A 60,948-nucleotide genomic window follows, 5' to 3' on the forward strand; every position below is an offset into this window, starting at 1 on the left:
TGAAACACAGTCATAATCATAGTCACCATTTAACAATATAAACTTGAGGCTAGAACCCCAAACCAACACAAATCCCTAATGGGGACACACTTAGCTAAGATCTTTCTCTTAGTAGAAAACAAAGTTGACCACACAAAGCAAAGATGAAAACCAGCACAAAAAAAGCAATTGCCATAGTAATTCTGCTTTAGAAATGTGAACAGGTAGAAAGGAAGGCTGCAGCCTGACTGCTCATCTGCTTGTCACCTGTTGAAGTTAAGGATCTGGCTGCTGGATTCACTCAGCTTTTACTCTTGGTTCTTGGCTAGCTTAGCGTTAGCATGCTGTCTTGGCAGATGCTTGTAAAGAACCGAAGTTTCGTTAGCACCCATAATGCAGTTGTTTCTGTCCTTGATGCAGTTTTCCACTTCCATTCTTCTCGTCCTTTTGTGCAATAAAATAAATGTCCATATCCACGCTCTAGACTCCATCACTATTTTCCTCCTCTGACACACAAACTGTAATCAGCTGATAATACTGCAAGTGCAAGAAATGATTAGCAGGATCGATAGGTAGGCAGACTAATGATTCCAAGGAATTGGACTACTAGGAACCGGTTCTTGATTCCCATCTCTAGAGCGTAGGCTATGTTGGTTGCGGCTTTTACACATATAAACACACAGAGATAAGAAGGAACCAGCCCAAGGAGAGATTTGTAGATAAAAGTCAACCAGTGGGAAAGTCTATGGATGTACAGAGATGACCATTTAGCAACAGCATACAGAGAACAGTGACGAACACAATTTCCACAGCTAGCAATAAAACGTGAAGCACAAGGATAGACAGCATCCAACCTTTATAAGTACTGGCCAGGTGCATTCATAAAAAGCAGATCACCATAAGCCAATACAGGTTAGAAAAATTGAGAGGTGCATAACTGCACATGCACAGTTGCGCCATGTGACAGGGGTGCACGGTGAGCATAAAAACACGGCTGCATCTGTCACCCACTTTGCAACCCACCAAGCCCCCCAGCTCCTCATTTCATGCTGTATTTGATTTCATTAAAACCTGCCCTGTTCAGTACTCGAGAACCTTGCTGCTAACTATTAATTGGCACAGAAAGAATAAAACAGGCTTATCAGACTGATGTGTTGATGAACACATAGGGTTATATACTTGGTTCCCTTTAATTTACATTTTGGCTACACAAACAAATAAAAATACTGAATGAATTATTCTCAGATAGCTAATTGGTACAATCACAGTCTCAGCATAAAAACCGAAAACATTGAGAAATGTACTATTGATTTTTCATCATTAAAGGTCTGCAGATTGCTTGTTTTAACCCACTTCCAGTTTAAAACCCATATATATTTGTAAGCTTAAAGCAGACAAGTAAGTAATAAGTTAAGAAACTCTTTGTTAGATTGAACATGTGTTTATGTGATCTAAACCATTCAACAAGTGTTCCCATCCTACAATTTACTGCTTTTTTCTCTCCACAGACAGATTTTAAAAGGTTTACATATGAGTAAAAACACCAGGAGCAGAACACAAGTGAACTGTAGCCCTGCAGGCTGTGTTTCCCTGTTCTTGACAAAGAAAGGAGCCTCAGTAGTTTCGTGCAGGATCCAGCGATAGAGATTAGCATGGAGCCATCAGCAGCGCTGCAGTCCCTCCCTACCTTGCTTCTGCTGTCAGACCACCTCCTCCCTGCTTGTCAGAAGCTCCGACGAGGAGCTGTAAAAACCTTTTCCCCTCTCCTTAACAACTGCAAAACAACACGCACACACCCCGGCTGAGGTGCCTGCTTTTCTGAGGCCTCTGACAGGACGTGCTGCAGGCACAAATTGTAATTCATAAAGGTTAAGGGGGTCAATGCCTTTTATTACCAGTCTGAGTGCATCCAGCTTGATGGGGCGGGCATGCAAATGGAATGTCTCAGAGTGTTCTATGCAAGAACTCAGACAGCGAGTGCGTGCGTGCCTCTGAATGGGAGGAAGTAAAAGGTGGGTAAAGGGTGTCGGGGGGAGGGGGGTGGGATCGGCTGCTCTCTCCACCCTCCACAGCCATGTAGGACCACACAGCCGCTGCCCGGTTAATTAGACAGTATGACATTGACCTCAGGTAGTTAACGGCCACTTTGATGTGTGCCGTCTTGCAATTAATATATTGTAAATCTTCATGTTTTATCATACGGTTAGCTCTGACCTATAAGTTGCTGCGCAGCACTTGGACATAAAGTGCGTTCTGTCATTCTACATTGTGCATTAACACAATTCAGTTGCAACGGGGTAAATTGAATCTGTCAGATGGTAATTTTGCCAAGAAAGCTCTCTATTTGTCTTTTGTGCAAGAGCTCTAGTCCAAACCAGACATAGAATCAGAAAAATATATAAAAAGTATTTTACCCACAGGAGTGTTGCTATGTCACAATTAATGACTAATTCACTAGGAAATTTATAACAGTGTCACTGTGGAATGGGTTGGTGTCTCTCCTCTTTTGTGCTGTTACCATGACCCCAGCAACAAAGGCTCTGATCACATCAGACCCTATTGCTCCCTCTGCTGGACCTCAATGAGAATGACCTTGTTCTTCGTTATAAAATCTGTACATGTTTCAGGCTGTACTCACCATACAATGGTTCAATAACAAGATAACAAGTTTGTAATTTGAGATATTGCCAATCAGTGTGCAGGTTGGAGACAGCGGCAATGAGAAAAAGACAGGAGGGCAAGTTGGAGGTGTTAGAGTTAAAGATATTAGCATTTACATTGGGATTGACCAGCATGGAAAAAAATTAGAAATTAGTATATCAGAGGAAAAGCTCAGGTTGAGCAGTTACGAGACAAAGTTAGAGAGGAGAGGGGGAAATGATTTGCAGAGGAGGGATAGTGGATACTTTGTACAAAGGATGTTGAAGATGAAGCTGCTAGGCAGGAGAACAAGAGGAAGACCACAGAGAAGGTTTAGAGATGTAATGAAGGAGGACATGCAGAAGGAGATTGGTGTGACAGGTGGATGATGCTGGGGATAGAGTGGGGTGTGGCAGATCCACTGTGGCGACATAGATGCTTGGCTCTGGTCTGTAATGCAAGCTTCCAAACACCTTTCAATTCTGCAATGTAAAGTTCAAATAAACATAGGTCACAGATTCTGATCAAATACAAAGATATAAAGATATAAAATAGAACAGAATGGAACATTTAAGAACAGAATATCATTAAAAAGAAGTGCATACAACAGTATAGAACAGAACAAAATAAAACTGAATGGATTAGAATAAACAGGAGTACAATTGTAGATCTGAAGGGAATAGTACATAACAGAATAAAATGAATTATACCAGAACAGAGTCAACACAGTACAATAGAATGGAGTAGCATGCAGCTGTTATGTGTTTCTCAATGTATAAAATCTATCACTGTCTTCCTCTGTGTTTCTGGTACATATATGATCTACTGACTGATCCCACTCAATGGTTATGAGGTCAGAAATCTGTGGTTTCATGTTCATTGTAAAACTGAAAAGATCATATCTGAGGAGCCAGTGGGACTTTCCTTCCTTTAAGCCAGCTTGCAGCAAAGGCATGCTCCCCATGCTCATTACCTTTCCATCACAGACCAGCTGCTGTGGAGTCATTCATCACGATTACAAATCTGCCTGGTGCTGGTAGCCTGCAGCTCCAACATCAGCCTGTGAGGAGCATAGATAGGCCCTAGTCATCAGTCCCCCTGGACAGAGTGTTAAATTCACACCACAACAGGTGATAGAGGTGGACAGCAGCGGGCAGGTTTTGTTATGAGAGAAAAACTAATGCTGAAATGTGGGGTTGAATTCTACCTCTACCTGAAAAATGGTCTCACAGTGTTGGCCGTGTTAAATTCAAATATATTACACGAGAGAAAGAGAAACTAATGATGTATCTGCACTTAAAAAAAATATCACTCATTTTCACAGCAGGACTGAGGATGTGTGTGGGTACACATAAATATTTAAGAGTGGATAAATTGATGTTAAGTATCCCTACTCAAACACTTAGCATTGCCACTTAATTATTTGAGTTAATTAGTTAATTACATGATTTTGTTCAGTAATGAAATACATCCTTCTTTTGTCACTATATCCATGAAGTAATGTCATAAACCTGTTTAAAAAATATAGAAAATGATCAAATAATGCTTCAGACTCAGTGATTGGTGATAAGAAAGAATTGGAAAAGCAGGTAAATGTAATTGGGTTTTTTTTTAACTTTAAAAAAAATCTGATTTCTTAACATTGAATGTAGTAGAACTGGCCATTTCAAATAGTACGAAACATTTTTAAATGTCCATCTGAACTTTTTTCTCACATTAAAATTTAAACAAAACGTACTTAAACATTTATTGATAAAGTTTCTTCCCGGCTGATTTTCAATAAAGTTTCATTGAAACGACCTTCCCAGTCACCATCCGGGCATCTTACGAACACCCCATCGCGCATGCGCACTCTTCCACTGTGGTTCGACCTCTGCAGTCGGTAAGTGTCTAATGGCAGTTTGAATGAGAAGCGTATCTTTATAAATCCCTTTTCATCCTCTCTTTAAGCTTCGCATTGCAGTGCGCAAGTGAGGATAGTATACAGAACGGATGTGAATGCACTTATGAATGCTGTTATTTTCTCTACTGGGCATTTTTACACCCGTTTGACCTTAATTCTCTCCGATCTTCCCTCCACAGAGAAACCCGGGATTCAACCAGATTTGACCGAACCGGTTAAAACTACCTAAACTAGAAAATGTACGCCTGCGCTAAGTTCGTCTCCACGCCGGCTGTGGTGAGTTTCTCCTCGTCTGTGTGTTTCTTTGAGTCGGACTTCTCTTAATGTCGCTAATAAAGCCGGTGGGCCTCTGGTTGAACTTGACTGCAGCGTTCCTGCAAGGGTATCAGACTAGGCCGGGAGCTTAGCCGGCTAATGCTAAACCAGTAATTCACATTCCTTTTTAATGGCAGCAGAATGGGTGCAATGTTCATGAAATTTACGCATGCGATTTTTTTAAATTGTTAATAATAATGCATCTATAATCCTGCGTTAGCCTTTAGCACGTAGCTCCCATTATGGCCGCTAGCTAAGGTCATTTAGGCCTTCTATTAGCAGAACAAGGCGCAGAGTGCACAAGACCTCGCACTTTGCAAACAGTACAGAAATGGTTACATTTTCCGTTTGGGCTGCCGGCTTGCACGTACATATATCCTGGAGTGTCTTTATCCAAGGTCATGATACTGGTTTTGGAGGCTAACCAGTTTGAATGACAACACAAATGGGTGTTAGCTAACTTGCACTGGATTTTTATTGTAATATGCCAACATCATTGTTCAACAGTAAACTTTTAATACTACTTGCAGTCATCACTAAGCGCCACAGGTCACACATTGCAATGAATTACACTGTGACATTCAAGGAGTCATCCACCTTCAAACATACCCACAAATGGGGAATAGTTGCCACTGTTAAAGCACATCTGTTGTGTGATACTGAGCATACATTCATGTAAATTGTTTATCTGGACTCATCATTCGTGTTTTTGGTGTTGTTGTTGCAGGTCCGTGCTGGTTCCCGGGTTCTTTACCGACCTCTGTCTGCCTCTGTGCTGTCCAGGCCTGATGTCAAATCAGAGGTAAGAAGAAATGCAGGCTTTCTGCAACTTCTACAGCCCTTCTTAACAGTGCAGTGTTGGAAATTATTACCTAAATTACCACTGTCAATTTTGTATAGCACATTTCATAATACGTAAACTCCGTGTGCTTACCATAAAAGATAAAGACCAGCTATGAAAGTCCGCAGTGTCTGAAAGCAATAAAAGCAACAGATCAAAGTTTTAAAAGAAATAAAATACAAGTTAAAACACACATGCAATAAATAGTTCAACCTTTATGTGTGGATTTCTGCTCTGTAGTTTATCTTTACGTTTAAAACTTGCCAGTAAAATGGCAATTTTTTTTTTGATTAATGGTGTGACAGAACTGCTTAAAATTTCCCTAAATTTCAGACTGTGCCTCCTATATTACTCCTGTCATCTGTTGCCACACTGTTTTAAATGTCAGCTGATGTTTACATTGAGGCGGGCAGCGAAAGGACAGTGTTTACAGTGCTTCTTCTCTTGTTACAGAGCAGTGTTGCTCTGCTGCCCCAGAGCCCCCTGAGCCAGGCTACACTGAGAGGCTTCCAGACCAGCGCTATCAGCAGGGACATTGACACTGCCGCCAAGTTCATTGGTGCTGGAGCCGCCACAGTCGGAGTAGCTGGATCTGGTGCTGGAATTGGGACAGTGTTTGGTAGTCTCATCATTGGCTATGCTAGGTTTGTTTTAATTTCAGTGTCTTTATTCTTCACTATAACGCTAATTGATTCCTTGTGTGTTCTGTAAATGTGCTGATTGCTTATTTTCTTCCTTTCTTTGCAGGAACCCATCTCTGAAGCAGCAGCTGTTTTCATATGCTATCCTGGGATTCGCCCTGTCTGAAGCCATGGGACTGTTCTGTTTGATGGTGGCTTTCCTTATCCTGTTCGCTATGTAAAACTCTGCTGTCAGACAAAATTTTCATTACAGATGTGACTACATATTTTATTGTGGCTACCAAAATTGTTCTGTGTTGGTGTCATGGGAAATGTACATTTTCAAGTCTTTTAGACACTGTCAAAAAAGCCAAGACATGTATTGTACAAATGTAAGAAATTACGTGATTAAAATACATGTGTTTGACTATTTAACAATGGCAGTAACTTTTATGTCTGGATTATAAATGCTAACACAACAGAAAGCACTTGGCCTTCATGAATGTCATCTTTTCTGTGAAGCAGGTGCTTAGACTTGCCATTACTCAGCCTTGTTTTCATAGACTATAACATGCAAGCTTTTTGGGGTCCACCTTAATGACTTTTTGGTTCAGCTGCACTTAAGTAATATTGTATTCAGGCAGCAAGTGAGTGCTTGCTTTTGTAAATGCCACTGAATAAATCTAGCTGATTTTAATTGAGCTAAGTAATGGGTTTTGAATTTTTTGACTTGTGATGAAAGCCCCCGGTTTCGAAAGCTGACAGATTGTAGTCATTACACCTTTATTGTTGGCTGCTTTCACCGGCTGAGCTTAAATTTGAAGAGGTAAAATCAGTCTTAAAAAAATGCCAGAGTTGATAATCATTAAGTCACTTATCAAGCAGAAATGCTTAACATTCATTGTCAAGGTTGATCTTAAAATATCTCAGTTTAAGATTTGGCTCACACAAACTGTTGCTGTACAATCCTTTACTATGATAAGGTAATATTTGTCACTTGTCATGAAAAAAAAATGATCAGCATAGATCCAAATGTATAACAATATAAAATGGTGATCTATATTGTGTGGTGTGTGGTTGTGTGTATGTATGTATATATATATATATATATATATATATATATAGTTCAAAATGGAGTGTATATTGTAAACTAGTGCAGTTAACTAGGGATGGTTTATGGTTTATATCCACCCTTTTTCTCACACATCCAAAACAGGTCATGGGGGACCGGAGCCTTTCACAGATTGCCTAAAATCATGTTTAAAACCTTGAAAGTCTTGAGCATCAGCAGTGACAAAAGGATTCTGGTCAGATAACATATCGGATCTGTTACTTTTTTAATGCTTAAAAAAAATCTTGGAAGGTTACAACATTAAAAATAATAGTAATGAAAATAACAAAATGATTAGAGATTGTTTTATGTATAAAAAATAATAAAAGGGATTAAGTTGGAGCCTCCAGAAAACACTGAAAACTAAATCAGTAATTTTCTGGAAGGAGAAACATCAGAAATATGACTTTTGTTAGCAAGGATATTTTATATGCCTTAAAACATGTCTGCTCCTAATTCTTTTCCAAAACTACTTGAAGGTCAATGACAGAACAAGAGCAAAGTGTATGTGGCTCGTCGGTCCGAATGTGACGTTTACGGAAGAGTCATAGCTGTTCTCGCGATGCTTTAGTACGACCGTGGGATTTTGGAAATCGAGGGTTGTGGCTGAGGGGGTAAGTGACCACATAAACTGATAGCGAATGGGTAAAAAGCTGTGGTAAAAGACATAATTACTGGGACCGTGAGGTACTCGTGCTCCGTTACGACGAGACAGCCTCGAAACAAACGCTGACATCTCCTTTGTTTACAGTGATATTTAGCTCCTAATATGGCGACGCTAGTATGTTAACGCAGGGCTCAGGCTATTCCGTGGAAGCGACTGGAAGAGATGAGCGCTACATATGTAGTAACGTAATAGTGAGATGTTCATGTGTGTGATGTCTGTTAAAAATGAGCTGCTATATTTACAGCACAGAAGCTGTCAGATGATGGTAGCCCTGGATGCGTGGCTCAGTCGCTTGTTGTGCCAAAACAAGTGAAGCGATAATCCTCTTTATGATGACAACGAGTGTAAACAACCAAAGCAGCCGCCCTGCATCCATAGGCTTTGTCCAAATTTCCAGCTCTGCTTTCTAACCACTGCATCCTCCAACCACCCTGTATTTACACATTTATGTGCTACATTTATTCTCACTAATTATTATTTGCTATAGCCCTATTTGTATACCGTCAGCTCTTGAAATATACATCATTGCATATCTGCAGGTGTGATATTTATTTACATATATATATATATATATATATATATATATATATATATATATATATATATATATCTTTTATTTATTTGTTTGTTTGTTTGTTTGTTTGTTTGTTTGTTTATTTATTTATTTATTTTTTGTTATTTCAGGGCGAGGTAACAGGAATTCCTTAATATGAGTGATGATAAACCTTTCCTATGTACTGCTCCTGGGTGTGGACAGGTAAGTTTTTGATCACAGGTGTTTCATAAATCTCACGGTACAGATGAACATGACTGGATCCACATTTCCACGTCCCCCCAAAAATATATATATATATACATTGATATACATAGATATATACATTGCAAACTGGTCACTTTTTTATTGACGTAGTATATAGACCCAAACATTTTTTTTTAAAAGTGCCATATGAGCACATTATAAACTAAAGCAAAAATGGTTTTAAATAACTAAGTTTAAAACCTATCCCATCATAACAATACTGGAAACATTAACAATAGGGTACACTTCCCAACACCTACTCATATACATTGATTTGGGGCTCTAAAGAACTTAATCACAATGCCTAGTTGGTAATCAGGTGCTTTTTTTTTTGTTGTGATTTTTTTAAAGTAATTTTGACATACTCTATGTATTGTATGATCTAAAACCCACTAAAGTGTAGGTTTTGGTCAAAATCTACACTTAACTAATTAATTTTTGTGCTAAAATACATAAAATTCAGATGAACTGAATTCAAAAAGTATTGAAATTGTCCTAAAAGACTCACAACCTGTCATCTAAAAAAAGATGCTCCACTTGTGAAATGTATGCAAATACCATTGCCAGTGATTTAAGTGAAAATTTGACCAGTAAGCAATGATAATCTGCATTTTTCAAATTTAGTTTTTCTTTGTAATTATTCACTCTTGTCTGCATAGGAAACAAACAAATACTCATTAGAAAAATAAAGTATTTTGGCTCATCAAAGCAAAATTAACGTGACTAAATAGATCAAAATAAGCTTCTTAATTTATTTACTTACTGCTGATCTAATATCTGGAGATGCTTAATTTGACTTAATGTATATAAATGGGTCTTCAGAGTCCTGAGATCCTTTTCACAGTTCTGAGGGCATGTCTAGTGTGTCCCGGGTGTTAGATGTGTATTTGCTGTACTCAGTGAGTTGTCTGATAAGTACATACGTAGATCGTGCTATTAACCTTATGAAGTCCAATGTCCAGTGTTTGTTAGAGTCCATTTTACTTAGTCAGGTCTGCTTTACGTTCATAGTAACATTAGAGTTGCTTTGTTGCTGCTCAGTTGCTCGTGGTTTTGGTCAGCAGGATTTGTTTCTGTTGTTTAGTCAATACTCATAAAAATAAACGGGTTGGGCACAATTATATAACAGCTTTCGCAGTTAAAGCTTATAATGAGTTTCGACAGCCACACGTTAGAGGCCGTAAAGCTGTCAAGCTAGAATCCAGCCATGACGTAGAAGACTAAATTATTGGTCAGAATTAAAATTTTAAGGTTTAAGTGAGACTTCTTTCAGTCACATCAGTCACACTTGCTGTATTTTTTGAAACCTTGCATAGAGATTCACAAATGAAGACCACTTGGCTGTCCACAAACACAAACATGAGATGACCCTGAAGTTTGGCCCTGCTCGGAATGACAGTGTTATCATTGCAGGTGAGTGCTCTGTTAGATGGAATATTCAGAGGTGATGGATGCTTTACATTTCCATCTCTGTGCTCAAGAGTTTCCTCCCTTGCAGACCAAACCCCAACGCCTACTCGCTTCCTGAAGAACTGCGAGGAGGTCGGGCTCTTCAATGAACTCGCCAGTCCTTTTGACCATGACTTCAAAAAAGCCACTGAAGATGAAATTAAAAAGGTGGTTCTCGCTGTTAAATGTGTAAGCAGATCATCTGAGCCTTGTCTGTGTTCATTCTTGTGATCATTTTGGGCTTGTTGTTGTTCCACAGCTACCCCTGGATTTGTCACCTCTTGCGACACCTATCATCCGCAACAAAATTGAGGAGCCCACAGTGATAGAGACACATCGAGATAGCCCTCTGCCTCATCCTGAGTCTACTACAAATGATGACAAGGTAGTCATTTTAAAGCTGCCTCTGGCATTTTTTCTAACCATAGAGCATTTACAACGCTCTAATGAAGGGCGTTCTCTACTCCTGCGATCAGAAATTTGCAAATCCGCTTTGTGAAGCATTGGGACTTTCTGCTTAATATAATTTCATTTTGAACTCTTAACTTGTCTTATTCTGTTGTTAATACACTAAAACTGAAAAGATTAGCAGTACTACACAAATATTAGTTGGATTCAGACAAATACCTTTTACTTGATTGCTCATATTATTTATTCCTGATGTTGAGGAAAGAGTAACAGCATCTTATTATAGGAAACATTCAAGTAATTTGGTGTCAGTTAAACACTTCATTCAGCTAAGATCTTCTATGATGTTTCCAGGATTTATCTTTGCAGCCAGCCTCACTGCCAACATCCACTATAGTCCATCCTGCATCCCTCCAAGTTCCCAATGTACTCCTAGCAACCTCAGACGCTAATGTTGTAATACAGCAAGCTCTCCCATCGCCAACATCTAGCTCTGTTATTACCCAAGTCCCATCTACTAATAGGCCTATAGTGTAAGTAACCAAATGTGTCCGTTTCTTAAGATCCTAGTTCTATTAAATCATCGTTTCCTTTTCCAAATCATTTTTGTGCAGTTTTGCCATGGTGAGCTCATATTTCATGAGGCATGTGCTTATTTGTTTTGGGATTTATTTGCATTCTGCAGGAACATTTTCTTTTGGCTCTAAGTTCCGTCTTTGAAGAACAAAATCAGTGTTGCTCAAATATACAAATATCGATGAAAAATCTGAGACTTAGAGAAAAAAACATGAACGGGGTTTTCACATAATCATCACCGTCACAGCAAGTCTTGTGCTTTATTTTCCTCCAGTATCCTCTGATTATCGTCTTTGGCAGAGAGCCAAAATCAAAACCTAGTTAGAATTATTAATTTATTTATTTATTTTTCACAAGGCTAACCAAAGAAAACTTCATTCAGTCGGTCGCAAAATGCTAACTGCACTCACAATTATACTGAGTGGAATGGTTTTCTTCCTGCTGATGTCCCACATGTTAGTCCATGCAACCTCTTTTGTCTCTTGAAAGACTAATTTTTTTTAGTTAATCAGTTTATAAAAACCCACACTGCAGCTTTTCCTCCAGCAGATGAAATTGACATAGCAGCACCTTCATTACTTTCATTATTGTGCACATGATTTACTAAGCAGGGCAAATTAGCATGGAAAGTTCTGCAGGTGATCTGCTAACAGTGTTCATGTTGTTCATCTTTGAACACAGATGCAGCTATTTCATTTTAATAATGACCAGTGTGATGTACCAAGAGCAGTGGGAGTCACAGGCACACAGTAGGAGCTGTAGGTTGTGGGCTTTGCACTTTATGAGTTTCTTTCCAGAAACAGCTTAGAAAGTCAGATAAAAGAAAGATGGCTGAAGGAGATTTAATATGTTCTGATACAAGGATGAAGTCTGATTCATTTGCATTCATTTTAGATTTGAGCTCTTTATTGTGTCATCTTTAATTTTGTGAGCTCATCACTTTTTTTGTATTTCCTTTTTAACTGAGCTCCCTTTTTTGTGGAAATTCGAAACTTTCCGAGCTTCATTTTATTGAACTTATGTCTTTGAGAGCTATAACAAGGTAATTTCCCAACTTTGGAGATAAATAAAGTCAGAGTCTCAGTCACAGCCTTTGACACTGAACCTTAAGCTCTCAGTGAAGATGTGCAGGAGAAAGCCAAAACTTTGACACTTGCACCCAAAGCTTTGAGTGACCCACCCCAAGCCAATTTATCCTAAATTAACTCTCCTATACACAACTATCCTTGCTATGTCAGGCACTGAAAAGGGCATGCTTATTTCAGGGTTAAATAGTGTATGCCACAAACCACAATAAGTCATGTTTATATAATTCATTGAAATACTCTCCTCTCAGATTTCTCTCTCTAAAAGGGAAACACCTTTCAGTCACAAACTTAATGCTAAAACAGGATTTTTTCGCTGGCATAGACGGTCAGTGAATCAGGTGCTAAATGCTTGTCGTACTCACAGTAAGGCTTCAAGAGGCCTTTCCCTTTAATAGTAGATATTCTTTAATATTTGAAATCCTGACACAGATGATTTAGTGAAGCCCTGTGTGTTTTCTTGACAGTGAAATCAACTTGTTACCAGAAGTCAATATCTGGGCAATACTGATGTCATTTATTAGGTCATAATATAGCAGTAACACTGGATCTTTTGAAGATATTGTTTGACTCTTTTTCTTACGGGTGCTTTTTCTGTTTGTTTGTTTGTTTGTTTTTTGTCTTGATTACACCTTAATTTCCATCAGTTTGCCTGAATATGACATCATGTCGTATATTTGTAGTCGCTCCTGTCTTTAATTTTGTGACATATTCCATTTTGTGTTAATCGCAAAGCTTACTGTTTGCCTCACTGTGATTCCCTCTTTCCTCTTTCAGCCCAGTGTCTGGTACCTTCCCCGTGCTCTTACAGCTGCCTAATGGCCAGACCATGCCAGTTGCTATACCTGCATCTATTACAAGCTCAAGTGTACATATTCCAACTACAATTCCTGTAAGTTTTATGCCCAGTAATATTCTGTCAGCATTGTGTTTCATTGTGCTTTTATGCTACTTTCACACATGCACGGGGCAGAACTTTTCCTGATATCATCTGGCAGAGGTGCTTTTGTGAATGTGAATGTTAGCCAGTCTTTACCCTTAACCTGCCAGCTCTGTGATACAAAGTCTTGTGTTGATGTGAGAAGCACAGGTAATATTTCTGTGAATTCACAGCTAGCAGGTAGTCGTCTAGTACCTGTTACCTGCATGCTCCAGTTAGGCAGCTCCCCCACCGAAACTACACAGAGTATTTCAAGGAGTGAGAATGCAGCTGAAGGAAATTATCTTATGCCGTATGCTGTATTTAAAAAAGTAATTTTTAAACGGTGTTTATCCCGACATTTTGTGGAGTTCATGTGTGAAAACACTTTTGTGTAGAAGCTGAATATTTTGGTGTTTATTTGATTAAACGGATCAACGCGCAGCACCCATTATTTACAGGACAAATAGAGGAGTCAGAGCTATTTATTACTGAAATAATCTTGTTGTGAAGTTTATTTAGTAGCTGTTGTGCAGCTTTTGAGCTTCTGCGGCAGATGTAATGTGCCCGGTTGTCAGTCGCCAACTGCTGTTTCCATGGAAAAGAAGGAATTAACTAATGAACGAAAGCATTTGTTTTCACCAAATGAGTCGATTGATTTCATGCTCGACTGATCACCAGTTTACATGTGAAATGTTGTTTTCCATTTAACGTGACAACACAGGAATTCCACTGTTGCTTTCAAACATTAATGGACAGCAACGCGAGTGATTACAATTCAAATCCCTCTCGGATGACATTGATATTGAGCTATTGCGATACATTAAATTAACCTCTTTTTTGTTTGTTGTTTTTGTTTGTTTGTTTTTGTTTGTTTGTTTGTTTTTTTGCTGTAGTTGGACAGAGGGACTGTTTACAAAGTTGGCACCTCAGATTTGGCAGTCAGTGTAAAGCTGGAGAGGCTGACTGAAATAATGGACTTTAGAGTTCACTTGTGGCAGAGACACAGGATTTGGCTGAGGTGCAGCGGGCTTCTGTCCAGCACGTTTTACTCCTGTTTTTTCTTGTACAATCAAAATCAGCGCCCGTAATTTAAAGTGGAAGCCATAGATGATGCCACTCGTTTATTATGCGAACAGCGCGGCTGCGTGTCATCTAGAAATATGTTGTAAATGAAGGCCTTGTTGGTATTTCTTGAACTCTCCCATGTGGTTGCCTGTCTTATTGTTCACTGTAGTCCTGATTATCTATGTGGAACACTGAGCAGCAGTCGATTATCTCCTGATAGAGGCACAGCAGGGAAAACCTCTGTCTTCCTGGTCTGTGGGGATATGGAAAGCCTTTGACAAGTAAAGGAGGGCAAAAGTAGATGGAGAACATGAGCCACCAGTGGGCCTCCCTTTCACTCGATCAAACCCCCTCCCCCCAGCTCTTCCCATCTCCCTCTGTCTCATTGTCAGCGGCTGTGAGAGGAGGCCCAAGTCTGGCCTTCTGACTCATGTCTCTCCATCCTCTCTTCAGCTTCCCTGTCCATATGCTCTCACGCAGGCAGGCAGAGGTTCATTAGCGTGCACACTGCATCTCCATGTGGCGCTGCCTCCACAAAATAACAGGCCATCCAACCTAATGAGGCTGAGATATGAGGAAACTCTGAGAGCCTGCCATGGCTGTGTGTGTATGTGTGTGTATGTTTACGTTGTGGGGGGAGCACTGGGTGCCTTTTTACTGCCGAAGACTAATTTTCTCTGTGCTGATTTGTGTCTGTGTGTCTGCTGTCAGCTTGTCAGACCTGTCACCGTAGTGCCTAACGTCCCTGGAATCCCAGGACCTCCCTCGCCACAGCCTCAGCCGGCCCAGTCAGAAGCAAAGCTGGTATTTATTATCTCTTCTTTAATTTACATCAAATGTTGTTTCCACACCGAAGCTGTTATTCCCCATTTGAGAGAGGTGATAACAGCCAAGGTAATGAGAGAGTCTAATGAGTAACAATAAGACAATAAGGTTGCTTTCTTCATAAGTGATGAGCAGAACTGGGTTTGTGGTATCAAAAAAATGGTGCAGATGATTTATTATTCCATGTGCAGTGTGTCCATTGGCTGATTTACTCAGTATTTTGTTACATAAATAAATGATTAATCAATTATTTGAGAAAATAATTTGCGAATTAATCAGGAACAGAATAAAAACACTTGTGCCTGCCCCGCTAATTTAACATAATCCATCTACAAAAAACCAAAAATGCTTCAGATATCTCTCTGTAGGGAGAACATGGTCGTTGTTGTCCTGTATTAACAGTGATAGTTGAAGGGCAGAGATACAAAGTGTTATGTGGGAAATCAGTGGCAATGTGATGAAGCACGGATCACAGAACCTGTAAGTGTTCGCAGCATGCTCCGCCTTTGGAAATTAGCAGCTAAACTGCAGAGAGGAGGTGTGTGTGTTTGTGTGTGTTGGGAGGGTAGGATTGATCCTGACTCGTGAGAAGGAGGAAGAGGAAGGAGTAAAGGGAGGGGCAGGGAGTTGTTGGGGATCATGGGGTATGGAGATGACAAACGCAGAGACAGCGTTGAGCTCAGCACGCCGTCACAAGGGCCAACCAGAGGGGGGCTACCTGCGAGAGCCAGCTGGGGGCATCCTGGCACACGCTCAGCGAGGCACATTAAGTCGGCCTCACCCTGCATGGAACCTTTTGTTCAGCAGAATCCTGCCTGACCTGCATCCCCCCTCTTACTCGCGGCGCCTCCCACCGCACTCAGCTCATCAGCAAACACCTAATGAGCCTGCGTCAAGAAAACAGACCCCCAGCTCAACCTGCCCGCTCCCCGCCCCCACCTAGCTCTCGGGGGGCGCGGAGACGGCACTTTACAAGGACTGATGATGCTGCAAAGACCACAATAATGATAATTAACTTGCTGAATTTAGAAGATTATGCTGTTAATTAGTTGCAAAATAAAGATAAGTAATATAGTAGCAGATGGTTGAATAACACCCATGAGATGGAGGGTTATTACACTGATGAGGTTTCCATGGCAGAGATGAAATATGAATCTGACTGGCTTTTCCCTCTTTCTGTGGGCCATTCCAAGAGAATAATATCTTGTTTCTGCCAGAAGAGCTTCTGGAAGGGTATTACACGATAAACTAATTTGGTAGATAGATTGGTCTGGCAAAGGTAGTTGCTAGAATAATGTGGTCCTCTGTTTTCTCATGTAAATGCATTCCCTCTCACTCTGTTATTGCTTCCAAAGGCTCATTCACTTTCACCTTGTTTGTTTGCGTCTTTGATGCTAGAGGAATTGACCTGTGAATTGCAGGGATTGTTTGTGTGTAACATGGTTAGAGGTAGTGTTAAAAGACTCCTTTATTAATAGTTTTATCCAGATCACGTTTCAACATGTGCAAAATAAATTTAAGAATGCGGGAAATGAAAAGCTTAGGATGCAAGTACATTTTAAGCATAGCTCTAAAGATGTCATAAACATTCTGAAACCCTTTCACAGTAATTTTCCTCTTTACGTTATTCATTTTAATACCCTGTTTCACTATATTATTCCATATTAATTACTGCTTATTTACTACATTGTTTTACCTATTTTACTACTCATACAGTTTGTACATACACTCAATGTATGGGTCCAACATGAAATCACTGGTCCAGTAAGTTCATTGATACTGCTGTAGACCTTGGCTTATGTGTTAGCTACCTTTACAGCAAGCAATAGAAATATTGTAGCTACTTCATATCATCAATTGACACTAAGCCCAAATGTTTCCTGACCACATGCTTAGCAAGTTGAGGTCTGTGCTGTAACTTGACACAGTATTCCACTAGTTCAAATATGGCTATTTTTAAGATAAATAACATTTTAATGTTTTTATGTGTTGTATTAGCGTACTGCAGTGTTCTTAGAAAGTATTCAGATCTTTTTTCATGATCCAGTCCTGTTTCCTGAAGTTGATCTTTGAAATGTATCACAGCTCATGTCCAAGCTATGAAATCATAGAAACTGTCTGTAGACCTGAAATTGTGAAGTATAGATCAGGGAAATTTCTAAAGCCACCGTCACCTGACTAACAACGCCTCTACAGTGACGCACGGTGGAGGCAGCATAGTGCAGCGGGACTGTGGAGGGGGGTTTGTGAGCAGTGCAGACAGACAGACTGGTTAGTTATAGTATAGATTATTACAGCTGCAAGTTGAGAAGAAAGGAAACTTGTTCCAGATTACATAAGAAGTGAGACTAGGGTCCAAGTGTCCAACTATAACCCTGTACTCTAAAACATCTTAGCATACAGCCACATTTAAGAACGAGAACCTACCCTGTAAGTCTACAAAGACAAAATATCAGGATGCTTTTGTAAATGAGAGATTTTAGTTTGTTTATTGATATGTTGTAGAATAAAAATTTTGGTCCACATGAGTAACCTTTCATTTTTCCCAGTAAAAGTAAAAGTATACAATCCGTAGTTTTTGTGCTCTGTTGTACATCACACTGTGATAGACAGTGAATTTTTCAGAAATACAACTTTTTAATGGCCACACCTTTTAATGTGCACTTTAGCAGACCATATGGCCTCCTTTTTTACATCACTTGCTTTTTACATAATGTTTTCCTTCTTGTACTAACCGGTGCTCGTTTTTATTAACCTGCTTTGCCAAATTCTGTTTCCAGAAATTGAAAGCCACATTAAGCCAGCAGCTTCCTCAGGTAACCAATGGAGATGGTGGTGAAATCCAAAGCAGCGCTGTAACGCACACCGCTGCCCCTGCTTCTCCTGTCCCGACTCCAACCCCAACTCCAGCCCCGACCGCAATCCTTACTCCGGCTCCTCACCTGCCCACAACCGAGGCACCCTCTCCACATTCTCTGCAGCAGCCAGCCACCTCCACCACAGAGACACCTGTAAGTACTTATATCTTCACAGTTTATTGTTTTGTTAATATTTCATATAAGAAGCTACTCTTGTGTGTCTTAAATCTTCAGCTATATGTAGACTAATGCAAAGAGATCATCCATTTTTGTTGCTTATTAAAGTATTTAATCACGGCTGCCATGTCCTTTGGTTTTAAAATGTTGCAGAAGTTCATACAGGTAACAGGTACAGTGAGAGTGAGGGTAAATCTTAATATTGTGTGCGATTACCTGTATAAACAATTTATTTTTAATTTAAGCCAGTACATCAGCAGGGCCATTATATCGACTGATATTAGCTGTTTGCAGATAAAATATCAATACAATTATACATCATAAATATCAATGCAAATATTAGATGTTTGCATTGATATTTCTAATTAGTGCTAAATAAACATTATAAAAGTCATTGTGTAGTGTGTCCACCAGACACAACAATCAGCTGTTCAAACAGAGTTGGGCAGAATATAAACGAATAATCTCCCTTTCCTGTTGTGTTTAATGGCAAAGAGTGATGGCAAAGTGGTCACTCAGTAGCAGGACCACTTCCAATTATACTTTCCATTATTAGTATTGTTGTTCTTGTTGTTGTACAGGCTTCCCCGGTGCCCCCTGCACCAAACCCACCAAGCACAGGGGGTCGGCGGCGCAGAACAACGAGCGAAGACCCCGACGAAAAGAGGCGTAAATTCCTGGAGCGGAACAGGGCCGCAGCTTCTCGCTGTAGGCAGAAGAGGAAGGTGTGGGTCCAGTCTCTCGAGAAGAAGGCTGAGGACCTCACCTCCATGAACGCACGCCTACAGGTGCTTTTTACGTATTTCTTTCATCTGCTGCATGTAAAAAAGACCCAAAACAAACCACTCCTTCGTCTCTCTTTGTTGTGCGCTCAGATCTATTAGTGTGTCATTTTGTGTATGTATGTGTTCGTACTCTGTGGTGTCTGTTTGTCATTGTACGATGTTAGCGTATGCGTCCGTACACAGACTTTTCCCTTCTGCGGTGATGAAGTCATTAAAGCCGATTAAGAAGAGCTGCCGTGTGACAGCAGCGGTGTGTGAGCCCTTTACATCGATGTGTCCCTGTCAATAAAGATGTATCCTCCAGATGTCAGCCGCACACAAGCGTGTCTTCGCTTCTGTCTCAGCAGTTTACTGAATGGCCTCAAAAATCTCCTAGGGAAAGGTGTCTTTTTGAACCTTCATTTCGCTGGAAGCAATTAGGATCTGATGCTGACAAGTTCGAAACAGTTCATGTATCTGCTGTCTCTGTTGATAAGTGTGAGCCGGGGGTGCGGCACATCGGTGTTCCAGACAATTAAATGAGATGTGGTGTTTATTTGCTCACTGTCTTATTTTTCTATGAAAGCAGAGTAAGATGTGCAGGGTGGAGGAGGGAATACACAGCAGCGCAAAATAAATGGGTTCACGTTGTTAATATCGTCTGGTTCAAAAAGAAGTTATCAGCACTTGTCAGGCGGCGCTACTTAGGATTTTATTTAAATAAAGGCAGATGAAAAGGAAAGGATAGGTGAGTGAATAAGGTTATGAAATCAAAGAGTTTTATCTGTTAACTGCAAAAAAAACAACAACATGTGGCTGAGAAGAAAGGACGCTTCATACGAGGGCATTAATCAGCGGTGCTGCTTTCTTTTTTTTAAACCCATGCTGACATGGCCCAGCTGATCAGCAAAACTGCCTCTAATGATGCACAATTATTTTAACATCATCCTTAACTGGCTTTTTAATGAGGTGTCAGACCAGGCAGCTCACAGAGCTTCCAGCATCACCGAAGGCCCATTTGCTCGATTTCGATTAAATCACAAAGTTCCAGATAAGTTTTTCACTCTCAAAAGTCCATTTTAGTAACCGTTTAAAATACAATGTCATAAAATGACGCAGTTTGGCGTTACTGGAGCTGGAATTTTTGGCACATGTTTGTCTCTGTCGTGAACTAGTGGGCACGTTTGAAAATAGTGCCTGTTTTCTATTGCCTGTAAATGAAATCGGTCATGGTGGAAGCACACTGAATACAGTGTTGGCTGGATGTGATACATACGCTCCTTCCAGCTGTGTTTAAATCTGTCTTACAATAGCTCAACCCTGCCAAAACCAGCTAGACTAAACAGATGGAATCAAATAAATTGGCTGCTTTTAGACTAATAGATTAAGCCACCCATAGTCCTTTAAAGGAGAAGAGCCCGAGCTTAAATCTGCCATTGGGTGTTCTGTGGGCCCCTGGCCGCTCTAAATCCAGTTAAAGTCACCTTCAACGTAATGTGGCTCTCTTTTACGACATGCAGAAATCCTCACCTCCCTCGGGAGCTGTAACGACGCGAGAGCGTAAATCTCAGCAACATCTACAAAGTTGCTCTGACAATCCGAACAGCTCACCTCTGACAAATGCGCTGGTCGCTAGCCAGTGAAGGCTCATAATTATTGTGCAGGAAATACATAAATGAAAAAGTGCATACTTGATTCTGAATTCATTTGTTGTATTGTTACCTTCCCCCTGTGTTCACCGGTTCTCATCTGAGTCTTTAGAAGTTTGACTGGTCGTGTGGGCGAGGTCTTTAAAATTCAACTCTGCATTTCCAGTAATAATTCATTAGCGATAGAGTTTTTCATATAGAGAGGCCACACAGCCACATTCAAGTTGCTTTTGGTGTGTCTTCATGCATATGTGAATTTATTATAGTGTATATATGCAGATTTTGGGGTTCATTCTTTTGCAGTAACATTCCCACTGTAGCATATTGTGTAGCTTTGCTAAACCTGGAACTCATATTTACCCAATTTAGCTCATTGCTTACAACAGGAATAAAAATAATAATCATAATATTTGCATTTACACAATTACCAGCTAACCTTTTATCTAGTTTGGAAAATCATTTCGTAGGATTTGATCTGTGTGCACCTGTCGTTTATATATCTGGCATGCTGTTTGCTCCGGTGGCCATTTCACTGATCGCTCTTGTGTGTCTCCTCACTCCTCAAGACTGAAGTCACCGACCTGAGGAACGAAGTGGCTCGGCTGAAGCAGCTTCTTCTGGCTCATAAAGATTGCCCTGTAACCGTCATGCAGAAGAAATCTGGCTATCACAGTGAGTAATGCTCCATTATTCTCAGCCCGAGGCTTCTGGAGAAACGTGTCTAAAAATGAGCTCCGGCTAACCACTAGAAGGACGTGTGGCCAAACAAAAAAGAGCCGTTGACATATTGGCTTCCTTTCTTCTGTTAGTTTTTGACAAACTTTGCAAAAGTTTGGATATTTATGGGTGCTGGTGTATGAGACAAATTCTCACTGGCGTTGTTGTCCCATTCCCGTGAAGAGGCCACAGGTGGTATTCGCACTTCCTCCTCATTTGATACCAACATAAACATTTGTTAGATGAAGTTAAATGTCTGCTGAGTGCGTCTGGACAGATGTTCAGGAGAAAAAAAGGTGCCAGGAACTGAATTATAAAGGATGATAAGGATGCTTTTTATGTAAGCATTCATTTATTTGTTGTTTGAACATCTTTAGCTTACAATAATCGTTTTAGTGGATATTTGAATAAGCAAGAATGTGCCATTTGTAGCCTATTTATTTATTCAAATTGCTGTTGTCAGCCCGGACTGTACAGCATCATCACAAAGTCTCATTTAGAAACATATCACCTATTTTTCTTTGTTTCCCCAGACCGGGGCTCTGTCAGTCTGATTTTTTGGTCATAACTCACCTTCCTTCACAGATGAGCCAGCATGCAGCCAGAGCAAATGGGCTCCAAGTCACTTCTCCACTGCTCTGAACACCTCTGCTGACTTGTATTGACAATGATTGCCACTGAAATGAGTCTATTAAAGCAGCAAGCTTGACAGTGCTGCAGACCATTCTCATTGTGGGGTGGCCACCAAGCTCCACTGTTCATTATGCATCTCTTATTGCTAACCATCCCACAGACGCATGTCATGTGCATTATGGGACTGATGGTTTCCAGGCTAGAGTGGGCTGTCATAGCCAAGTCTCATTTGGTGCAGACATTTTTAGCAGAATCCACAGATAAAGTGGGTCATCTTTCTCACATGGTTGCTGAGGGTGTCAGCAAACACGTTTGTTACACTTTATGGAAAAATAGAACTTTATTCTAATACCACAGTTTATTAATTTGGTTCATGTTAACAGGTGTGTTTGAGTTTCAAAAATCCTAGAAGGAATGCCAACTATTATGAGAGTGAAAGGAAGTAAGGTGAACTCTGATTGAATGGCAGAATACAAAGATTCCCAATAGTTTTTGATATCCACCTTAAAAAAATCACACCCTTGTGTTCATTTAAACTAGTTTTTCATTAGTTGTGGGACAAAGCATCAACACAAAATTACACTCAACAGCCACTGTATTAGCTTGTTAGCGCAACCGTCTCTTCAGCCAATCACACAGCAGCAACTCGGTGCATGTGGACATGGTCAAGATGACCTGCTCAAGTTCAAACTGAGTATCAGAATGTGGGAGAAAGGGGATTTACTTTGCTGATGCAAGACAGGCTGGTTTGAGTATTTTAGAAACTGCCAATCTTACTGGGATTTTCACACACAACCACCTCTAGGGTTTACAGAGAATAATCTGAAGTGAGCGGCAGTTCTCTGGCAAAAATCCTTCGTTGATGCCAAAGCTAAAGCTCTTCTGCATATCTTATAACTAAATTATGCAGAAGAGCATCTCTGATGACTTTGAACCTTGAAGCAGAAGACCACTCCTGTCAGCTCACCAAAATTGAAAAATAGAAGATTGGAAAAATGTTGGCTGGTCTGATGAGTCTCCATTCATTCATAAATTGTGATGGTAGGGTCAGAGCATGGTGTAGACAAGATGACAGCATAGATCCATACTGCCTTGTATCAAAGGTTTAGGTTGTTGGTGTAATGGTGTAAGGGATGTTTTCTTGGCGCACTGGGCCCCTTAGCATCAAGTAAGGATTGTTTAAACACTACAACCTACCCAAGCATGGTCACTGATTATGTCTGTCTCTTTATGATTAGAGGGTACACAACTTCTGATGACTGCTTCTACCGTGAACCATGTCTCAAAGCTGAGATCATCTGAAAATGGGTTCTTGAAAACCAGTTTCAGATGAGTACAGTCATGTCAGTATAGCACAAAATTTCTTCCAGCACCTTATTGCATCTATGCCTTGAATCATCAAGGCAGTTCTGAAGACAAACTGGGGTCCAACGCCATACTACCAAGTTGTACCTAATAAAGTGGTTAGTCTCTATATATCACATAGTGATACTTAATGATACACTGCTAAAGACCTAGATATGTTCATTTGAACAAATTTTCTTCAATATTTGACTGACTAGAGCCGTTACTTTATTTCCTCCTGTGGTAGTTTTAACTAAATGGATGAGCTGAAACACACAAACAGAAGTAAACTAACCTGACTTGAAGAAGTTATATTTTTGTTATTTTTGTTTCCTTTTTCATGTGTTTGACAGTCACATTTACTAACTTTAACCTGTGATGGTTTTAGCTCTCTCTCGCAGCTGCTTTTGTATTAAAACTGAACTGTTTACTAAGTGCTGCTGAGATATTTCGGTCCATCCATCCACGACTAATAGCGAACATCTCTCCTCGCTTGCTAACTGCCATTCTCACACTTAAAACTGCAGCATTAACAAAGAGGTAATTTTCTTTTAATTTGTGTTTATTTCAGATTACTCCACAGTCCTCCATTTATTCCCCGACACCAACAGAATTACCCCCTGGGGCTTGAGCACCCCAGTTGAGAATCACTGAAATAAACTATTTTGCTAATTAGTAAAGCACGTTATTTAATTGTGAGTGAGTCATGTAAAGCGCTCCGTTTTCTCAGTGTTACATACCCCATAAGGCCACACTGGCCCTCCAGAACCTGTAATACCCTTCATCGTCCTGCCCAAGCGTAGACATGGCAGGTGGGAGGAAATTACCCAGACTGCCCCACAAACAAGCCAGGCCATGCTTTCACTTGGCACACTAAGCTGTCCATCTGTCTACAGTGAACCCCACTTCAGGAACCAAGAGAGCGGAAAGAAGCTCCTGTCGGTCCAGGGAACCAGAATTTTAGAGCATTATGAAATATCGGGCAGCCAGCACTTGCCGTTGTTAGGAGCAATAATGCTCACTTGAACATGAAACAAAAACCACCAAGCTGATTTATTCCGAGGCTGACCTTCTGCGCAGTAAAGCAGCGAGGGAGTTTATGGCTCTTTGACATTCGCTCGCACTAAATCACGCGGTCAAAGTCCAGCCAAGAAGGCAGATGAAACCTCTAATGTGGAGACATTTGTATCGCTCTTTAATTGCGTCTTCCTGCTACGGAATTTCTATTTTACGTTCCCGAGTACGAAACCCAGCCATTAATTACAAAGTGCCATCACAAGTGACTTCATATCATTAGCAATATTAATTATCATTGTGCTCCTTATTCCTTTATGAAACAGAGCATGAGAGTGGAGTCTTTTTTTTCCATCAGGATCCAATTAATTCAATGCAACTGCCTAACAGCTGGTGGCATTTCGACTCCAAGTCTTGCCTACTCTCCAGTGTGAGCATCATTAAAATCAGGTGCTGTAATCATCTGTCGCTGCAGTAGTTGGCAAGGTAACAAAAAACAAATGAGAATGCAGTTAGGGATGGGAAACACAGCCACATGCCCCAGAATGTAATGTACCCTTATGATGTGGGTTTAAATTGACATTGGAGCTTTAATTAAAGGAAGGGGTGCAGAAGTAGCATTATGGGGATTAATGAAACAGTTTGCATACGCTACATGCAAATAGCTGTTTTACATCTGATTAGGCCTGTGTGACACAGCTAGCCCAAGCCTTCTGAAGAGTATCCGGTAAAATAAAACGGCTGCTCCTCAAACCCCCTTTTTTTCTGTTTTTTTTTTTCTGACGTCGTTGCAGTTAACGACAAAGATGAGAGCTGCGAGGAGATGTCCGTCCCGAGCAGCCCCCAGAGCGAGGCCATTCAGCACAGCTCCGTCAGCACCTCCAACGGGGTCAGCTCCTCCTCCACGACCCCGGCCGTCTCCGCCCCGTCCGGCGCTGCCGCCACCGCGTCAAATCAGAGCACAGAGGAGAGCCAAACGCGGAGGGGCGCCAACCAGTCTCAGCCTTCAGGGAGTTGATCGTCCCAAACTGTGCCCGAGCGTCATCGCCGGAGTGCCGTCGCCTCTACAGTCTCTCTGACGAGCAGAGCAAAGGGATTCTCTCTGAGCTTCAGTTCGGACCGTACTGTTTTTAATTTATTCCTGATTTCTTTTATGTTTTGTCCATTTTGTAATTTATAGGCAATGCTTTTAAAAATGCAATGTTTTCTCTGGAACCGATGAAGACAAAAGAATAGGCACTTTAGGTGTAAGATGTAAAACACGTGGTTCTTAAGTGTTTGGAGTTTTTTTGTATTTGTATGACTTATTTATTAATCTTATGGGGTTTTTTTCTTTTTAATTTAAAGGCGATCAGCTTCAGCGGTTGATCAGCGAATCGTTAGCGACCGTACCAAAGCGTGCCGTGGCTCATTTTGCAGTTTGTTTTCTTGTTTCGTCTTCACGACGTTTTGTAAGCACTATCTTTACAATGAAGTAGAACTGACACTTTTTATTTAAAAGTAACTTTACTTTGTTCCATTTTGCACATATTTGAGAGATATGACGGGTTTACTTTTAAAGACAGTCCGTACATTAAGTACAGGCAGCTCTGTTTTTGTTTTCCTTTAGAAGTAGATTAAAGTGCTGTCGCATCACACAAACGTAAATGTCTGAATCAGATTTGAACTTTGACTGATTTTCTGTGAGTGAGGTCAGCTGTAGTTGTGCAATTTGAATGTGTGAGCTCGCCTCTGCCTGTAGGGTAGTCTTCTGGAGGTGAGCCGATTAGGAAACGTGTGTTATTTCATTAACATTCCACCTGTAGTCTGATTGTTCCTGAAGCAGTGATTGTAGGATTGCAGTACCTTATTTTCCATTACTCAATCATGGTGATGTTGACTTCATTCAGTGCCATTAATGTTTTTGTATAAATGACTTGAGTACATTTTTAATGCAGATTAGTTTGAGTTGATTGCCGTAATTTCCGATTTTAAGGGTCTCAGTAGAGGAGATCTCCTGCTTTGTATACTGTCTCTGCTTTATAAGTGACTCTTAATGGCTTTAGCGTCTAATGCGGAGCACTTAATGACATTAGGCTGTTTTCATGGTTGCAATTCTAGGTGACATTTTTAGAAAACATTGTAAATAACATCAACGATACGTTGTACGTGATCTTTCTTGGTATTATGTACTTTGTTTTTATAGGATTGTCCGGATTCAGTAGCTGAGCCCTTTTGATTACATTAACTTTGTAAGCAGTTTAAAAACTGACCTTAACAGTCTTATTAGGATATGCATTTTTTTCTTCCAATAGGTCGTCATGTAAAACAAAAGCATTGAGATGTGAACTGGAATCACATCATGTATATTAAACTACTACAAGTCTGTAAGAATTGTGAGCATTTCATTCAAATAATTGTAAGAAGTCAAATTACACCATGAAGTCAGTTTGCCTTTTTCTCTTAGTCTGTACTGGCTTACTACTGTGTAGTTTTACAAGAAGCTAACTCATTGTTTTCCTAAAGTATGATTTTACTGTTATGTGCTATCTGCATGAGATAATAATTCTCTGCGAGAATTTAACTGTTTATTTGATAATGTCTCAGATAAATATAATTAAACGAGTTATTACAACTTGAGTTGTGAAAACTTTGGTTACTTGTTTTACTTTTTGGCTTAATTGCTAAAATTAAAAAAAAAGGGGTGTGATACTGTGTTGAAAGTGTACTTGTAACGTGAAAGTTCTGTATAAAATTTGAATTGATAAGTTGTTGTAATAAACCTTTTAATATCTCTTTAAAGTCGATCTCTGCTTCTGATTAATTTGCCTGTGATGTCACATGAATTAAGCACAGGTGGGATTAAACTCCGTTAATATGCTTCTTATACGAATCTGTAATTTGGTATGTGACAAACCCAGATATGAAACCACAGTGTAGAGCTGTGATAAGCTCGAACATTTACTGTGGTGTAGACTGCCACCTTGTGGAAGATCTGCAGGTGTATTTGTGATCCAGAGTCCGTGCAAAAAAAAATATATATATGTGACTAAACAATACATGCTCAAACATTTTACCACCACCCCTGTAGTTTCTTGTGTTTTTGAAATCTAATGTTCTTGTTCAGGTCAGGTTAGCAGACGTTTTACTCTATGAGTAAATGAAAGAACTTCGCAACCACTAAACTTTACAGAATCGTGACTGTGAAAACTGTACCCAACTTCAAAATCTCCCTTTCACAGTAATGACAGTTTATTAGGAACACTAACACCTCTATTGTGTGGAGTTTAGCTGATAGTACTTTCACAAGAATCAGTATCTTTGAGCAGAATTTATTGACATCATCAGTGCTGAGCCATAAAACCTCCAGGAAGCAGGATTAGAGTCCAGCTTCAACATCCTTCACTTGCAGCACTTCCACAGCAAGTCCTCCTCCTCCTTCCATTCAAATGTGATTTTTCTTTATTTTTTGGGATATATTTTGCCACAAAGAAAAGGGGCAGGTTGCTCCATACCACACTGATAAAAGTTAATCCGACTAAGAACAAGTGTTCAAGCTGTAAACACTGACAGTTAAATGAGTCCATGGCTGTATTTGCCTTTACACCATATTATGACCCATCCATGGCTGCTTTAAGCAGGATAAGTCCCAAAGCTCAAACCATCTCAAGCTGGTGATGTCCACAGTCATCAAATCTCAGTCCAATGGAGCATCTTTAGGATGTGGTTGTTATGACCCAAGATCTGGTGCCTGCTGAGTGGCTGGCTTGAACTCATTCCTGTTCCCAGATTGGATAATTGGTTGGGCAGCCAACTCCTAACCACCTCAACCACCCGACAAACAGCCAGTGTTTCTGTGTGAAAACCTTAGTCCCACACTTTAAGGTGTGTGTCTGGTGTTATGAGTGCTAGATGAGACCCTTTGTAAATAGTTCACTGTATATACTGAACACTGCTGCAGCCTTTCAGGAGTGAGAAACCTTTTCTGTTAAAACCTGTTTTCTCTTATTTTTGGAGTTTAGGTAGCAAATTGTCTTTTGTTTGATTTTTATTTTGGAAAGATTAAGGACCTTTTAGAGATCTTTTGTTTGTTATTTTGACATAGCTCACTGCTGAAGTCGATAAATGGCTGCATAGCATTTGCACTTGCTCAGGTTACCCCTAGGCCTGAGCTGTAACATGGTGGAACAGAAGATGCGCAGCTGACTAATGTGCAGCAACTTTGTGACGCTATCATGTCAATACGGACCAAGATATCTGAGTGTTAATATCTAACACTAGTTAAAGATGAACTATCAGTCTGATAGTTGTATAGGTATCGAACACCATGAAGTAAATTAACATTGTACTTGTGATGCTTCATTTTCATTTTCTTTCCTTGGTAAAGTATCAGTTTGACTGCTATTGTCATTTTCTTTCACTTATCTTAGGAGGAACAGTAACCGGGGTAAAGCATGGATTGAGACAATATTCATACATATGGCCAATTTAGAATAAGCAATAAACTAAACCAATGCATGTCTTTGGAGTGTGGGAAGAACCCAGAGAGAACATGCAAGCTCCATACAGAAATGTCCCAGAGTGGATTCAAACCTAGGACCTTCTTGCGGTGAGGCATTGTGTTAACTACTGCACCGCTGTTCATGTCAACTTTTAATAACAAACAAACAACTCCCATCAAAAGAAATAACAAATACGCTCATGAGTCCATCTAACATTTCCCAGAACACTTATTACTTGTACAGATACTCAGTACTCCAGAACAGTCCCGCACTCAGTTCACTGTAAAATGTATCAGCTTGTTTACACAACAAAATATCCGATCTATATTTATCCCTTGAATATGCTAAACGTTAAATACCATCAATCAACACTTGAGACTAAAAGACACCCAAATAGTCATGGATGAGCTGATGATCTTTGTGGCGATTTTCAGCTCCTCAAAGATTGAGGCCCTAATTCAAAACAACCCACCTGAGATTTTTAAGAGGGATAAAATTCAGAGGAATGAAACATTTTTGCAGGGTTCAGTTAAATTTAAATAGCAATGGCCAAGAATTGTGTGCAGTTTCAGTAGGTAGGAAAAAAGAATAGAATATCTCTTTATTGTAATTTTACACATACAACAAAGTTATGTGTGCAGGAGTAAAATATAAATAGTAAGGCAGCAGGAATAAATAGCAAACACAAGAAATTTATACAATCAAAGCACATTGGCGAACAAAACAAAGTTAATAAAAAGTTAATAAATTGCTTAAACTACATGCAAACACAAAAGTCATTGAACTATTAGAAAGTTACTGTAAAATGCAGTTGAACTAGAGGCTTTAATTACATACCTCACTGCTCCATTACACTGGCTATGATGAGACTTATTAATTCACCAGCACCAGCTCAAAGTGTCCAGCAGGTGGCGTTACATCCAAACGCAATAGAAGAGACTTACTTAAGGTATGTACCACTACCACTAATGGTAAAACATACATAAATTATTGTTAAAAGGAATCGCCGAAGAGCAGCACTGTTTTCTAAATTAAGGGAGATCAACCCCCACATTAAAATAAACACATGTTCATGTTTTTTTAATTAATTCTTTAGAACACATGTGGTGAACAACAGACTGTTTGCTTTATATGATAAAGGTTTTTTCATGTACAGGAGACTTTTGCAGAATTTTGCCCGCCAACACTGCCTGCACTCTGGCGCTCAGTAACATTGCCTAACTAGGGCAGCCTTGATTAGCTGCTGATCACAGAGGGAGAATTGTAAATTCTACTATGTAGGTCACAGCACTGGCTTATAACACTTTTCCTGGATGCTTCAGTATATTTTTACAAAGCTGGAAGTGTATAATCTTAGAGCACCTCCTGCATATTCGACAGTAAATCAAAGCACTGAAGAAAAGCAGAGCATCACCGTGAACTGTTTCACCACACACAGAATTTTGATTGTTTAATTAAATTCCCCTTGGCAAACAGCTCGGTGTTATTCATTATTCATTCCATAATTATTTTAATGCAAATTTGATGAGGTTTTTTATTAATTAATGCAGAACGTTTCAGAGGTATCGCCATTTTCTGGCTGCTGCAGCGGGAAGAAAAGCTTACAGACAGTTAGTCTTACAGCTTTTTGGGTGAATAATCCACAAAATTTCTTGTTTTCCCAGCATCAGATTCCAGGAAATTATTAGCCTAATTGGGAAAGAAAAGCAACAGAAATGAAGACGGCCAACTGGAGTTGAGAGTCCCCCTGTTTTAGGCTCTCGATAAATGAGCAGGATAATAATGTGGTGCTGATCTGCTGATCTCCAGCTGTTCCCATAATTCGACAGGTATTGCGCTTTGGCCCTTAGCAGTCTGCCTCAGCAGACTGGCACTTAATTAGGCAAGGATTAAGGCCAAACTGCCTCATTTACGTGAATTGTATCACAAATACAAACTGGATGGCCCTTTTCCTTCAAGGGGGCATCTGGGCTAGATTTTTAAAAACGCAGAGGAAGCTGAAATGAAGAGGCTCCAGGCCTTTAACTCCAGATTTCTCAACAATGGGGATCACCCCCACCCACCATGCTGAGAGGTGCTGTTTTTGAGCACACGCTTTTTAACCCCTCAAATCCAGGGAGACTGATGCAGGCAGATGAAACGGCTTGATTTACATTTAATTCAGATTATGTAAATACACTGGTTGGGTCCCAAATCAAACATGGGACACAATACAAGCTGCCTGCAGCGCCCAGCAAAGACAGACTCTATTGTCATTTAAATGCATTGAATTAAATACTTCTTCCACACATGGTCTGGATCATTTAATTAAAGTCTTGATCAGATTTAATATGTTATTTCTGCAAATACTGATATCTGCTCATTATTATCAGTTGGCAACCTCTGCATGTTTTCAGACTGAGTGTGTGTTTGCTTTTGCTCTTGAATAGAGGGCAACTGGGCATGGCATCAGGGTCTGTCACCAGGGATGTTCATCTATGTAACAGCATTATAGGGGTATATCTGCATGGCTATCGCTAAGTGCACAGTGGAGGGAAATCCCCAACAGGCATTTGCATGTGTGTTGAGTGAGCTCGACTCTGCCAATCCCTCCCCTGGGCACCTGGCTCTCCATGGTGCGTCTGCAGGCACCAGGATGCCCCTCCACCATTAGCCTTTACTGGCATTATTATGCATGAAGGTCTATTCACAGTAGTAGGCTTAACACTGTATATGCAGTACTTAGCCTATACTAAATCCTGCCTTGCATATGATTTTGCCTATTTTGTTATGAATATTTAATGTTGGTCAGGTCCACTCTCAGCTGTGTTGGCACAAAGGCTGTGCACGCTGGAAAAACTCACACAGAGCTGAAGGTTGTCTTCTTTAATCAGCATCTAGTCTTTGCTCAAAGAAGTACTATTTCCCTGCCTTAATACTTCAGTGTACATGTACCTGTTTGGTCATGCATTTGAAGTATTTATTTAAAGGGGGGATATTATGCATTCCCCTATTTTCTGTCAAATATATAGGGTTACAGTGGTAGCAATTCATCATAATGAACAACTAAACTGTCAAAACTTGATGTGAAAAGGGGTGTTAGTGAACTGAAATAAAAGTAAATGTATTAGATTGAAGAACCTGCCTGAGGCTTTGATGAGCATGTTTATTGAGACTCTGGATGTCTATAAGACTAAGAGTCAAATGCTTTAAAGAAGGCCTTTGTTTTTATTTAATACATGTACTGATTTTTCCTAAATATTGCCTCCAGCACATGTCCTCTATGTCAAAGGACTAAAACTAACACTGACATGAATACAAACTGAACTAAAACTAAACATTTTTAAACAATAAAAACTAAACAGAGAAAAAAAACCTTTAAACTAATTGAAACTCAAAAACAAAAAAGAACTTTAAAAATGAAACTATAAACTTTAACAACTGACAGTTAATATAAAATAGCATAAAATCCAATATTTGAACTCTAATAACATTTACACAGCTTCTCATAAGATAGATTTCCATTAATAGTTTATACGCAGAAAGACTGTAAAGGGACATCTCCAGCTATTAGTGCGGCCATGAAGCCTCAGGTTGAGCGTTTTTGGTGTCGTCATCTTAGTTTTTAAGAACCAGACATACTGAGTGTGGAGCAGCTCTGTATGCGAAACCAAAGGAATTATTTACTGATGTGCAAAGTTAAGCATTTAGTAGGAATTATAATTGCTGACGGCGCCCATAAACTAATCCATTGTGTTTACTGAGGTGATAAAACAAGGGAGGACTATTTTCCAATAGAGTTCTAAACAATCTTAACTCTTTTGACAAACACAGTTTTCTTCTTCTGGGCATTAAAAGTAATGCAGGTTTTACCCTTTATTGCTTGATTTTGTGAGTAAAGACAGCTGGAGGTCCCACAGATGAATAGTCATTCCTGTTATACAGGTCTGCTTGATGTCCACTGCCCAGGGTACACGCTCACTGTTACTATATAGACACATTTTAAGAAAAGATAAGAAGAACTTTATTGTCATTGTAGTTATACAACGAAATTTGTTTGGTAGCTCACAGAGGCCAGCAGCAATAAAACAAGAAGCAGCATAGTAATAAATAACCGTAGTAAAAGTATAAGATATAAAGTAAAAGGAAGGCACTTAGCACAGTAAATAACAAATAAAATATAATATAATAGTATTTACAATGTAAATACTCTGCAATTGTGGGTACCTGCATGGACTCTCGCGCTCACTGTCTGATCTGGTGACTGTGGAAGCCATTTGAGCACACACTGTGGTCAGAAAGGGAGAGATTTGGTCTTTCAAGCATAGCTTGGTTATAATGAGTTTATCTGAGCTGCTGTTGCCTTCCTATCAGCTCAAAGTAGCTCGAAGCACTCTGGCCATTCTCCTTTGACCCCACGTATCAACAAACCATTTTCACTTAGAAACATGCCGCGCACTGGACATTTTCTCTTTTTAAAATCTTTCTCTGTAAACCCTAGAGATGGTTGTGTGGGAAAATCCCAGCAGGTAAGAGCACATTCAAAGTCACTTACATCACCCCTGGTCACCGTTTCGAATCTCAGTTTGAATATTAGCAGATCATCTTGACCGTGTCTACATACCTAAATGCAATGAGTTGTGATCATGTGATTGGCTTTTTAATGTCTGCTGGCGGCATTTATTGCCCTTAATGATTTTTGGTGGAACCTTTTCACTATTTTTTTTATTGTGAATGAATTCAGGCTTGAGATTTTATGTTTCTTATATATACATATAGTTGTTTTGTATTCCCTCCTCCCAAAATGAGCTGCTCTCTAGTTATCTCTGTAGAAAGGTCAAGACCCCTAGTCTGAGAATCACTACACTACAGTGCCTAATGTGTATTGATTTTGGGGTGAAAATAGTTTCCTGGTCACCCTTGTGGCTATGGTTTGACCAGCAGCTCTGGTATGTGTTAGCTACAACGTACTCTAACTACAGAAACATGCCAACCTTGGTTGATTTGTTGTGAGGAAGAAAAAAGTTTTTTTCAGTCCCACTCTGTAAATATTTGCAATTAATAATTGATCAGTATCGACTGAAACAGAGGCGGACTGTCCTCTGATTTCAGCATGAGGACTAATGATTTTTAAATGATTTCAAAAAGGTGCTGTTTAAGTGCCTCCCTGCAGATGCGTCTGGACTGAAGTGTTGATTGACCTTCTGCTTCAACTTGCTTACGCTTGGGAATCTTCCTCACAGTGTGCTGATCAGAGCAGAGCCGTATTGATTTTTCAGACAGGATCCAAGGACAGTCTTTACCTGGAAAAGTGCCATCAAAAATATAATTGTAGTGATTATCACATTTATATATATTTAGACAGGAAGTTTTTACTGAATGATTTCCTCATTAGGTGCTGACTTCACACTGAAGCTATGCTTTTCTAAAAGACAAATAAAACCAGGATATTCTAGACATTGACTTGCATTAAAGTGTCAACCCCCATGTCTGCCTCCCCTCTCCATTCCCCAGCCCCCATCCTCCCTCTGCTCCCTGCGCACTGACCAGCATTACTGATTGCTCCTGTATCATTGTAGGCACAGTTGTGTTGATTTATTGGCTCTGCAGCGATCTTGATCCCCCTCATTAGCTTCTTCATTACACCGTCGATCATTTCATGGCGGGCCATATTGGACGCTGAGTTTTATTGAGCTGGCTCTCCTGGCACATTGTTGTGGTCGGCGGTTATTGTGATAGATTCCTTTTTTTGTTACATTGGATTGTCGGCTTTTAAACATGTTTCTGCCAAAAATGCATGAAAACAAAATTTCCCACAAGCTTTTTCTAACACATACTGGATATTTCCTATGTGAGTCTCATCCTTGATACACTTTTTGTTTTTTGAAGTCACTTTTCTATTCAGTGCACAAAATGTTAAGATTTGAATAGTTGTAGAAGGAAAAAATTGAGAATATTTGTATTTAGAAGCCATACTGAACTTTTTTCTTGCAAAAACTATTTAAAATTATTACAGAAACTGTTGCTGATTATGGGTTAAGCAATTAACATTGTTGTTACTGTTTCCCGCTGCTGTTGGCAGACTGTTTTTAATGCAGTTTCATGACTTACTGTATGAAACAATGTCATCTCCTGATTGCAGTGTATTTGGTGCCTATTTCTTTAGACTGCTGGCTTGCTTGTGGTTCCAAGGATATTTAGGAAAAAAGTAGAATGGGGGGTAGAGCCTTCAGCTTTCAGGCCCCTCTTCTATGGAACTAGCTCCCAGTTTGGATTAAGGAGACAGATCATCTTATCTGCTTTTAAGATTAGGCTTAAAACTTTTCTTTTTGATAAAGCATATAGTTAGGATTAGATCAGATGACCCCGAACCTCCCTTAGTTACGTTGCAATAGGTCTAGGCTGCTTGGGGGCTTCCCCATGATGCACTGTTTCTATTTCACTCACCTTCTTTCACTCACTGTGTGTTTAAACATCACTCTGAATTTAATCATTGGTTAGTATTAATCTCTGCGTCTCTGTGTCTTTGCCCTGTCTTCCTCCCCTCTCTCCCAGCCAGTCATGGCAGTTGGCCGTCTCTCCCTGAGCCTGGTTCTGCCTCAGGTTTCATCCTGTTGAAAGGGAGTTTTTCCTTCCCCCTGTCGCCGAGCACTTGCTTTTAGGGGGATCATCTGATTGTTGGAGCTTCTCTGTATTATTGTTGGGTTTTTACCTTAAAATATATAAATCACTGTTATTGTGATTTGGCGCTATAGAAATAACACACCTTACTGTTACATTTATATAGCTAATGGATGTTGCATTTATATTTATGTGTCATGTTGTTTGTAAGAATTTTTCACATTGTACTTACACATCATTTAAGCTATGCCAGCAGGATAGGTCTGGGCCTGGCAATGCTGATGTGTGTCTGTCACAAGTTTAAGCTTTTTAAGCTTTTCCTTCATCAGATTTATAGACATGGTTATTTGCCATACGCCCATCGCTCTCTGGCACATTTTAAATAAATATATATTTTAAACTGAAATAGTTTAAAACACAGGATAGACTGATGATTCTGGCAAATACTGTACCATCAGGGTCCCTCATGGAGGACTGACATACCCAGCAGCTTCAGCTGTGCTTCCATTAGCATTCATTCTCCTCAAAGTAAGGTGGCAAACACTGTAAGTATTACAACTGCTAAACATGGGTGCACTGGCTTTATCGCGGTTACAGTGTTGGTGCAGATGCAGCCTCATATTTAATCGTAATTAAATATGAGGCTTAATTAAATATTAATTTAGCTAATTGTTTGGGCATCATATGGAGTTAATTCAAAGTGAATGTCATAAAAGACACAGCTCTGAGAAAGATCTGTTAAAGATCGGCTGCTGTTGTTTTCATTGCAGCATCCCACATCCCCCAACAAGCTGTTTTTCTTTTCTGCTTTGCATTTTTCAGTGAAAATACAAATTTATTCTAGATATCAAAAACAAATATTTAGTATGATTTCTAAATATCTGCCTTACAATGCCCTTTAAATCTATGAAGCAGTCATGTGTGAAAATGACCTTGCAGGTAAGTGAGAATTTCCCATTAGGGAAGACAATATGCAAAGCACCTATTTCCTGCTGTCACTCTGCTTTACAGCAACCAGGATGCATTGTGCTGCTTTATTTTTTTTTATCCTAATGTATTTCATGAAGTTGTTAACTCGTTTTCATCAATGGCCACAAGGAGTGAGGTCATCAGGCATCTGTCTTTTCAAACTCTCTCTTTCTCTTTTTTACAGTTGTGCTTCTACAATTTATTCATAGGACGTCGTTTTCAAAAATGAGCCCAGGCAATTTTTGTCACAACATTGTATCTTCCAATTTCAACAGCACTGACTTCAGTCAGTTACACTTTAATGGGATTTCCATAAATCTGCTAAATGGCTTTAAAACAGCTTTGCCCAGATGTGAATTTCAGAAATCCTTATGTGGACTCTGAAAATATGTTCCAGATGCACACAATTTGGCAGCCATTTCCTCCACCAGTAAGGCCTGAGCTTGATGAAGCTAATGGGATTATAGGAGAAGAGGCTGCTAACCCAAGATTCAGCTATCAAATGTTTAAGCTAATGAGGGCATCTCATGAGGGGGAGCTTGATTACTTTGGCTTATCAGATGACACCAGGGACTGCGAGGTCACTGTGTTTAATGGTTGTAATAACGCACATACAGCACTTCTCGTGCTCATAAACCGAACTATCAAGATGAAACGAGGATTGTGTCTGCGTCGCAGACCTACAGAGGCAACAGAAATCACTTTGGATTTGTTGTGCAGTGCTGTGAATCCAAACACTGAGCTCTTTGAAGAGCAGTCAGGATTTCAGGAGATATACTGTCACTTTTATACAAAAGCAGTTGTGTTAATTGATAAGCATATCAATTTACCAATATTTTACCTTTTTTTTTTCATTTTTAATATTATCTGAAAACATACTTAAAAATCGTGCCCACATCCAAATCCCAATGTAGAGTAGCTAAATAAAGCTTATTAAGCTTATGTCTGTACTTGCTATAATAAGCACATTGCACAGTATGACAGTCATTACAGTAATATATGTTGAATTTTTTTTACATACACACAAGTGTTCAACTGCAATAAATACTTGGCACAAAATTTATTTTAATATGGACACAAGGTTTGCAATGTGAAATCACTTTGCAATAAATTATTTCTAAAGTGAAATCATATATTTGTGACATGATTTAGTCGAATCACAAACAAAGAAAACATGAGGGGTTACAGTGAGAGCCACAGATAGGTTAGGAGAGTAAAAAAATGAGAGGCTTTGATGGTTTTGGTCATTTTATGCACATGCACTCTGTCAGTATAAAATACTTGTCAGTGCACAGGCCAATGTTGACTTCAGTCTTTTAACATTTCAGCCATTTATAATTGTTATTATTTAAGGTTGAGGTTTACCTGCTGTGGAATGCCAACTTGCATTTAGAAAGATCAAAATCTGTTTTTACTAAGTGTAATTTCAGTGACCTGTTGGAGCGTAGAAGTTAAATGAGCTAAAGTTGTGTAAATGTTCTAAATCAAGTGTATTTTAGCCTCTATATATGTGGGCAGATTTGAAATATGCTGCATTTGTACTGGATCTTTAAAAAAGCCAAAGCTGTCTTATTTAAAAAGAATCGTGCTGAACAAGACTGCAGTCATTGAACAAGACCAAACCAAAGATGTAAAATAATAATATAATCATGAGCAGTGAGAAGCTGAACAATTTCTTGAACATTAAGTTAATTGTTAGGAAATCTAATTGAGTCACTTGTTTTAGTGAACCAAAGCACACAGTATCGGGACTTTGCTCACATAAATTTAAGGCAATTAAAATCATTTCCAAGTACAACCTTTGAAGTTTCAAAAACTGTAGTTCCTCTAATGGCCACTAGAGACTAACTAGAAAAGTGAGTCAGTCACCATAAACTGCCATGTTAAAAATGCCAGCCCCTTTGAGCAGATATAAGCACGTTTTCAGACTAGTACAAAAAACTGTTTTTAATAATCTTCCCATTTGGCACAATTGGTCAGTGGATCACCGTTTTTTTATTGTATTGTATTATATTGTATGTGTTCTTGGCCATGCTGAGTGAAAGGTGGGCGTTAAGCTATCTGCTAGGCTTCATGGGTACTAATTCATGTCACTGAAGTGGACCTGCTGACTGTGTTGTTGCTGAGTCCTTTGAGGCATGTTATACGCAAATATTTGGCTTACTTGTTGTTAGATTCATTGTAAGAGTGTAAGAGATGTGCATGTCTGTGCAATGTTGCCAAAGATTAAGAAAACCTTCCACATTCCCCCCTCTCATCTAAATATGATCCCTTCTGGCCCCAAAATGTTATGATGTAAAAGTTGAGGCTTTATCCTTTTCAAACACAGCAATCCTGTGGGTAATGTTACAGTGGCTACATTTATGCATGTATGTATTTTGTATGTATGCTAACGTTGTCATTTGTTCTTTTTTGTGCTACAAAAAATAGGAAACTATAATTTATGCACAACAAAAAACAGTTGCCATACTGAAGAATGATTTGATTACTAAGTTAATGTCACTTATCTAGGGTAAAAATTCTGTCTGATCGGTTTTGTAGAAATAATTTTAAAGATTTGGACGTAGGTATGAACATTATTTTCATTGACATAGTGTCACAACATTGTTATGTAAGTCAAAGCGAAGAAGGAGAGACAAAAGAACTGTTTATAAAAATGTATTTTATTCCTAAGAACCGTACCTTGCTTTTTACTTAGTGAACAATAGTTTATGTGAAAACCTCACCTGCAAAACGATGATGCCATGTAAAACAAAGGACGTCCCTTTGTTTTACATGGCATCATCACATGATATCTCTTTAAAACCATAAGACATCTGTCCTTTAATCCTTTGAAGCCTTTCGAGTTACTCTCAGGAATCGGCGTACATGAATTTAAAGCTCCAGTCGCTTCATTAGTTGCAGTATGAGTCATCCTGATTTTTTTCTAATCCTTTCATTTTTATTTGCTTCACTCAGTTCAGTGTTGATTTGCTTGTGAGGTTTGAATACTCATCGATGTCAGAACACGTGATGTATAAAGAGCATCGAAGCCATTCTTGGCACAACACTTAGACATGTTACTGGCAAGTGGAAAATGTATTTAGTCACAATTTTACATGTTTAAATGTAAAAATATATTCAGATATGATATGATTTTGTCTAAAAAAAAAAAAGATGATCGATAGTTCTTTGCTGAATATTATCTTTTCCTCACTCAGATAGTCATTAAGATTACAGTGTTGTGATGATTGTTGCCACTGATTAGCAGACTTGCAGCTGCTTGCTTTCACGCCAGCGAATGAATTAATCAAGTCAACAAAGACAGGCTAATCACTGTTTTAACATTCCCCCATTAAATGAAGTGATGGCTAATTACTGCTTGTGCTTTAAGACAGCCTTTCAGGAATTTTTAAACTGCTTTGAAGTCAGATATCATCTTTGTCTGATATCAAAAAGATCTCTTATTCTAACCTTTCATGGATGATAACTTTCATCCTGTTTACATGCCCAGAGATGCAGAAATACACAGATATTATTCTTTCTATGAGCTGTGAAATTCTGATAAAATAAGATTTGCCAATGGGTTAGTTTACCCAAATTACCATAAAATTTTTCACTTTTTTTAAAACTCGTATGTACAATGTAAATTGTTTAGCTTTAATTATTTCAGGGGAGTTATGCCACTGACTGAGATGTATGTCTTCAAAGAAACTAAATGTCATTGGATCATGTTCTGTTTTTGGCATTTGTAATATATGTATTTGGGGAAAAAAAAGAAAGGTAAAGCGAGTAAAAGACACTGCCATCTTTCCCCTATTTCTATGTAAAATTAACCCTACCCTGAAAATTCTCAACACTATAGTAAGATTTGTTTAATATCAATATAATGAATTAATATTGCAGGTTCGTGTCAGCAGCTGTTCCTGTAATCATGACACACTCTGGCTGGTCCCTGTGTAAACCTGCAGTTCTGGTAGATGTAAGCCTGACAGATATTGATCGATGCAGACATTTTAATGACACGTTGAGCTTTTTATTACATTTTTGTCACGCTGCAAACAAACCTAATGCTTTTTTATGTTGGGTCAGGTCTTAAATTGTACTTCTCATCTTTTCTCTGGAAAGAGAAGTAATAACAGGGGAATTAGGTTGATGTTAACCACCATCATTCTATCCACATCATAAGCCAGCCCCTGTAAAGATAGCCAGCTCAATGAGCTGTGCATTGTGTGCAGTAGCTGACTGTGTCGTTACATGGTGGAGTTCTTACAGTGCCAGGAAAATGTATATTTATTTTGCATGCAAAACAATATTTTTTAGCACCCTGCATTTGTCATTTGATCCATTTATAATCAATTCTGAGCTTCTTAGAAATGATCTGAATAGCATCAGTGTCAGACTTGTGGAGATGCTTGGCAGAAGGAGCACAAAAAGAGAACCCGATAATCAAAATGAAAAATTGTTTCCACATCGGTGGTTTCCCAACGGGGAAACCATTCATATGTCAGCTCAGGAGACAAAACGGGTTTCTGCTTTATGTGGTTTGCTATCTTGACTTGTGCCTGTTGAGATTCAGTGTTTGTTCATGTCATTGTCATTACTGGATACTGTTTATAAGGCCACGAGTTTGAACCTTGACTTTTTCAGCCATCATGGATGGGTTATATGTACTTTTAGAAAAGAAAAAAGTCATTAATAAAAAAAAATATGCGTAACATTTCCTAAAGTCAGCCAACACTGTGAGAGGAATAATGTGTAATTTTTTTTTCTCCTAAACGTTAGTTTGTCAAGCTTAAAAGAAACACAAAAAAGAGGAAAGAAAAGAAAAAATCAGGATTTAAAAGTCAGTTAAAACTTCACTGCAAAAATAAATCTATCAGCTAATACTGATCATATAATTTAACAGTAAACTCAAGAATGGCTACCTAGATGACCTTTTGATGCAAGTGTTCTTGTCAATCTGAAATGTAGGGCTGCATATGAGAAAAGCTAAGGCTAAACTAAGTTATTTATGGGATATTGCAACAGAAAGTTACTTTTTGATGTAAACTAAAAATGTATATTAGTAGAGCATGTCACAGTACCACAACAGCTGCATTATGTCTACTCAGTAATATTACTGAAACGCTTAAAGATTATCAGCTTTAGGTGGATCACTGATCTATCAGAAACATTCGATTCATGGCATCAATATATTCTCAGTCAATAGATTGACTCACTCTTAGATTAAGAGTTCTCTAAATGGTTTCATGTAGAGGAGGGTTCAGGTCATTTTAACAGGCGTTCCACAGGGAACCATTCTTGGATCTGTTTTTTTTTTTCACCTTGTGTACAAACAATATTATCTCTACCAGCCAAAACTGTAATATGTGTATTTATGCAGATGACACTATTATATATTCCACTGGCTCTTTGTTTAAACTGAACATTGCAAATCTCGTCTGGTTTTGATACATTTCAAAAATCTCTTATCAAGCATGAGCTTGTTTTAAATTTCAGTAAAATTAAGTCTATGATATTCATCAGGTCACCTAAAAGTAGCCTCCATTCTCTTCATAGTCATAAAACTGAAACTATTGATTTTGTTTTAAATACTTAGGATTCTGGCTGGACCTTAGACACATTTTTAAGATACCTATCATGAAAATGAAAGTAAAAAATTGGATTTTTGTAATGAAAAAAAAAAAAAGATAACTGTACAATCCACCTTTTTGTCTGTGCTCGGTTATGGTGACTTCTTTATATGCATGCTTCTATGTTTGCCTTGAAGCCTCTAGAGTCTGTTTATCACAGTGTATTACAATTTCCGATTTTTATACCATATGATTAAATATAAACACAGTACTTACAATGCCAGTTCATAGGGCATTTTAGCAATAGCTGTATCTCTTATTGGTGTTGAACATGGAAAAACTGGATTCATACACTTTGCTGCATAAATCGAAGGCTCTTCAAAAATACAAAACTATATTATTTGATATAATTGGAACATTTTAGAAGATTTTAATTCTTTATCTGTATCTGCCTCTTTCTTAATTTATGTACAAAGTGCATAATATTTGCTTATTTATATGAAATCTTTCTTCCATTTTGAGTTTGAGCTTCATCTTTTGATGAATACAGGGGATGGTAAATGAGCTCAAAGAGACAGGCCTCTTCAGGATAATGCATTCCTCTGAAAACATGCAGGCAACCAGCCGACGGCAAGCAAGGCAGCATGTCGACAATGAGCGCAATTGTCCTTGCTTCACTTACGTAGAAAGTGACAATTTCACATCGTCTTGAAATAAATTCAGAGGATGGAAGATGGTTCAGGGCGATCTTTCCAGTTGAAAAAATTCTGTAGCAAACCCTCCCTTTCTCCTGCAGTGTGCGTTACGTATTCTCGCAGCACAGGGGACTCATAAACAAGGTTGGATAACAGTGGCGGTGGCTCAGAGTGGAGCGGTTGGGGTGGTTTGTTTTCAACTTCATCAGTTAAAAACAAAGAGGAGCTCTGTCTAAAACTGGCTCATGCATGTGTTCTTCTGGAGGTTATGTAAACTGAAGGCACTTTTCTGAAATGTTCAAATAAAACAATAATCTCTGTTTAAATGATCTGTTCTTTTTGGAAACATATGCTACGTGCTATTTTCTGTCTCTGGCTGAAAGATGCATTTCTCTCTCTCTCTCTCTCTCTCTGATATGCTAACAAGCAGGCAGCAGAGCACAAGCACCAGTCGACCAGATGTCCGCCAGTCGCTCTCTTCTGCGTAATTCTGAATGATTTGATATTCATGGCCTGCTGATTTGAAAACTGCCTCAAGCCAAATGCCTTGTTTTGGATGGATATAAATACATATATCTATCAGTTGGCTTGTTTATGCGGCAATCAATGTCAATCATCTTGCCTTTGCCAGCTGCCATGATACTACAATGTTGCAGCATAAGGAGAATTGCAGTTAGTATAACTTTTGTACCACTGCTAACAACATTCTTAATAATGGATAATTCCTTGTAACTACAAACTGGATCACACAGTAGCCCATGTTTAGCTTTAAGAAAAAATTCTCAAAGCTGATTCCTCAGCACATAAAGTGACTGGTTGTCTAATTTCTTGATCCTTCCTCCACTCACTTTTGCCATTTTAATATTGTTTTTTGTTTAAATATTTTACAAAATATAGTACTATATTCATTAAAACAGATTATGGCAAAACATCAAGCATCCCAGCTGGTCTAATTTGAATTAAAATCTAAAAATGATCACTAGACAAGTCACATGCTTGTTTAAAATGTTGTTTTTATTTCATGATTTTAGTAGCTTTGTTCATTTTCACATGGATGTGAAAATTGGAAACTGATGAAAAATACAGGGGTTGATTTATTTATTTATTTTAATTTAACAAACTGAGCTATTTTTTTTTTATATAAGTAAGTTCTTAATTACTTTCTTTATTTCAAGATGAACTGCTCTTATTTCAGTAGTGAGAATCTGTGCTACAGTGAAATAATCACTTTTTATGATCTTTTTTTAATCTTCTCTACCTTATAACATATCATACAGCATTATGAACTGTCTATGCTGCTACGATTGCGACATGTTTTCCCTGTAATGTAGTATAAAGGATGCTAATCTAATTATTCATACCTCAGCACCTCTGAAATATCTATTAACAGTGCCTACTCATGGGACTAGTCTGATCATTTCAGCTGGTAAGACAACCAGTGGTGGATAAAAGAAGTCCACCGGCTCAGAAACGCTGCTCTCATGGGAACCTAACGCTCCAAACAGATGTTGTTCTTCCTCAGAAAGTGAAACCTAATAAGATGCAATATGGTCAACACTCCACAGGTTTGTGTCCTCCAGCCAGAGCAGACAGTGAGCAGATTACTGATCAGAAAGTCAAGACCTGCTGCCAAAAAGTGACTCTGGGCCACCTGTCCCCAAACACTGGAAAACAAGCTACAAGAGCAGCACACACATGGTTTCCAGTGCACACTGTCTGTGAACAGAACTGATAGTTTTCATGGGTGTGAAGCTGGGAAGGAATCACGTTTTTGTATGTTACAGAGCACCTGCTTGTTGACCTTTGGAAAACTTCAAACTTTTATTGGCTCTATTGTTATTTAAAGATACACTTCACTCATCTAGTGTGACAGACATGGTTTGTGTCCATGCCTCTCAACACTTACTAAGAAAATGAATGTTTACAACTGATTTACCACTTAAGTGCTGGATTGAGTTGAGGTAAGGCTCTATGCAGGCCAGTCAAACTCCTCCGCACGTCACTTTAAGTTCAGCACAGAGGGACTGTATCTAAATGGACATTAACCATTTCTTTGTAATCAGCTGTTTTAGAGCCTGCGGCCGAAGGAGCGGTGGCTCTGAGTAAGAAACCAAGAATGTAGCACATTCATAAGGAAAAGACTTGCCAATCACAACCAAACCACACCTTAAAGTATATAGATAGGACTTTATTAATCTTTCAGGTAGGTTCCTCCGGGAAATTCAGTAAAGCTTTATCGTCACGAACAGGGTTCGAACCTGTGCGGGGAAACCCCATTGGATTTCGAGTCCAACGCCTTAACCTCTCGGCCACCGCGACTACAGCACATACGTGTATGATTTATCATAAATCATATTCATACAATATGAATTATCTTCGCAAGCAGTGGAAATGGGAAGGAATTAAGATTTCAGACACCTCTGTGGAGCCTTGACTTTTTACTTATCTGAGTTGTGTTGGATTAAAATCAGCTGATAACTGAAAAATTCTACATTTAAATTAAAGTAACTGGTTTTCTCTGATTTATTACTAGAAGTTTGTGTCTTTGTATTTTTGTGTTTTTACTTGTATATACTGAATTACTAATAGATAACAATATTTTCTCTAAATGCTTGGATTTTTTATTTTACTATTATCAAAACAATACTCAGATTCTTCTATTTGAATATAATTTTCTTTTTCTAGAAATTTGGACTGAATGTTGAAGCTTTCTAATGCTGTAGTCGGGGCCTTTCTAAGTACTCTTCACTTCATTCAGCCATAAATGCAAACAATATCAAAATACCTTCACGGCAACTGGCATAACCGGAGGATATACCATGATGTTGGATGTTATTATAAACCCTGATTCGTTTTATATCTCCAGGTTTGCTTTCTGTTCCTGATATAACCAAACCTGAGCGAACTAATCATGAAATCAGGGAACTGCACAGAGTTCTATCCTTCCCCTGTCCAGTGAGGCGGAGGAGTAAAGTACAGTTATATAACTGTGAAAAATATATAGCTGCACCATAGTCTGTGATTATGAGACCAGCATGTCATGTCCTACTTCAGATGTTACATAATGGGCACTCTCACTAAAAGGCATTCATCCATACAGTTCAGCAGGCATTTAGTACCTTTAGTGTAATACTGTTGAACAATTGTATTTGGGTTTTAAGAACACAATATAAAGGAGAGAATAACATGCACATCATTGGTTACACTTTCTAATACTGAGGTTGACCCACTTTTGCTTTAACTAAATTCTTCATTGCATATCTTCAACTTTGTGAGCTTTGAGACATGATGTGTTATTCTGCTGAAGCAGCCAACAGAAGGTGGTTGCACTCTGGTCACAAAGTGATGGACTTAGTCAACAACATTACTCAAGAGGGCTGTGCCACTTAAACAATGTCATCTTGTTACTATGGGAGACAAAGTGTGCCAAGAGGATTTAAGAGAGCCTGTGTCATTTGTATCCTCAGTTTCCTGTTCTTACCTGACAGAAGAGGCACCTGATGTGCTCTTCTGCTGCTGTAGGCCGCCTGCTCCAAGTTTTGATGTGTTGTATCTTCAGAGATGCTTTTCTGCAAATTTTTGTTGTAATGAGTGATTATTTGAGTTTCCATTGCCTTCCTATCATCCCGAAACAGTGTGGCCATTCTCCTCTGACCTATGACTCCAACAAGGGAATTTTTCCCTGGACTGCTGCTCACTGAATATTTTCTCTTGGTAACTCTTTATAATATGACCCGCAACTGAGGGCCTTTCTTTTTTTCAGACCATCTTTAAAAGAGATGGTTGTGTGGGGAAAATCCAACCAGATCATCAGATTCATATCAGAATTTAAGCAAGACTTAAATCCGTTTATGGATAAAAACAGGCAATTACATTTTGTGGCAATTAACTGTGCACAACCAGAAGCCTAAAATAACAGTGAAATGGCAAAAAAGCATTTAGCAACGTGAATCTTACCTATAACACAGTGTTGTAATTTGGTGTAGGAAATTGTTTGTGCAGGAAACAGTAAGCAAACCTGCTACTCTGATTTTACAGCGAAGGGTGTTATCAAGCTTTACATTTTGAAACTAACTTCTTTCTTTTTAAAAAGAAGAAACAAAATTATCCAAAAGCTTTAACTGATGAAATCCTTTGTTGATGGAAAAGTAGATGAAGATGACTCTTTTTTTAAAGATTTTCCACTGGCACAGGATTTCTCTTTTAAGACACTTGAAAGCTCACCGAATATTTGAGGCATTAACTAACTCATCTAGTACCATCATCATCACTCTGTTGCCAAAATAGCTGAAGCACAATGACTCATTCATCATGCTCTAAACACATACTCACACTGATGTTGCAGGGGCGGTGGGGGCGTCTCTCAGCAGAACCTCACAAAGAGATAAAGGACGATTCAAGCCTTTTAATTATTCTTCGCAATCATTTCTCATTCCTATGTAATAACCAGTCACTCTCTGTAACAGAAGGTGATTCCTGGGTAGATGAGTTTGAGGTAAGCAAATTGTTTCTCCAGACAGGATTGATGATAGTATTTGCTGATGACTGCCGGTACCTGTGAGTTTAGATTGGCTGTGGGACACCCACTACTGATAATAAATTAACATAAAGTGCTATGTGTTTAATTTTGTTCTATTGATATTACAGTTTAATATAACTTTCAGTTCAGGTAAACATAGAGCAGAACAGAAGATGTTTTTATTCTGGCGTTAGGTCTCTGTGTGTGGCAGAAGTGTGATCACTGATTTTCTTCCACGCCACTGAAGCAGAGTGACCATGACATTCAGCACCGTATCTGACATTTTCAGCCTGCACTTCTACTCTCAGAGCTCCTGCATCCATCAGGAGTGATTTAGTAAACAGAATTTCCTTTGTAATCTAGAATTTCCTTTAAATCGCAGCAAAAATTGATTCCCATTTAAAAAATAAATAAATAAATTGTAAAATTATAGCCAAGCAGACAATTGCACAGATGCTGTAACCCACTCTATACTGTTGTTTCTGTGCACTTAAAGCTTGCCACATGTATGTTTTGACCTTGCAGTGTGAATAGCAAAATGTGATAGCAGCCTACCATAAATCAGTGTCACAGCACAGACTGTTCCAGCCACATGCAGGTAATCTATTTGTGCCAGTGTAATTTGTTCCGGGTTTCTTGCAGGCCCAGCAAAAAAAAGGGGAAAAAAAGGCATGCATTTGTGCTGCATCTTATGCATATGTGGTATTTCCTGGCAGTGAAGCTTTAGCCATGCACAGTCTTTCGGTACTTCTAATTCACATTGTGAAAATCTTTCTCCACCATGACGCTATTTTATGCATTTACTGTAGATAGCTACACAGTGCTTAAGTAACAAGACTACTGACAATGAATTTCTTTCTTGTTGTGCCACACATTTAATTCTGCAGAAAGTTTTCTGTTCCTAGTTCTGATATTAGTGGCCTGTACTCTAAGATTTTACAGGTAAATCCATAATTTGTTGGGCAATGTGCACAGTTTTGTAGTTTTGCCTCTGTACACAACTGCAGTGGATTTTATATCAAACAGTTAAGATGTAATAGAACTGGAGATTTTCAGCTTTAATTCAAGAGGCTCTACAGAAAAGTTGGATTTACAGTTTAGGAATTGCAAACTAACATAATTGTAAATAGAGGGGTTGTTTTTAAACTCGCATTAAAATCTTTTGCAGTCAATGACTGCCTGAGGTATAGAATGAAGTCTAAAATTGGCATACCAAGTGTTATTTTTCCTCCTTGAGATGCTCTGTCAGGGCTTTGCTGCAGCCTCCAGTGGCTAAGTGTGGGTCTCTCTGCATTCAGAGTTGTTTTCAGTAACTGATTGGACTGTGAGGTGCCATTTATTCAGTTTTGGAACATTTGGCTGAATCTGCACAGCCTTGCAAACTTCAGAATTCGTCCTGATACTTCTATCAACGCTCACATCATCAGTTAACTCTAATGACCCGATTGTGCCGGCATGCCCATACCATAACTTTGCCTCTTTGGCAAAATGGAAATTCAACACTTTGAATCGACTTCAGATATTATGCCTTCCTCATTTGTCATGAAATATCACAGGAACAGGCCTGACTAGGTCATGAAACAGCTTGTCAGTCAATTGTCCAATTAATTTTGAGCTTCTGAAGATGAGGCTGTATGCATGAAAATGACTGCAATTCCTAAACAGTTAATTTAAAACGTATGTAAAACCCCACTAATTAAATGTTAAAATCCACCGTGGTGTTGAACAGAGGCAAAACTACAAAAACGGTGCCTTTGTTCAACAAATTATGGATCTAACTGTATTAAAACATCCCAGCTTCTTCAACCTTCGAATTACATAACATCATCACATTTCCTTGAGATTGAGGTTTGTAGATCAGCATTAATTCAAAGCCTTTTGGTGTTATATAAGTCAAATGGTTGTTCTGCTTTTTTGTGTGTTTTGACATTTGCTTTGATTTTGAATGATGGATTATTGCAGTTGTACCTTATTTATTTCAAACATATGAAAGTGTCCAAATGACTAGAAAAGAAATCATAGCCGTGAGAGTTCACATTCAGATCTTGCCATTGTCCACTTAATGGGTCGTCGTGTTTTGTTGGGTCAGCAGTGCATTAGAGGAAACTTTCCTTACGTAACGACTTTCTTACCTCACAGAAGTACTTAGCGACACCAACAGCTTAATGGATCAAATGGGAGTGGGAGGGAGGGAGTGAGGAAATTAAGTTTAAAAAAAGAATGTGAAGGCTTTGAGATTTTGCTAGTTTCTGGGGCAAATCAGAATAAAACTGTTAATCTAGAAAGATTGAGTAACACTTTAAACCTCGAATGTGGAGAAGCCTAGCACTCTGGCCTAGGCTGGCCACAGATGGACAGCACGGAGGATACTGAGGATATCCATGCATCCATTCTCAGGGGTCCCATTTCTGGGCATGTCTGGGAAACAAGCAAATCAATCAGTGTCAATTAGAGCTTTGTTCAAAGTAAACCACATCCTGGATGTCAGACGTTCATTCTGCACTCAACAGCAGGCAATGCAATTACGCTGCAAAACCTCTGAAGGGCTAGGGGTCTGAGAGGATGAAGTGGTGCATATAAAAGGCTCTTACTGTCTTTTATCTATCCTCTCTCAGGTACCCTCCTGAGCAGAGACTTTCACTGAGCATGAGAGAGGGTAGCCACACTGGAAGCCCTCTGTTTCATGTTGTGAGCCTGTCCCTGTCAGACACCACTGTTTGGGATGCCATTCTACATAAGTACGCCGATCTTCAAAGCCTCTTTCCTGCTCCCCTCTGCTGCTCATGCTCTGATTTTGATACCTCTGCAATGAGATGGGAGCAGCAAGAGCTTTTAACAGTCATTGATTCCTGAAGTCTACAGTCTGTATAGTCACTTCCTCTGCAGCTGGAAAAGGTGCGAATGTTACCCTTTAACAGCCGAGTCTGAATTAGATTCTGAGACGTGGGAGCATAATCGCACTTGACTTGCAGTGTGAGTTACCGAGGTAGGTTGCACATCCTTTCTCTCACATTGCCACCACGATGCTATATTTAATACTTCATTTCTATGCAGACAACAAGCTTACATCAGTGTATACCTCAAGGAAATGAACAGTCAGACAAAGACAGCAAAGAAAGAAAATCCTCCCAGCTGGATCCCCCACGCCTGGCACAGACACATGTTGTTTAATTCTTTATTGTATATTTTATCATAATGTAAGGGGGTGGAATAAGCTGGTAACGGTGAATATAGATGTGTGATACAAAATATGATAGCGTTGCTACTGTTGTTACTATGCTATTTCAATTGCAGTGATATATTCTGGGTCATGTTTGTATTGTTTTTGTTTATTTTTAGAGTATATATAGCTTAGCTAATGGTAATTCAAGGGTATTCATCTAATGTAGGAAATGCAGCATTAAAATGTACACAAAGCACATCTTCCGCTATGGTGCACACTAATGCCAGGGTTGAAATTTCAGTCCCTTTTCATTATGGTTGGTGTGTGGTATAAACAGAGTCCACTGAGGCAGAATATTTTTCAAGAAGTGCTTTATTTATACTACTTAAAAAAAAAAGTTTAGTTGAAAAGCTTTCCATCCGAAAATGAATTTGTCTAAAACTTTTGCGCATCACTTCCTGTCATAGCATGCATCGATAACAGTGATGCCCTATTTTGGTTGAACGGTTGAAGCTTTTGTGTCGTGATCGGTTTCTGTAGCAACACGATTTTGAAAATAGCTCCCCTCTCTAACGGCCCACTGCTGTCGCAAGTTCTCCAGGCTGTAGCCCACTCCTGACGCATGACTCATTCATTGCTCATTATCATCCCACTCTCATTTCGTCCTACCCAGTCTCCCCTGCTTGGATATCTGATGGTGGTGTGGGGGCGGGGTACTGGCTACTATAAAGCTGGTGCATCCGTGCTGCGATTGGCTGGTGGGATTCCTTTAATCTGCTCTGACTACTATAGGGTCCACCCCCATACTCCTCCCCCTCTCTTTGCCCTCACTGACAGCATCCATACACAACAGTGCGCTGTCTCTGTTCCAGGGAGAATATCAGCTCTGCACAGGGAGGAGAGGATTAGCCACAGCCACTCAGCTCATCTGCATACATGTTCCCAGAGAACCACATGAGCACCCAAGGCTGCACCTCTTTTGTATAAAAGCTGGCACTCCTATCACAGAGTCTCCACTTCATCTACTCTCACTGCTGTGAGGAGATTCAAAAGGGACCACAGTTGTTGTTTATTTTGTTTTTTTTTCTTTTGGACTCTTTTGAATGATCTAAAGACTTGTTTATATCATTTAAAAAGGCCATGTCTCTTTTTAATTGGCAAAATGAAAGTAGTATTATTTGACGTATATCTTCTTTGAACATCAAGGAGTTTATTCCCATTTTTTTTTCCTGGGGTTGTTTTTTTTTTTCATCCATTTTTTTGCTCCAGAATGCCATCTAGAGAGTCCTATGAGGTTTGCCAGGAAGAGAAGCCTCTGGTGCAAAAGGCCAAGCGTGAGGCCAATCAGGAGGATATTCTGGCCGCAGCCCTGGGGATGAGGATGGGGCCACAAAAACCTTCAGCCACTTTTTGGCAGCCACTTAAACTGTTCGCCTATTCGCAGCTCACCTCACTGGTTCGCAGAGCTTCACTGAAGGAGAGCGACTGGCCCTCCAGATCTGAGAAAGCCCACAACTTTAAGGTGAGCATGAGTCAACTTAAAGAACGCTTGTCAGCTGTTGCATCTCTTGGTTTAATTTCATCATGTGTGGCCACAGGGCTGCTGCTCGAGCCTCCCTTGTGGGAGATCGAAGGGGAGGGGTGTGGGTTACTGACAGGGAGACTGGGGATGAAAAACAGAGCTGTTTTGGTCTGTCCAGTGAGCCCTAATCAAAAGAAAATCTGTTGGGTGGTCTGTGAACCACTGCTGTTAGTTTGAGCACCAGATGGAGAGATTAGGCCAATAGAGAGCAGAAAAAGTGGCGGACAGTATCCCCGTTTGGCTCAGGCTCACTCTCTTAGTTTGGCTGGTTAATGGGATGGAGAACAGTGAGCGATATATTACTGTCAAGGCTTTTAAACTGCTGATGCTCACTCATCTCTCTCTGCTGCTTTGTTCTCTTGTTTTGCTGAATGTTACATTTCGACCTTTAGAGAATTTGAAGCCTCTGCAGCCATAAAGGAGAAAGCTATGCGCGCGAAATCAAAATCAAGAGAATATTTTGAAGTATAATGAGTGAAACGTGCACTTTGTGTCTTCTAATGTCAGACTTTCCAGTTTAAATTGGGCAGACATTTACATTTACTGTGTTAAATTAATTAAAAGGTCCACATTAGATTGTACTTTTGAGAGTACGATGTGGTATGGTAACATGCAATCATGGCTAAGGATGACATCACTCCAGTCGATTGATGTCAGTGTTTTGTGTTTACAGTTTTTGGATATTTTATAGCACGGTTGCCTCCACACTTCTACACATCTAACAGTCTAACAATACTACACAAAAGCCTTTTTATCTAAGATCGCTAATGGCTAAATGCAAAAATGCCGGGAGAGCTGTGGTTTGCTCTTTTTCCCAGAGGCCTCCCTGATTGGCGAGGCTGTCGTTAGCTCCTGGAGCGTGGGGCTTCCTCTGCTACACAAGAAGTTGTCTTTCCATAGACTATTTCCTGACAGCTCGCACCTTTTCTCTCGTGAGGTGTCACCACATGCTGCGCCATGATGGCAAAGCCTCTGCCACTCAGTGTCACGGCTGCACCCGCCAAAGCATTGTCATTTTGAGGGCCTGTTTAAACAACAATCCTCCTCCACTGTGTCATTTTAGGTGGCAGCACCCACTGGTCTCCTGGAGAAATCACTGCAACTACCCACTGTTTCCTTCTATCTCGTCATTGCACTTCATCGCTAATATCTGTCACTGTCCTCCTCTCTGTTGTAGGTCCATACCTTTCGGGGACCTCACTGGTGCGAGCACTGTGCCAGCTTCATGTGGGGACTGATGGCTCAGGGGGTCAAATGTACAGGTATGACTTGTTCTCAGTCGCATTACATAAACCCCTTGATTACTTTACAGCTTTCTTTCGTTGCGTTGGTGGTGGGGCGTCGCTGTAAATGGGTTACTTGGCTTTCAGTGCATCTGGAGCTGGATTATTGAGTAGTTTAAGGATTATTAATTGTGTAACAGAATGAAATGGGGTCTCTATGACTGTGATGTAACAGATATGTTACATGAAGTAAAAAGCTTCTTTTTTCTGATCTACTTCCTTATTTTTTGCTCTAAAGTCTTAAATAATATAATAACTCCACATAACTCCACAATCCTCAGTGCGTCTTCACATTCTCTCATCAGCGTGACCAAAACCAAAAGATTTTAAAGAACATTTGCAGTCTCGTAGGCCTGAAAGCGCACAGTACAGTTCTCATTGCTTTCGTGGAAGATTTCTGTGTCTATTTTCTATGAATTATGGGCTCATTTTAAGAATATTCACCAATAGTCTACAAGCATTTTCAGTCTTTATGTGACAAATAACATCCACACATTCAGCTCTGCTACTGTGAGGGAAATGGTTGCAGTGTATTTACTTTGTTGTCTATCACATACTCAAACACGAGATTCCCATTTCATGGTAAGCATTCGTTCTCCCATCCCGAAATAGTACTATAATATGGTCTGATGCCTGTGTTTGATGTTTTATTGATGAAACAAAGTGTGTCACATAAATCTGCGAGAGCTCTGATATTAATTATTAATGCGCTGGTTTTGAACAACAATCCAAATAAAGGCACATATGTTTGGAGCCAACCTTTATCGACTTTAATACATTGCCATTCCTTCAGACTCAACCTCAGATCCCAGAATCTAGGGCAGCAAAGTCTCACACGATGCTCGAATTTGCATACCAAAAAAAAAAAAATGTTCTCCCACCCCCTTTTCTTTTTGTGAACTGCTTTTGGCCGGGTGCCAGAAAGCCAGCCTCTGCTTGTGTTTGTTGTGCCACATTTCCTCATCAGAGTACACCCCCCAGCCTCATCCCATCATGCCCGTGAAGGAAAACAAAGCTGGCATGTCTCTTTAATGAGGAGTAGAGATGGGAGTGTGGGGAAGGAGCACTGTTTCCACACACATTAATATTCAGCCGGCTTCAACCTAAGAGCTAGGTCACACAGCTCAACCCCTATTTAACTTAAATACTTGGTAGGGGGAGAAAAAACAGTCCCTTTAACAAACACTTGTAATGCTTCTTGTTTTCACTTCCAGTCAGAAAGAGACCGGTTTCGACTGGTAACTCTGCTGATTAGACATGTTGATAATGTGCTGATTAGAAATGAGCTCCCAGCCACCAATGAAACTCTTCTAAAACACTGAGCAGCAGCTTCATTACCTTAGCAACAGAGACAGAGGTGACGGTGCACCAAAGCATCATCCCCTGTTTCCCAGTGTCCCCTGGGCTCCTCGTCACCCACCCCACCTGGGACCCAGGGCTACCGTTGAGCTCGCATGGACAATAGGAACTCAGCAGCCTTGTGTCTGATGACAGGCCCCCTCTGCGATTATAGTGCCTGTCTCATGTCCTTAAGAGAATCGTCTCTTAAGGTAATTACATTTCAGCATCAATGCATATAAATTCAGGCAGTGTGAATTTCTCAAGGGGCCCATATTAATCAAAATATCATCTGAGGTCTTCCAGACATGTAGCTTTCAGAAGAAGCTTTTTTTTAATTTAAAATTAAAACATAGCAGTTCTTTTGAGAGATTCAAAAGATGTCACATTTGTGAAATAAAGAAAAAAAAACACATGGCAATTGTCAAAAAACCTTTAATAGAACTTGAAGACGGCTCTGAAGATCTAAGAGCTCGAAGAGCTGCCCCATTTTAGTCTGGGAAACTAGGTCTTCTATAGCCCGCAGCGCCTCAATTGCTGCTTCCACAGCCATTGTGTGTGAGCTTGGATTTGGAAAAGAATAGAGCACACAGCAGTGCTGACTGTCCCTCCTCCGGGCCACAGCTTTTTCAGTGTTCGTCTAATTCCCAACATGCGTCTCTGTTACAAAGCAGCGCTGCAGTGTCTGCATCTGCTCTCCACGGGCACCTCTGTTCCCTACAAGGTGAATCCTGCCCTGAAACAGCTGTGCCTCGGGTCTTGTGACTGATGGCAAAACATCGTGTTGAGTATGCTATCATCTTGACTAATGTGCTGCTGGGCTGGCTATTTAAACACCCACTGAGGGCCAGTTGATGTCTGAAGTAGGAAAAATTTGGCTAAAAAAAGATATTTCCTCAAATTGGTGTATCAATTTCTTCTAACTATTTTTAAAAGGAGTATTTTAACATTAAATTTCTGTGGTTGGTCAATGTCCTGTTTGTCCTTTTTTATTGCTAATACATTTCTACTAAACAAGCTCCCCTCTAGCGGTGACTTTAGCGAAGGTGAGCCCAATGCCATGCGTAGCAGAGAAAGAGCTCTCCAAAGCTCTCCAGTGGTCCTGTGACATTTCAGGGGCAGATATTGATCAAGGGGATTAACACTGCTTTGCAAGCCAAAAAACACATGAAACCAGCGAGCCAAATCAAAATGAACTCAGGGCTGAGCGCTGTGTAAAGGCTTTGGGTATAAAAACAAACTAGAAGCAGTCATTCATTACGCTATATTGCCTTTTTCATGGTGACTTTAATGCTACAGATATGCCTGAACTTAACCATTTGCGTGCCTCTTTCTGTGTCTGTAGATTGTGGTTTGAACACCCACAAGCAGTGCTCATCTCTGGTACCAAACAACTGCAAACCCGACCTGAGACACATCCGGAAAGTTTACAGCTGTGACCTCAGCACGCTAGTTAAAGCTTGCAATACAGCCCGACCCATGGTGGTGGACATGTGCATAAGAGAGATCGAGTCCAGAGGTTAGTCTAACGTGAGCTCGTGAACTTCAGTGTCTTCTGTCTGATTCAAATATACGCAGTAGAGCTGAAAATAACAAGACAGGCTCAATAAATGCTGTTTTTGTTAGTCCACAGCTGTAATCCTACACACTGATTAACTGACAGCTCTCAGGTTCAAGGATTCTGTTTCTCGCTGTAAAACAGCTTCCCTTTAAATTTACAGTAAGCGATCTGCAATATATAGTACTTAGGTTGAAGTGTTAAAAATCTGATTCAATTACTGACTGAGTTAATGGTTTTTGTTTTGTTTTTTGTCGGGGTGGATAATGGGAAGGGGCTTGAGAGGAGTGATGGGACTGCTGGTAATTGCAGATGTTTAATGAGGAATACATTACTCTGTTTCCTGCTGCCTTAGTTGATTGCATTTCAGTTAAATCATTCAACTATGTAGGAAACTCGTTGGTTCCCTCATTGTCTGCCCTCTAATATATGTCTGTAGCTAAGTTTGATTTATGTCTTTATTATTTTGCTCAGTGATGCAGAAAAGTATTTGCATCTGCCCATGTTGTTCCACTGTGTGACACTGTGGACATTTTATCCTCAATTTCTTATGCATATTTAAGACCGTTTAATGGCATTTCCTAAATTAGCCATGGAATTCTATGTGGCTGAATTTTTCTCCATTACTCGTGACAGCCCTTACAGTGACTGAAAGGTTGTTTATTTTCTGTTTGCTCCTCAAGGACTGAAGTCAGAAGGCCTCTACAGAATATCTGGATTCAGCGAATCAGTGGAAGAGGTCAAGTCCAGGTTTGACAAAGGTGTGTTTTACATGTTTTTGTACAACTTTCATCTCACAAATTACACTTTGTGCCTGCCTATGTTTATGAGACTCATGCACAACACTTTTTTATTATAAAATGACATATTTGTGAAAGGTTAGTGCTGCTTTTGTAGTGAAGATCCAATCCTGATATTTCACTGTGTGTGGACAGAGAAGGACAGCCTCAGGAGGCTACAGACCAGGCACTCTCCCTGCCTTAAAGACAGCCATGAAAAAAAAAAAGATCCTTGCTGTGTTGGGATTCAGTAGTGGACTTAGTAAGAATAAAAATGTCTTGGCCCGGTGCAGTGTGAATTTTAACTGCAAGAAAAACCCTGCAGCAGTGGGCTAAACTCTTAGCCAGATCCGCATGTGGGAGATCATCCATGACAGAGTGTCATTCCAGCTCACAGCACTGTGATGTTCAGTCTGCCAGCACAAGTAGGCCATGGCCTGCTCTGAAAAGCATGCGCAACCCAGAGAAAGTCAGAATAAAACAGGCCAGGCGGATGATAGCAGCTACTTTGCAAAAATACTGTGCAAGACTGCTTTTTTTTTCTTTTTCTCCATGGCTGTCTTTATTCCCGAATTTACTCTGTGATGTGAGATTGTTGATGTGAGCCATATTTAGTGAGAAAACTCTCACTTTCTTCTCCTTGTCTCCCCCTTTCCATCACTCGTCTTCACAGATGGCGAGAAGACAGACATCTCAGTGAATGCCTATGAAGACATCAATATCATCACGGGTGCATTGAAACTGTACCTCAGGGATTTGCCTGTTCCTGTCATCTCATTCGACGCTTACCCCAGGTTCATCGAGGCTGCAAGTACGTCACAACCAGACAAATTAGTCAGAAACACACCTGTTTCACTCAGTTTGATTTTTGCTGGCAAACAGTTGTCGTTAAGCTCTATGCTGTTTCCTTCATTTGATCACGAAATGAGTCACATCAGAAGACATTACCTGCATTTATTCATCTTTTACTTTGCAGAAAATGTTTTACTGGATATAATGTACCAGATGTGAGCTGAAGAGTACTGGACTCAATGTAGTGAAAAGTACAACAGGGGTGTCAAACATAAGGCTCAGGGGCCCAGAATCAGCCTGCTGGAGACTCCAATTTGGATTGGCTTTGGAAAATGCAAAGGAGTGTATAACTTTTGGACATTTTAACTGTATTTATGCAAGTTTTGCGGCTTCTCCTACCAATAAAGACCTCTCCCATGGCCATGGATACTGCACCAAAGCGAATAAATTTAGTATTAGTTTTATGTATGTCGCCCATAGAGTAAAATGAGCTTGACATCCCTGATCTGGAATAATTGTACAATATGAGTTCTGTAGCTGCAGCTGATGTTTTTTTCCCCCTATTTTTTAATATATATTCAAATGTAGTATGAGCTGCAATGTTATTTCATTGCAGCACAGCGATGAGCACTATGAAAATGTACAGCTGCTTTCAACAAGCATACAGTCAAGAGCACTAAGTGTTCATCTGGACACTCAGTGCCCCCCCCCCACCACCACCACCACCAGATTTCCTAATGGAAACTAATGGGTTTTACTTTTACTTCACCGGAAGTACCTCCGGTAATTTGTGACTGCCTGCTCTAGCTACACTAATGGCGTGCTCCTTTGTCTTTTGCAGAGCTCACAGACGCAGAGAAGAAGCTGGAAGCTTTCCGCGAGGCTCTTGCTCTCCTACCACCACCACACGCTGAAACTCTAAAGTACCTCATGGCTCACTTAAAAAGGTGAGTAATCCAAGGTAATTCTGCAAGAGCCAAAGAACCGTAAAAAAATAATTAAGAGGGGTTAGTGAAGGGTGTAATGCTTCTGCTGCGGGAGGGGTAGACTAAATGTCTAAAACGTTATTGGCATTTTTCAAACATCAGCCTCTCCTTTGCCTTTATTTCTTATCAGAAAGTAGAAAAAAAAATTAAACATGTAAAGAGTTAAATGTGTTATGTATAAATATGACGGTGCCAGAAATATTTATGATAAACACTATTTGTTGATGTTTTCCATAATTTAGTTTATATTTTACATTAGATTGTGCACTGTGAAAATCATTTGAAGCTGTCATATGTATTTTATATTAGACTGTGTGTATCTTACATGTTACCTTTGCATGCGGTTGCTGAAACTGTTCCTTTGCGAGGGTGTATGTAGTATTCTTCTAACTTTGATAAACGTTGCAGGGTGACACAAAATGAGAAATTCAACTTGATGAACGCAGAAAACCTTGCCATCATTTTCGGGCCCACCCTCATGCGTGCACCCAACACGGACGCCATAACAGCGCTGAATGACATCCGCTATCAGAGACAGGTGGTGGAGGTGCTCATTAAAAAAGAGGATGTACTCTTCTAAACAAAAAGTAGGACTTTTATAGAACAGCCCTCTAATCATTTTTTGTGTAAAGACTTGAATGACTTTTTTTATTACACTGATTGATGCTTTTTTTTTTAATGCCTTGTGTATGGACTAGTGCTAACCTAGCATCTGTCCTCCCCTGTACTGGGTGTGGATGATGAACCTTACACTTGTACGTACCTTTTGTCTCCCCATTTTTGTCGGGGTTTTTTTGAAAAGCTGACAGACCAGCATGCATGGTGCAAGGTCTTTGTTTGCTTTGTAGTCGTAACCCAGCATGTGTTAAGATGTGTAGCGCTGTGATTTCTGCTTTTGTCTGTAACACAGTAGATTTTGTCCACATTCCCAGCTGCTTGCTGTGCAGCTATTTCTGTGAAACTTTATATAGTTGGATGTAAAAAAAAATAAAAAATAAGCTACTAATTTTACTGGGGTAATTTTTATGATGCTGTATTTTTTTATCTCCTCGAATGTTTCTACGTCACCTGCAGTTCTTTGAATAAGTCTTTCTTCTTAATGTGTACACACTGCTGGATTTTCCTGACCTTAACATTTTTGTTGTGTTAGAAGCAGCATTATTTGTGAATTTGATTCTCTTTTTTTTTTTCTTTTTTTTTACTGTAATGTTTTTTGTACAAAACTTGTGCATGGTCACTTTAATTTATTAAACCTTACTCTGATAAATTAAGTGCTTAATAGGTCATCTGAATTGAGATAATAAAAAATCAAAATCAATAAATATCTGGTTAAAAATGCAATTAAGTGATTTTCATTCTTTTAACTTACAAAAACTCTGTAAAAACAAGAATCTGGGCACAGTAGCGGTTTTTGATACGGGCGACACGGGCGGTTGCCCGGGGCGGCATCGTGGTGGGGGGCGGCATCACGGGCATTGGCAAAAAACCCCAACAAATTACTTGTACTCATGCTGCCCCGACATCATGCCAGCACATATTGGGAATCGCATAGGCACCGATTGGCTTTCTGTCGCCCATTTGCTGGTAGTAAGGGCGCCCTCCGTTTGCGAGGTGCGCCTGCTGCTTGTGGCAGATTTTAATATTAATTAGTCATTGTCAATTGTTGATTTGTCCTCTTCTCATTGTATGATGTATTATGATGGCTGTTTGGTAGCCATTTGCATACTATGCATACTCTCTCTCTCTACATATATGTGTGTGTGTGTGTGTGTGTGTGTTGGGGGGGGGCAGAGGGAGTGTTCGCACAGGGCGCCAAACAGGCTAGGACCGCCACTGTCTGGGCAAATGTATGGGTAACATTTTACAAACCACATACATACATATCTGCTCACCTTTGCCTTTATACTGTCTTTCAGGGGAAATGTCCCAACTAGTCATTAAAGCCTCTTGGAACCCTAACTGAGCAGTTAAAAGCCTATAAACTGAGTCAAGCCGAGCTGAGCCGAGTGGGTACTAGTGAAAAAGGGCTAGAAGTCTGAGTTCTCACCCTGCAGAACAAAGGAGATCCGCAGCAGGGGTTGGGCATTCTTTTAGCCATTTGTCACTTTTTCGCATTAGAAGTTCCTTTATTTCACTGACGATTTTTTAAAAAAGCATGAATTTACTTTCATTTTTCACCGTGACTTACACTATTGATTTCTTAAGTGATGTTGGTGTAATGCCTGTACTGCCTGTGAAATCACTTTGTTCAGCCATACTTCCTTATGACTCTCCCCATAGTCCATCG

The 60,948-nt window shown here is 39.6% G+C and overlaps 3 protein-coding genes and 1 non-coding gene across 6 annotated transcripts; 3 read left to right on the forward strand and 1 right to left on the reverse strand.

Annotated features, from left to right (window-relative positions):
- The first annotated feature begins 4,370 nt into the window (after positions 1-4,370).
- atp5mc3a (ATP synthase membrane subunit c locus 3a) lies at positions 4,371-6,999 on the forward strand. Of its 2 annotated transcripts, none has more exons than XM_040028077.1 (5): positions 4,371-4,501; positions 4,702-4,798; positions 5,565-5,639; positions 6,132-6,322; positions 6,426-6,999. In XM_040028077.1, the coding sequence occupies exons 2-5, from the start codon at positions 4,760-4,762 to the stop codon at positions 6,538-6,540; spliced, it is 420 nt and encodes a 139-aa protein (XP_039884011.1). In that variant the 5' UTR covers positions 4,371-4,501; positions 4,702-4,759; the 3' UTR covers positions 6,541-6,999. The 2 variants fall into 2 exon arrangements, with proteins under 2 accessions (XP_039884011.1, XP_039884012.1); XM_040028078.1 differs by lacking the exon at positions 4,371-4,501 and adding an exon at positions 4,527-4,589.
- A 731-nt stretch (positions 7,000-7,730) lies between these two features.
- On the forward strand, positions 7,731-27,142 carry atf2 (activating transcription factor 2). 2 transcript variants are annotated; one of them, XM_040028075.1, is made up of 12 exons: positions 7,731-8,615; positions 8,761-8,833; positions 10,192-10,288; positions 10,374-10,492; positions 10,584-10,709; positions 11,087-11,265; positions 13,171-13,285; positions 15,092-15,184; positions 17,986-18,216; positions 18,822-19,028; positions 21,220-21,325; positions 25,156-27,142. In XM_040028075.1, exons 2-12 carry the CDS (start codon positions 8,786-8,788, stop codon positions 25,377-25,379), a joined length of 1,545 nt encoding a protein of 514 aa, XP_039884009.1. In that variant the 5' UTR covers positions 7,731-8,615; positions 8,761-8,785; the 3' UTR covers positions 25,380-27,142. The 2 variants fall into 2 exon arrangements, with proteins under 2 accessions (XP_039884009.1, XP_039884008.1); XM_040028074.1 differs by having other exon boundaries at positions 7,732-8,023.
- Positions 27,143-44,898: 17,756 nt separating this feature from the next.
- Positions 44,899-44,980, reverse strand: trnas-cga. Its single transcript has one exon. It is a non-coding gene; the product is annotated as a tRNA-Ser (tRNA).
- A 5,742-nt stretch (positions 44,981-50,722) lies between these two features.
- Positions 50,723-59,649, forward strand: chn1 (chimerin 1). Its single transcript, XM_040028076.1, has 7 exons — positions 50,723-51,865; positions 53,103-53,187; positions 55,892-56,065; positions 56,788-56,865; positions 57,557-57,694; positions 58,517-58,622; positions 59,070-59,649. Exons 1-7 carry the CDS (start codon positions 51,614-51,616, stop codon positions 59,239-59,241), a joined length of 1,005 nt encoding a protein of 334 aa, XP_039884010.1. The 5' UTR covers positions 50,723-51,613; the 3' UTR covers positions 59,242-59,649.
- Positions 59,650-60,948: the final 1,299 nt, after the last annotated feature.

Source organism: Simochromis diagramma, unplaced genomic scaffold, assembly GCF_900408965.1.
Source record: "Simochromis diagramma unplaced genomic scaffold, fSimDia1.1 OVJJ01000343.1, whole genome shotgun sequence".
In the NCBI taxonomy this organism is placed as follows: Eukaryota; Metazoa; Chordata; class Actinopteri; order Cichliformes; family Cichlidae; genus Simochromis; species Simochromis diagramma.

Excerpts from the sequence above, each read along its gene's own strand:
- atp5mc3a (XM_040028077.1), top strand. The coding sequence starts at position 4,760 with ATGTACGCCTGCGCTAAGTTCGTCTCCACGCCGGCTGTG. Across the intron at positions 4,799-5,564 it reads TCGTCTCCACGCCGGCTGTG|GTCCGTGCTGGTTCCCGGGT; the intron begins GTGAGTTTCTCC and ends TTGTTGTTGCAG. Across the intron at positions 5,640-6,131 it reads GGCCTGATGTCAAATCAGAG|AGCAGTGTTGCTCTGCTGCC; the intron begins GTAAGAAGAAAT and ends CTCTTGTTACAG.
- atf2 (XM_040028075.1), top strand. The coding sequence starts at position 8,786 with ATGAGTGATGATAAACCTTTCCTATGTACTGCTCCTGGGTGTGGACAG. Across the intron at positions 11,266-13,170 it reads TCTACTAATAGGCCTATAGT|CCCAGTGTCTGGTACCTTCC; the intron begins GTAAGTAACCAA and ends TTCCTCTTTCAG. Across the intron at positions 19,029-21,219 it reads CCATGAACGCACGCCTACAG|ACTGAAGTCACCGACCTGAG; the intron begins GTGCTTTTTACG and ends TCACTCCTCAAG.
- chn1 (XM_040028076.1), top strand. The coding sequence starts at position 51,614 with ATGCCATCTAGAGAGTCCTATGAGGTTTGCCAGGAAGAGAAGCCTCTG. Across the intron at positions 51,866-53,102 it reads AGAAAGCCCACAACTTTAAG|GTCCATACCTTTCGGGGACC; the intron begins GTGAGCATGAGT and ends TCTCTGTTGTAG. Across the intron at positions 56,066-56,787 it reads AAGAGAGATCGAGTCCAGAG|GACTGAAGTCAGAAGGCCTC; the intron begins GTTAGTCTAACG and ends TTGCTCCTCAAG.